At 41.8% G+C, this 72089-nt stretch overlaps 1 non-coding gene across 1 annotated transcript; it reads left to right on the top strand.

Annotated features, from left to right (window-relative positions):
* The first annotated feature begins 49199 nt into the window (after nt 1–49199).
* On the top strand, nt 49200–49271 carry TRNAC-ACA (transfer RNA cysteine (anticodon ACA)). Its single transcript has one exon. It is a non-coding gene; the product is annotated as a tRNA-Cys (tRNA).
* The last annotated feature ends 22818 nt before the right edge of the window (nt 49272–72089 follow it).

The raw sequence follows: 72089 nt of genomic DNA, 5'->3' as shown, positions 1-72089 counted from the left end.
ACCCTTTCCGGTATTCTTGCCTGGGAAATCCTGTGGACAAAGGAGCCTGGTGGGGTACAGTCCATGGGGTTGCAAAAGAGCTGGACATGATTCTGCAATTAAACAACAACAACAACACAGATTTCCTTAGTATAGTGTGTTATCCACCCCTGGCCAGAGATCTGCAGAGAAATCTATAGACAAGTGAGGATCGAGAAGACAGGAAGCATGGAGGTTTGAAGCTGGATGTATTCTTTCCTGCAGAATTTCCCTCTTTGAGAAGGAGGATCGATCTTCGAACGCGGAGTGGTACTACCACTATTTGTGTTTGTACAAAAGTCAAGCCAATTAGACATGGTCAGTTACGCTGTTGATGCGTGAGTTACATCTAGGATTTGATCAATCAGTGTTTCCTTTATCCCGAGTGTAGTTTTTCTTACTCAGAATTTTTCTCAGAGTAACTTGGTAATCTACACCAGCTTTAATCCATTCTATTTTGGCACTAATCACAAACTGAATTATTTATGTGAGGCTAATTTAAAAATCTGTCTTTTGCACCTTTCAGACAAAATTAGAATTACAGTGTGTAAAACATGCAGGGAAAGGAAATCTCTTCCAAATTAGATCCTCCAGCGAGTTTAAATTTGGAGAAGTAGGTGCTATTTTTTTTGTCCTTAATTATTTTTTTTTAAGATAAACTTAATTTTAGCATAGTTTTAGATTTACAGATAAACTATGCAGGAAGTAGAAATACTTCCCATATAGCCTAAACCAGTTTTTGTGTTTTTTTTAAGAATTTTTTTTTTAATATGGACCATTTTTAAAGTCTTTATTGAATTTGTTACAATATTGCTTCTGTTTTATATTTGTTCTTTTGTCCATGAGTTGTGTGGGATCATAACTCCCAAACTAGGGATCAAACCTGCGACCCCTGCGTTGGAAGGCAAAGTCTTAACCACTGGACCAGCAGAGAAGCCCCCAACCCCCACCCCATACAAGTTTTAACCTCTTAAATTAATACGGTGTCACAATTAACCAAATTTTGTAAGTATTCTTAACTAAATTCCTTTTTCTCTTTGTATTTCCTCAGTTTTCATCTAATGTTTTTTTGCTGTCCCAGGATCCCACCTTACACTTAGTTGTCATATCTCCGTAGGCTCCTCTTGGCTCTGACAGTTTGTTAGACTTTCTTCGATGTTTTGGGAAGTACTAGTCAGGAATTTTGTAGAATGCTCCTCAGCTGAGATTTGCCTGATACTTTTCTTATGATTAGACTGGTCTTGTGGGTCTTGGGGAGGTATAGCACAGAGGTAAAGTCCAGTTCTCATCACACCAAATCAAGGATGCGTACCATCTACTTGGTTGAGATTGTGTTTGTCAGGTAACTTCACTGTAAAGATAATCCCCCCCCACCTCTTTCCCAGTTCCTTTGGGAGGAAGTCTCCGTCAGTGGCCCACACTTAAGGAATGGGAAGTTAGGCTCTTCTTTATTTAGGTTGGAGTATCTCCACAAATCATTTGAACTTCTTCTGTACGTAAGTTTTCTCTTCCTATTTATTTAATCAATCAATCAAACATTGATATCACTATGGACTCCTAGGTATTTATTTTATTCTTGGGGTTATAATCCAGTATTTATTTTGTTACTCAGATTGTTTGGGCTTTGACCACTGGAAGCTCTTGCGGTTGATTTCTATGCCCCTTTGATATACCCCCATTGTTGTTTAGTTGCTCAGTTGTGTCTGACTCTTTGTGACCCCGTGGACTGTAGACCTCCAGGCTCCTCGGTCCATGGGATTTCCCAGGCAAGAATACTGGAGACGGTTGCCATTTCCTCCTCCAGGGTATCTTCTGATGCAGGGATAAAACCCATGTTGGCAGGTGGATCCTTTACCATTGAGCCACCTGGAACGCCCCCTACATGTGGTAAGATTTTATAATAGCAGTTAAAAAATGTTTCCCCTTCTGCCTGCACTGAATTGCCCAGGTCGTCTCTTGGGACTTGTGATTTGCTGTTTGACCTCTGGTTACTGTGAGCCTTTTAATCTTGATCTTTTTTTGCCTGATGACCTTGTTTTGCCCCAACTTGTTCATCAAATTACCCTCATTGGGAAGAGTTTGTTTTTTCCAGGAGTTTTAAGTCTTTTTTTGTGGTGAGTTTTTCTGGTTCTCTTGGTATACAGGGAGGGGACAGAAGACCGACTTAGAGAGAAAGTGGAGGCATCTGCAGTGTGGGTCTATGATCTTGACCTTGTAAGAGAAGGAATTGGGTATTTATTAAAATGCAGGTTCCTGGGTTAGCCTCAGACACATGGACTTTGATCCCTTAGCAGCAAACCCAGGAATCAGCCTTTCACCAAATACTCCTGATGGTTCTAATGCACACCAGAGTTTGAGAACCACAACACTGGAGCATTAAAGACAGAGGTGGTGGTATTGTTAAGTCACTAAGTCGTGTCCAACTCTTTGCAACTCCATGAACTGCAGCACACCAGGCTTTCCTGTTCTTCACTGTCTCTGGGAGTTTGCTCAGATTCTTGTCCATTGAGTCAGTGATGCTATCTAACGATCTCATACTATGTCACCCACTTCTCCTTCTGCCTTCAATCCTTCCCAGCCTCAGAGTCTTTTCCAATGAGTCAACTCTTCGCATGAGGTGGCCAAAGTACTGGAGCTTCAGCTTCAGCATCAGTCCTTCCAGTGAATATTCAGGGTTGATTTCTTTTAGGATTGACTGTAAAGAGAAGACAAATTGCAGAAAGCTTTCTGGAGTGTTATTTTGTAGAATACTTTACTGGAGATCAAAGATCTTTCTTCTGTGCCAGAAAACAAGAGTAAAGCTCTCACCCTAGAGAGCTTTCAAGACATTTTCTCTCTGATTATGTTCATCTGTGCCTTTTTGCAACTATCTGTTACCCAAGGGAAGTGTGACAGGGTCTGCTCATTGAACAGGGAGGAAATAGATGGGGATGGGGTTTTACAGAGGCTTTGAAGATGAACCTTCATGAGATGACTGAAAAAGTTTGAGAAAGTTCTCTAGTGGTGGGGGTGACTATGAAGATAGTGGGGGAGTCCAGGGTAGGGAAGTTAGGCTTAAGAAAGTCAGGAGTGGAAAGGAAGGTGTAGTTCAGGGACAGATGAAAAGGCAGTTTAGCCTGTAAACACAACACATGCTGAAAGCAACGGAAGGGCAAGTTGAAATCATCCTTAGGATATTTCTCTAGGAGGATTCAGAAGGATAGCAGGGAATTACTGAGGACTTTATTTCAAGCATACATTGGTTTACGTGTGTGTGCTCAGTCATGTCTGATACTTTGGGACCCCATGGACTGTAGCCTGCAAGGTTCTTCTGTCCATGGTATTTTCCAGGCAAGAATACTAGAGTGGGTTACCATTTCCTACTCCAGGGGATCTTCCTGACCTGGGGATTGAACCTGCATCTCTTGTGTCTCCTGAATTTGCAGGCAGATTCTTTACCACTGTGCTACTTGGGAAGCCTCATACATTGGTTTAATCATGGATAAATATTTGCCCTAATTTTCTTTCCACAGTTGTTTGTTCAAAATGGGAAGTTATTTTGAGGTAGGCATTTCAAATACCTTTAATGGTTTAAATGACAGTGATTTCTAGTTGAATAGCATCTATGTTCATGCTTAACTGTACTTCTTGATCATATATGTGATGAGCCTCATAACTGATACACATACTGTGGTTGGCTCTGTTAGGGGGACACAGAGGCAAAACTCCTTATCTTTGAGGAGCTTGCATTTTTGGAGAGCTATCAAGAAAGGTACACATGACAGGCTCTACCCCAGACCCTTGACTCACAGGCTGGGTTGGGGCCAGTGGGCTGTGTAATATGCTCTCCAGGGGGTTCTGAAGCCCACTCAAATTCAAGAAGCATGGCTCCTGGATGGTGGAATTCAGGCTACAGTAAACTACCCTTGGAAAATCAAAAAGCTTCATGGCCTTGACTGTAATCCTGACATGAAACAAAATTGATGACACTAGAAGCTTAAGCTTTAAAAATATACTAGTGTTTAAAGCAGCCTTCACTAGCCATCCTTAAAAGTGATATTTTCACACCCTGAAGTTTATCAATAATGTTTCTTGCTTCTGCTCTTGAAATCATGTTACCACTTTATAAAGAATACTATTCAGTATTAAGAAAAATGGAGAGACCAAAAAAGAGAAAAGTAGACACGAGCAATGAAGCACTGATGAAGCACATGTGATTGTTTCATGTCTCATTTTTCTCATAAGGAGCTCACAGGTTTTGGCTTCTTGAATGAGGTGTCTTAGGATAGAGCTCAAAGGATGAATATGATGAAATAAGTGAGAAGAAAACCAGCATTTTAGATGGGCATATTGTCAACAGAGTGTTGTGTAAAAAGGTCCATGATTGTGTTTAGAAACTGCAATCCAGCTGTTTTCTGCTCTAAAGCCAATAAAGAGGCAAGGTTGATGGAATGGAAAGTTTGTTTTATATCTGTGACTGGGAACTGGGGGTAGGGGTTTGAGGGGGTGGGGACAGGGAGGGTGGACTCCTGTCCAAAGGTCAACTCCCCCCACTGATGATGAGTGGGCATAGGTGGAGGAAGGGGGCCACATGTAGAAAAAGCACAGTCAGCTCTGACAGTCACCTTGACATTGGTCATCGGTGGTCTGATCAGTCATCTTGATGCTTTGAAGTACAGTTAATCTTCAGTTCTGGGGTCAGTTTATTCCCATTTCTTTGAGGCCAGTTCTTGGAGTTGTGGCAGTTTGTGTCATGGCTACAGTCTGGTCATCATGTTGTTAACTTCTGTACCTGGTGGGGGTTTCAGTAATTATAAGACAGCTTAAAGGATATGGCTCAGAATATTATCTGTAGCCCTTGAGGAGGAACTAAAGGTCCTTGATTTGCTTGATGGCTCAAGTATTACTGTTTTGTCCTGTTTGACCATTTTCCTTTGCTTCGGTGTTTTCTCACATCTCTGAGCAAATTTATTCTTTGAGTAAAGTTTTTCTACAGACAAAAGGCAGGTGGAGGACATGGTTGGAGATGGGAAGGAAGGACCATAGAGTCCTGCTCAGTTTCAATCTGAGAAGTGAAGTGAAGTCGCTCAGTCGTGTCCGACTCTTTGCGACCCCATGGACTGTAGCCTACCAGGCTCCTCCATCCATGGGATTCTCCAGGCAAGAATACTGGAGTGGGTTGCCATTTCCTTCTCCAGGGGATCTTCCCGACCCAGGGATCGAACCCGGGTCTCCTGCATTGGAGGCAGACGCTTTAACCTCTGAGGCACCAGGGAAGGGACATCTGATTGACCCTGTAGGCTGTGTCTAAGGAGCAGTGGCAAGTGGTGTGAAACATCAGCTTGGGTCAGATTATAAAGATCCTTGAAAGCCAGACTGTATATTCTGTTGAAGGTCATAGGAATCTATATGAGATTTTCATAATAAAAGAATAATCTGCAAAGAGTTGTATTTTAGAAAGATTGATTTATTTTCTTGGGAGGGTTGGGGATTGAGCTCACTAGAAGGAGTAAGATGTTAAGAGGGTTTTTTTTTTTTTTTTTTAATACTGTGATCACCATAAGAGTCTGACAAAGGTGACTGTTGTGTGAACATAGGAGATGGAGGAGTAAAAAGATGCTGCAGAAGAACATCCCAAGTCTCTGGTACTGAACCAAGACCTTTTCATGGTTTACCTTGTTCTATCCCCTTAACAGCTCTGTGAGGTATTATTTTTAAGGGTGAGGAAACTAACACACATAAAATTTGCACAACCAGAAACCAGTGAGTAAAGGGTATAGGATGATGCTGTCCAGTATGGTAGCCACTAGACACCTGAACCTGTGTTAATTCAGTTAGAATTAAATATTTAAAAATCAGCTTTTCAGATGCCTGCACCACATTTCAAATGCCTGATACCAACATGGGGCTGGTGGCCACCGTCTTTGATAACACAGATATAGAACACTTCTGTTATTCCACAAAATTTTGTTGGGCAGATTCGAACCTGCCCAATACCTACATGGGGCTGGTGGCCACTGTCTTTGATAATGTAGCTATAGAACACTTCTGTTATTCCATAAAGTTTTGTTGGGCAGATTTGAACCTACGCATTATAACTCCTGAGCCCATGGTCTTTATTTTATTTATTATTAAAAAAATTTTTTTTTTGATGTGGAAGCAGGGCAAAGGCTAATAGAGTTTTGCCAAGAGAACGCACTGGTAATAGCAAACACCCTCTTCCAACAACACAAGAGAAGACTCTACACGTGGACATCACCAGATGGTCAAAACCAAAAACAGATTGATTATATTCTTTGCAGCCAAAGATGGAGAAGCTCTATACAGTCAGCAAAAACAAGACCGGGAGCAGACTGTGGCACAGATCATGAACTGCTTATTGCCAAATTCAGACTTAAATTGAAGAAAGTAGGGAAAACCACTAGACCATTCAGGTATGACCTAAATCAAATCCCTTATGAGTGTACAGCAGAAGTGGCAAATAGATTTAAGGTACTACACCTGATAGACAGAGTGCCTGATGAACTATGGACAGAGGTTCGTGACATTGTACAGGAGACAGGGATCAAGACCATCCCCATGGAAAAGAAATGCAAAAAAGCAAAATGGCTCTCTGAGAAGGCATTACAGATAGCTGGGAAGAGAAGAGAAGCAAAAAGCAGAGGAGAAAAGGAAAGATATTCCCATCTGAATGCAGAGGTCCAAAGAATAGCAAGGAGAGATAAGAAAGCCTTCCTCAGCAATCAATGCAAAGAAATAGAGGAAAACAACAGATTGGGCAAGACTAGAGATCTCTTCAAGAAAATTAGAGATACCAAAGGAACATTTCATGCAAAGATAGGCTTGATAAAGGACAGAAATGGTATGGACCTAACAGAAGCAGAAGATATTAAGAAGAGGTGGCAAGAATACACAGAAGAACTGTACAAAAAAGATCTTCATGACCCGGATAATCATGATGGTGTGATCACTCACCTAGAGCCAGACATCCTGGAATGTGAAGTCCAGTGGGCCTTAGAAAGCATCACTATGAACAAAGCTAGTGGAGGTGATGGAATTCCCGTTGAGCTATTTCAAATCCTCAAAGATGATGCTATGAAAGTGCTGCACTTGATATGCCAGCAAATCTGGAAAACTCAGCAGTGGCCACAGGACTGGAAAAGGTCAGTTTTCATTCCAATCCCAAAGAAAGGCAATGCCAAAGAATGCTCAAACTACCACACAATTGCACTCATCTCACATGCTAGTAAAGTAATGCTCAAAATTCTCCAAGCCAGGCTTCAGCAATACATGAACCGTGAACTTCCAGATGTTCAAGCTGGTTTTAGAAAAGGCAGAGGAACCAGAGATCAAATTGCCAATATCCGCTGGATCATCGAAAAAGCAAGAGAGTTCCAGAAAAACATCTATTTCTGCTTTATTGACTATGCTAAAGCCTTTGACTGTGTGGATCACAGTAAACTGTGGAAAATTCTGAAAGAGATGGGAATACCAGACCATCTGACCTGTCTCTTGAGAAACCTGTATGCAGGTCAGGAAGCAACAGTTAGAACTGGACATGGACGCGTGTACCCCAATGTTCATCGCAGCACTGTTTACAATAGCCAGGACATGGAAGCAACCTAGATGTCCATCAGCAGATGAATGGATAAGGAAGCTGTGGTACATATACACAATGGAATATTACTCAGCCATTAAAAAAAATACATTTGAACCGGTTCTACTGAGATGGATGAAACTGGAGCCCATTATACAGAGTGAAGTAAGCCAGAAAGAAAAACAACAATACAGTATACTAATGCATATATATGGAATCTGAAAGATGGTAACGATAACCCTATATGCGGGACAGAATGAGAGACACAGATGCATGGAACAATTTTATGGACTCTGAGGGAGAAGGTGAGGGTGGGACGTTCTGGGAGAATGGCATTGAGACATGTGTATTGTCATATGTGAAACAGAGCACCATTCCATGTTCGATGCATGTGACAAGGGCTCGGGGCCGGGGCAGTGGGATGATCCAGAGGGATGGGAGGGGGAGGGAGGTGGGTGGGGGGTTCGGGAAGGGGAACACATGTAAACCCATGGCTGATTCTTGTCAATGTATGGCAAAAACTATTATAATATTGTAAAGTAATTAGCCCCCAAGTAAAATAAAAAAAAAAAAAAAAAAAGAACTGGACATGGAACAACAGACTGGTTCCAAATAGGAAAAGGAGTACATCAAAGCTGTATATTGTCACCCTGCTTATTTAACTTATATGCAGAGTACATCATGAGAAATGCTGGGCTGGAAGAAACACAAGCTGGAATCAAGATTGCCGGGAGAAATACCAATAACCTCAGATATGCAGATGACACCACCCTTATGGCAGAAAGTGAAGAAGAACTAAAGAGCCTCTTGATGAAAGTGAAAGAGGAGAGTGAAAAAGTTGGCTTAAAGCTCAACGTTCAGAAAACGAAGATCATGGCATCTGGTCCCATCACTTCATGGGAAGTAGATGGGGAAACAGTGGAAACAGTGTCAGACTTTATTTTTTGGGACTCCAAAATCACTGCTGATGGTGATTGCATCCCTGAAATTAAAAGACGCTTACTTCTTGGAAGGAAGGTTATGGCCAACCTAGATAGCATATTTAAAAGCAGAGACATTACTTTGCCAACAAAAGTCCGTCTAGTTAAGGCTATGGTTTTTCCAGTGGTCATGTATGCATGTGAGAGCTGGACAGTGAAGAAAGCTGAGTGCTGCAGAATTGATGCTTTTGAACTGTGGTGTTGGAGCAGACTCTTGAGAGTCCCTTGGGCAGCAAGGAGATCCAATCAATCCATCCTAAAGGAAATCAATCCTGGGTGTTCATTGGAAGGTCTGATGTTGAAGCTGAAACTCCAGTACTTTGGCCACCTCATGGGAGAAGTTGACTCATTGGAAAAGACACTAATGCTGGGTAGTATTGGGGGCAAGAGGAGAAAGGGACGACAGAGGATGAGACGGTTGGATGGCATCGCTGACTCGATGGACATGGGTTTGGGTAGACTCCGGGAGTTGGTGATGGACAGAGAGGCCTGGCATGCTGCAAATCATGGGGCCGCAAAGCGTCGGACACGGCTGAGCAACTGAACTGAACTGAACTGAAAGTCTTCATTGAATTTTTTACGGTATTGCTTCTGTTGCTCATGTTCTGGTGTTTTGGCCATGAGGCAAATAGGATCTTAACTCCTCAACCAGGAATTGAACCCACGCCTCCTGCACTGCAAGACAAAGTCTTAACCACTGGACCATCAGGGAAGTCCCAGAGCCTAGGTTCTTAAGCCATCCACTCTACCCCCTGCCATTAACAAAAAATTGCTATGGTTTCTAGTGGAATAGCTAGCTTAAAGAGGGGAGAGACAGATAGGACTCATGTAACATTTTGGTGGTTTCTTTTTAAAAAATACATTTGTTAATGAAATTTAATACAAACCTAATATTTTAAGTTCTTTGTTAGGTTAACTTAAATTTTATCGGGGGAAATAAGCCAGTATGAATTCAGGGCTATATACCTCTACATTGTACCAGTATGCCTTAGTATCCCGAGAGATATAGATTACAATGTGTGTGTCTGCTGGGGCCTTAGTTCTCCTTTGAAGATTCCGTTTGGCAAGTCTGCAGCTTGGAAAGACAGAATAGTCATGGCAATAAGTTCCATCCCTTCTCAGATTTCTGCTTAAGTACCTCTTCAGCTCAGTTCCCCACTTTCAAATGGGCTACAAAAGTACACAGAAAAAATGGATGTCTTCTTTCCCTGAGCACGGTATTGCTGAAGCCAGGATGCCAATTACATTGCTTTGTGATACAGGATCTGGGATAATGTTAAACTGGAAAGATATTTATTTCCTGATTTCAGATGAAAATAGAGAATCTCACTGCTATTAGAGGGAGCTGGCGTATAATTCTTCGGCTATGAGGATTGTGATCTTGGATTTCCGTAAACAGGCAGTTAGCCAAAATGTATTATTGACTCATAGTATTAGGTCTCAGGGAGGCAGAAGCTTTTTCTTGAAGAGAGAGGCTGGGAGGGCCATTGAAAAGGCTGTTTGTGAGTTGTTTTGCAAGGTGGTATTAAGCTGTGCCCTCTGCTTTGCATGCGTAAGACTCTTAAGCCTATAGTAATGTGAGAGGTCTGCTTTCTCCTCAATACCCCAAGGTTATCTTGCAGAATATTGGACTTGAGGAACATGGAGGGTGCAGGACTGGTTTCTCTAATTTTTGGTTCCTCCTTCAGCTTTCCCCATTCCCAAGCTCTTCAGACTGTACAGTTGGGGCGTATGACGGTTTTGGTGTTGCTTTATAGCGGAGTTACAATGGAGCCAAATTGTGGGTGCAGTATGCTGGCTTCCTACCCTTGGGAAGCTTCAAAAATACTTCCTGAGAAATCGTCTTTCTCTTTTTCCCAGAAAGATTACAGTCACTTTGTAGCCTACATTTTTGTTTGTTTCCTGGAGCATCACTAACAGGAAGCATCAGCTTGTTGACTGAGTGAATTGTGCTCGGGTGACTCGGCTGTTGTTTTGCCTCTGGGCTTGTTTCTGGGTTGGTCCGCATTGTGCATCTCCCTCCGGAACATGGGAAATTCCTCTGAATATGTAGATTCATCTGAATGAATGAAGGCATGAAGAATTTTCATTTTGTTCAGTGCCTGAAACAATAGAGTTTTTTTTTCTTATCAGTAAGCCGTTATTCAGAAATCTTGCAATGGATGCTTTGTTTCCGGTTAACTTGACTTACATGAATATGTAAGGTTTTTCAGGGTAAATAAGAATTTTCAGGGTGAAAAAGAATTTCCAGTGCTTTGTACTAGGGAACTTCAAGGAGCAAAGTAGCTTACTTGACCTGAGGCAGTTTGCTTTAGTTTTGGTAGATTCAAGTGGAGAATACTGTTCTTTCGTGATTGCTGATCCAAAGGGGAGACCCAGAAAACAGTCTGCTGTTCTCTGAGTAGCGCTAATTATGTAGGACCCTTCTGGGCCATCCAGGTTAATCCTGTCACCAGTCAGAAGGCCACACAGAGAGTGCTATTCCCAAACCTAGCATTGCCATTTTGGAAAAGAGGTCATGCTAAAGTTGAACCTAAAATTTGGCGACAATAGTAAAATTGGGAAACCAAGAGCTACTTTATTCTTTTTTTTTAAATGCCTTTTAAAAAAAATTTTATATTGGAGTATAGTTGATTAACAACGTTAATTTCAGGTGTACAGCTAAGTGATTCATATATAGGCATAGATATATACACATATGTGTGTGTGTGTGTATATATACACATGGGTTTCTCTGGTGGCTCAGATAGTAAAGAATTTGCCTGTAATAACCTGGGTTTGATCCCTGGGTTGGGAAAATCCCCTGGAGGAGGGCATGGCAACCCACTTCTGTATTCTTGCCTGGAGAATACCCATGGACAGAGGAGCCTGGTGGGCTATATAGTCCATGGGGTTGCAAAGAGTCAGACATGGCTGAGCAACGAAGCACTCAAAGCACACACACGTATATACACATATATACATATACATATATTTATACACACTTACACATACACACGTTTCTTTTTGTTTTCCAATTTTTTCCCCATTTAGGTTGTTACAGAGTATCAGGCAGATTTCCCTGTGCTATACAATATGTCCTTGTTGGTTATCTATTTTAAATACAGTGCTATGTACATTTCAATCCCCAAAGTCCAATCTATCCCTTCCCCCCCGGTAACCATAAGTGTATTCTATAAGTCAGTGAATCTGTTTCTGTTTTGTAAATTAGTTCATGTTGTATCTTTTTAGATTCTGCAAATAAGTGATATCATATATTTTTATTTCTTTGTCTGACTTACTTCCTTTAGTATGATAATTTCTAGGTCCGTTTATGTTGCTGCAAATGATATTATTTCATTCTTTTTAATGGCTGAGTAATATTCCACTGTATAGATATACCACATCTTCTTTATCCATTCATCTGTTGATGGACATTTATTTTGCTTCCATATCTTTGTTATTGTAAACAGCGCTGCAGTCAACATTGGAGTGGCTGTTTCCTTTTGAGACATGTTTTTCTCTGGATTTGTGCCCAGGGGTGGATTGCTGGATCATACATTAGAACAACTATTTTATTCTTAACAGGAACAGTCCTCCCCCTTTTTTGTACTTATTCAGTAAGATTTAAAAGAGTTTACTGTACATTGCAATCTATTGACAAATCTATCTACCTTTCTTTGCTTTTGACACAGATTCTTTATATCTAAAAAGTGAAATGAGTCTTATTTATCTGAGGGAGTATGTATTAAGGCTGCTATAAGTCAATATTGCAGACTGGGTGGTTTAAACAATAAAACTTGTTTTCTAATAATTCTAGAGGCTAGAAATCTAAGATCAAGGTACCGGCAGGATTTATTGTTCCTGAGACCTGTTTCCTTGGGTTGTAGACTTCCTTCTTGCCGATGACCTTTTCCTGTATGTATGCCTCCCTGTTGTCTCTTTCTCTGCCTGTAAGGACACCAGTTCTATTAGATTAGGGCCCCACCCTTATAATCTCATTTAACCATAATTATCTCCTGAAAGGCCCCATCTCCACACAGAGTAATGTTGGAGATTAGAATATTAACATATGAATTTTGAGGGCACAGTTGAGCCCATGAGTGTATTTTCAGGATTAAATGAAGGAGGCAATATATGTGAAGTGTCTAACACATAGCAAGTGCTTAGTACTAAAACATCCTCAGTTTACTGAGTACCTGCTATATGCCAGGCACTATTTTGTGGCTGGAGTTATCAGTGAGCAAACTAGATACATGTTTTTGCTGTCATAGAGTTTATGTTATGTTTCACTTGGTTATCATTAGCAAAAACAAGTAACAGCTCATATATAGCTCCTTTTAATAGTTGGCTAGAAATATTGAGAGGTTTCCTTGTTGGTAAAGTATAACCAGTACACGGTAGAGCCGAAGGTCTGGACTAAGAGGGAAGTTTGGCTCTGACTATTTCTTGACTATTTCTTAACTTGACTGTTTCTTAATTTCCTTGAGCCATTTTTTCTTTAACTATTCCCTCTGTAAAAGGAGACTGGCCAATGGCCATTCTAATTCTGCAGAAATCCATACAAGTTCATTGGAGGCATTCACATTCAAGATTATACTGAGCTTGGGCTTCATATTTCAGAATGCATTTATAGAAATGTTATAAGGGTCCCTGAAGTATTTTTCTTCATGGAATGGCTTCAATTACTTTGATTTTAAAATCCATACTTGGCACAGGAAAAATAAAACTCATCTGAAAGGCGAGTGTTCAGGATAAGAAAAAGAATCAGGTTGACGCTTTGAATATCCAAGCACATTAACTTTATTTTAAAATTCAGTGCTGTGTTATTGAATTGATTGTATGTCATAGCTACACTAGGCAGAAAACTAACTTCTCAAAAACAGATTTCACAGAAATCTGAAAACAATAAGGATGAGATGGATGTTTACAGGATGTCCAGATATTCATAACTTTGGAAGACATGGATGTTTCTTATACTAGAGACAATATCCGGTAAATGAATTTCCATTTCAAATAAGTTGCTGTTCCATTTGGTTGTTCCACTCCCCCATCCTACGCCATCTGCGCGGTCTTTTACAAATGGCATATATCATTTTTATAAAAGCCTTTTGAGTCTTCTAAATTTTACAACAAATGGCGATGCCAAAACATCTCTAAGGATTTATGATTTTAGACTGAAACAACAGCAGGTTTATGGGTTAAATTAACAATTCTTAAGCCACAACATGCATTTCTGGATATGCAGACCACTTTTTAGTCTAGGCCTTTGTTATTAGATCTTTTATATTTCTCAGCATCATGACAACTACATCATGCCTTGGCAGTGTGACGCAGGAAGGAATTGCCATGCTTCTTTTCTTTAGTTCTCTATCCCTTTTCTGGGTACCTTCTTATTTTCCCACGTATCTTTCATCCCCCTTTCCATCTCACAACAAGAATAAAATGGTAGATTCTTGTAAATTCGAGAACCTAAAGATTCCTCTACTTAAAAATCGAGGACAGAAAACTTTTCCTCTAGGAGGAGTTTTCTGTTCCTGCTCTTGACTATCATGAGTTGACTTTTTGTTGATTTCCCTCAATCCCTTTATATACATATATTGAGCTCTATCTTGTGCCAGACTCAAGGTTAAGCTCAGGAGGAATCCGAGAGAAATGAAACAGTTCTTGCCCTGGAGAGCACCATTCATGGAGAGACGCGATGAAAACATATAACTCCACCAATATTTTAATATTTCCTGGGATAATGAGCATGACTGAACTTTGGGGAGAATTCATATAGGTGTCATAGGGGAGGAGGAAGATGCTGTACACTCTCACGCTATCTGGGTCCTTGGCTCTGGGCATCCACGGTACTGCTCAGAGGAAGGGAAAATGGAGGCTTGCTTGTTTCTGTATGAGTGACAGCCACGTGGCACTCTTGACCGTCTCCACTGCTGTCTTCTCAGCACTAAACTGACCACAGAATTCTTCCTGTGGCTCAGGAGCAGCCTTGATGTCCTTCTCAACACAAAGCTTTGAGTAGCCACTAAAAATTGATCATGAATTGGCATTTGCCTGGAAATGATTTTTTACTTTTCTTGTCCTAGAATTCTGGAAAAGAAAAAAAAGATTGAACATGGATTGTACTCATGGGATTCTAAAATATGAGACTTCCACCTCCTTCCTCCCCCTCCCCAGGTGCTGAAGATGGCAAAGCAGATGGACTTAGGAGAGAAGCCTACTGCAGGAATAGGTCCATTGGGTGGGTGTCCCCAGCACTTTTTTGGGGAGGGGAACCCACACAGAGATGACAAAGGAAATCACTCCTGCTGATTTAAGGGAAGGGAAACAAATATTAGGGACAGTCAACCAAGTCAAGTAACTTACATATGGAAAACATTTTAAGCTTTAAGTTTTCTTGTGTTATGAGGCAAAAATATGTATTGAAACGCCTTACATACAGTCCTAAAATTTAATTTCCTATTCTTAGCCACACATCTTTCTCAAATTCCCAAGCCCTACTCCACCTCAAAACTCACCCAAGTCTCCCATGCCCCAGGACACCCGGGATACTCATCTTCTGGCATCATTCCCACCTCTAAACACTTGTAGTGCTGTTACGAGAATAACACTTGTCTGCACTGAATCACATACTGTCTTGGGTGTAGGGAATGTTTATTATTTCCAGGAAGAACCCTCTCATTCCCTGAGACAAAGGAGCAATCCCACTCAGAGAGCTCTCACGTTTGGCTTATGACCAACGATGGCAAAAATTTATAAAGGGGATATATATGTATAATTATGGTTGATTCATGTTGTTATATGGCAGAAACCAACATAATCTGGTAAAGCAATTATCCTCCAATTAAAAAATCGCAAAGTGAAGAAAGGGAAAATGGAGAATGTGTTATCTTAGTTTCCTAAGACAGGCCTTCCCAAAGATGCGCCAAAGTATCTACATTCCTATAGAACAAGGAAAAACAAAATTCCATAACCTATGGAAAAAGCTGAGTTAGGCAAAATTTCATGAGAATAAAGTAAAGTGAATTATAGCTGCCATCAATCAGATAGCCAATGCCAGGTGCTAGACATTCTGTTAAGGGCTTTATGCATAACACTTCTTTGACTTTTCTCCACAATTTTATAAGGGAGGAATTATTTCATTTCCATTTTTAAAACCTTTTTATTTTGTATTGGAGTATATAGCCAATTGGCAAAATGCTATTAGCCTTTGCCCTGCTTCATTCTGTACTCCAAGGCCAGATTTGCCTGTTACGCCAGGTGTTTCCTGACTTCCTACTTTTGCATTCCAGTCCCCTATAATGAAAAGGACATCTTTTTTTGAGTGTTAGTTCTAAAAGGTCTTGTAGGTCTTCATAGAACCATTCAGGTTCAGCTTCTTCAGTGTTACTGGTCGGGGCATAGACTTGGATTACCGTGATATTGAATGGTTTGCCTTGGAAACGAACAGAGATCATTCTGTCGTTTTTGAGATTGCATCCAAGTACTGCATTTCGGACTTTTTTGTTGACCATGATGGCTACTCCATTTCTTCTAAGGGATTCCTGCCCACAGTAGTAGATATAATGGTCATCTGAGTTAAATTCACCCATTCCGGTCCATCTTAGTTCTCTGATTCCTAGAATGTCAACGTTCACTCTTGCCGTCTCCTGTTTGACCACTTCCAATTTGCCTTGATTCATGGACCTAACATTCCAGGTTCCTATGAAATATTGCTCTTTACAGCATCAGACTTTGCTTCTATCACCAGTCACATCCACAGCTGGGCATAGTTTTTGCTTTGGCTCCATCCCATCATTCTTTCTGGAGTTATTTCTCCACTGATCTCCAGTAGCAGAGTTTTGCCAAGAAAACATGCTGGTCATAGCAAACACCCTCTTCCAACAACACAAGAGAAGACTCTACACATGGACATCACCAGATGGTCAACATCAAAATCAGACTGATTATATTCTTTGCAGCCAAAGATGGAGAAGCTCTATACAGTCAGCAAAAACAAGACCGCAAGCAGACTGTGGCTCAGATCATGAACTCCTTATTGCCAAATTCAGACTTAAATTGAAGAAAGTAGGGAAAACCACTAGACCATTCAGGTATGACCTAAATCAAATCCCTTATGATTATACAATGGAAGTGACAAATAGATTTAAGGGACTAGACCTGATAGACAGAGTGCCTGACGAGCTATGGACAGAGATTCGTGACTTTGTACAGGAGACAGGGATCAAGACAATCCCCATGGAAAAGAAATGCAAAAAAGCAAAATGGCTGTCTGAGGAGGCATTACAAATAGCTGGGAAAAGAAGAGAAGCAAAAAGAAAAGGAGAAAAGGAAAGATAGTCCCATCTGAATGCAGATTTCCAAAGAATAGCAAGGAGAGGTAAGAAAGCCTTCCTCAGCAATCAATGAAAGAAACAGAGGAAAACAACAGATTGGGAAAGACTAGAGATCTCTTCAAGAAAACTAGAGATATCAAGGGAATATTTCATGCAAAGATGGCCTCAATAAAGGACAGAAATGGTATGGACCTAACAGAAGCAGAAGATATTAAGAAGAGGTGGCAAGAATACACAGAAGAACTGTACAAGAAAGATCTTCACGACCCGGATAATCAAGATGGTGTGATCACTCAGCTAGAGCTAGGCATCCTGGAATGTGAAGTCAAGTGGGCCTTAGAAAGCATCACTATGAACAAAGATAGTGGAGGTGATGGAATTCCAGGTGAGCTATTTCAAATCCTCAAAGATGATGCTGTGAAAGTGCTGCACTCACTATGCCAGCAAATCTGGAAAACTCAGCAGTGGCCACAAGACTGGAAAAGGTCAGTTTTCATTCCAATCCCAAAGAAAGGCCATGCCAAAGAATGCTCAAACTACCACACAATTACACTCATCTCACACGCTAGTAAAGTAATGCTCAAAATTCTCCAAGCCAGGCTTCAGCAATACATGAACCGTGAACTTCCAGATGTTCAAGCTGGTTTTAGAAAAGGCAGAGGAACCAGAGATCAAATTGCCAACATCCTCTGGATCATCAAAAAAGCAAGAGAGTTCCAGAAAAACATCTATTTAAGCTTTATTGACTATGCCAACGCCTTTGACTGTGTGGATCACAATAAACTGTGGAAAATTCTGAAAGAGATGGGAATACCAGACCATCTGACCTGTCTCTTGAGAAACCTGTATGCTGGTCAGGAAGCAACAGTTAAAACTGGACATGGAACAACACACTGGCTCCAAATAGGAAAAGGAGTATGTCATGGCTGTATATTGTCACCCTGCTTATTTAACTTATATGCAGAGTACATCATGAGAAACGCTGGACTGGAAGAAGCCCAAGCTGGAATCAAGTTTGCCAGGAGAAATATCAATAACCTCAGATACGCAAATGACACCACCTTTATGGCAGAAAGTGAAGAACTAAAGAGCCTCTTGATGAAAGTGAAAGAGGAGAGTGAAAAAGTTGGCTTAAAGCTCAACGTTCAGAAAACTAAGATCATGGCATCTGGTCCCATCACTTCATGGGAAGTAGATGGGGAAACAGTGGAAACAGTGTCAGACTTTATTTTTGGGGGCTCCAAAATCACTGCTGATGGTGATTGCAGCCATGAAATTAAAAGATGCTTACTCCTTGGAAGGAAAGTTATGACCAACCTAGACAGCATATTTAAAAGCAGAGACATTACTTTGACAACAAAGCTCCGTCTAGTCAAGGCTATGGTTTTTCCAGTGGTCACGTATGGATATGAGAGTTGGATGATGAAGAAAGCTGAGCGCCGAAGAATTGATGTGTTTGAACTGTGGTGATAGAGAAGAGTCTTGAGAGTCCCTTCGACTGCAAGGAGATCCAACCAGTCCATTCTAAAGGAGATCAGTCCTGGGTGTTCACTGGAAGGTCTGATGTTGAAGCTGAACCTCCAATACTTTGGCCACCTCATGCGAAGGATTGACTCATTGGAAAAGACCCTAATGCTGGGAAGGATTGGGGGCAGGAGGAGAAGGGGACGACAGATGATGAGATGGTTGGATGGCATTACTGACTCAATGGACATGGGTTTGGGTAAACTCCGGGTGTTGGTGATGGACAGGGAGGCCTTTGCGATTCATGGGGTCGCAAAGAGTCAGGCACGACTGAGTGACTGAACTGAACTGATATAGCCAATTAACTATCACCTGTGTTAGTTTCAGGTGCACAGCAAAGGATTAAGCCATGCTTATACATGTATCCATTTTTGTAGGTGTGAAAATTGAGGCTCAGAGAAGTTAAAGAACCTTCTCAAAATTCACAGTCAGTAAATGGGAGAGCTCAGAATTGCACTGATGTCTGTTTGGACCAAGCTCTGATCACAAGACTCTTTTTTATACCTTCGAATCCCTGAGATTTTTATATTTTATATATAATTGGAAGGGCTTCCCTGATAGCTCAGATGGTAAAGAATCTGCCTGCAATGCAGGAGACCCAGGTTCAATCCCTGGGTTGGAAAGATTCCCTGGAGAAGGGAATGGCTACCCTCTCCAGTATTCTTGCATGAAGAATCCCATGGACAGAGGAGCCTGGTGGGCTGCAGTCCATGGGGTCATAAAGAGTCAGACATGACTGAACAACTAACACACACACACACATACACACACACACACACACACACAGTTGGAGTCTCTAAAGGAAAGGTATCTTAGACACGATTTTCCAAGCATATTTTCAGAAACCATTTTTTTCCCCTCAAGTTATCTTGTGTGACTACTGTTCTGAGCAATGTGTCTTGGGTTAAGTACAACTTAGGTTTCATTATATGTAGAGCTTTATCTTTATTAACAAGTTTTTATAGCCACTGTGTCATTTAATTCTCATAACCTTGGCACAAGGTACATTAGGTATTAACACAACCATTACATTGGGGGAAATTTAGATACATCAAATTCAAGCCACTTTCTCAAGTTTCCCATTAAATCATGTAACGGTGGAGGTTGGAATATAGCCAGTTGAGAGAGATCAAGAGTATATGAAATGAATTGTCACCATTTTTACTGATGGTTTTCAGGATATGGTGGAGGTGAATTATATTTTTATAGCAATAATCAACCTTTACTAACTTAAAAATTAACTGGAAAATACATTAAATATTTCCTCTTCCTAGAATTCTGCCATGCTTTTGAAATGTATTTATGCCACGGAAGGGAAGGGAACAATTTTTTCGTGTGTGTTGTTCTGGTTTTAATAGGAGTATAATTGCTTTACAGTGTTGTGTTAGTTTCTGCTGTACAACTAAGTGAATCAGCTATGTGTATACATATATCCCCTTCCTCGTGAACCTCCCTACCCCCTTCCATCTCACCCCTCGAGGTCATCACGGACCACCGAGCTGAGCTCTCCATGCTATACAGCAGGTTCCCATTAGCTATCTATTTTACACTACACATCCTCCCAATTCATCCCACCCTCTCCTTTCCCCCCATGTCCACAAGTCCCTTCTCTACATCTGCATCTCTATTCCTCCCTTTCAGGAAGGAAACTATTAATGGGATGGAAATAAACAGCACAGCTTGCCAATTAGAAAAGGGTAAAAAAATGGAGAAAAATAGAACTTTGATAAATATGGACCATGTTTTAAAGAGAACGTTTCAGTTAAACTTCAAATTTGTATGGGTTCAAACTAAGCAAAAAATTACCCATATTTATATGTTGGGTGCATGCGTGCTAAGTCACTACTGTTGTGTCCGTCTCTTTGCGTCCCTATGGACTATAGCCCACCAGGCTTCTCTGTCCATGAGATTCTCCAGGAAAGCATACTGAAGTGGATTGCCACGCCCTCCTCCAGGGAATCTTCCTGATCCAGGGATCGAACCCCTGTCTCTTGCATCTCCTGCATTGTAGGTGGATTCTTTACCCACTGAGTCACCCGGGAAGCCCTGTATGTTGAGTAAATGTTCTTAAATCTACTTCTTTAAGTAAGATACATTTTGCCTTGGTTGGAACTCTGATAATACCAACAGGACTCTTATGTGATAAATTGCGGCTATAATCAATGGCCTTAAAACAGTCATTTTTCCCAGTATCAGTTATAATACTGATTTCCAGTATCATCAGTTTCATTAGAAGCTCTTGTCTAGAAGGTAGCTTGTTAATTAAGTGAAGTGCCTATATCTCTTGTTTACTGACAAATACACATTGTTCAAGGCCAACTATTATATCATGATACTTGTTTATCATATTCACCTCTATGGATTTTTTTCACCTGGATTCACAATAACATCCTCATCATTTCTCGTGTTCTTATAGTTAGTTATATTTAACACCACCATTTCCCTGTCACTGAAGAAAAGTATATCTGGTGTGTTATGGTTAAAGCTCAACATTTCTTCGTTGACAAGCTCCTTTCTGTTTTCATTTTTTTGGTAAGCAATGTTGTTTATCTTTTTCATTAGGTGCATTGAGTCCTTCTTCAAATCTTCATATGCAAGCTCATTTTCAAAACTTCATTTTCAATGTCCACGTCAAGCATTTATAATGCTTTGATCAACATTTTTCTGACATTAACAACCATGCAAATTGTATTTTCAAGACTGAACTATGTAAGGAAATCTTGAATTCCTTAATTGCTTGTTCAGTATAGCAAGCACAGAATTTTTACAAGAGTATTTGTACCTGATTCTTTAAAGACCATAAGATTCCTTGGTGATGAAATTTATTATAGATGTCACAATGTGGGGAAGTAATCACCAGTGACTTTATTTTTCACAGGAAGTTTGGGACAGAGACCTGCAAACAAAATTTTTTTTCCAGTCTACCTTATGCCTTTGGTGTATAACTATTTAATCTGTCAGAAAAAAAATTTATGATTATTCTGTTTTTGTCTCGTAACAACTTTAATGAGAGGTAATCCATATACCATACAAAACCACATGAAATTGTTCAGTGGTTTTTTAGTGTATTGACAGAGTCATGCAACCATCAGTGGTATTTAATTTCAGAACATTTTCATTATCCCAGAAGGAAACCATGTACCCAATAGGAGTCACTCCTGATTCCATCTTCTCTAGTCCCTGGCAACCACAACTCTACTTTCTGTCTCTCTAGATTGGCCTATTCTGGATATGTTATATAAATGCCATCATATGATATGTGTCATTTTATGACTGGCTTCTTTACTTGGCTGAAAGAGGAAATGGCTGTCTGCCCCATGGGTGGTTCAGTGGCAGAATTCTCGTCTTGCCTGGAAAATGCCACAGACAGAGGAGCCTGGTGGGCTTCAGCGCATGGGTCACAAAAGAGTCAGACGTGACACAGTGACTAAAAAAGAATCTTAACTTAGCAAAACATTTTCAGACTATATGCAGGCTATCGTGTCATGATAGCTGACTTTTTTTCATTTATTGCCATTTTTTTCCCTACAGCTGTCTGAGGCATTGGCGTGTATAAGGAAAGTCAGTGTGTTTGTTGGCATTCTTAAGACCTCTTCATGCTCTCTGTTGTTAATGTTTTTCTGAGAAAACAGTGCTGGTTCAGAGCTGATCTACTAGTTTTATAAATTTGTTCAGGGCTAAGGTTTTCATCAGATATTATCTTTGTAAATTTGTCAGTGTACACTCTCACAATCAGCAGAACATGTATCCCTCTGATAACTGTATTTTATACTGTGACACGTCATTTTTCTGCAGCTGATACTTAGAATATTCATACTTACAGTTGATGTTCAGTTCCTCACAGTATATTCCAGCATGCGGCAAAACCAAATGAGTAGTTACTGGCATATAACCCATTCTTTGATAAACAAAAAGCCATTCAACACATTGTCCAGATCTTCATTTTTTTTGGGTTTGTGATGCTTTTCCAGTTGTCATTAGTGCTTAGTTGTCATTATCACTGCTAAACTCACATAAATAGTCTTTTTTTCTTTTAGTCATCTAGATTCTTCACCACATTTTCAGTAGATGTCTTACAGATAGACCTTAATTAAACCTTTTTTTCTCTTTTTCCTTTTGTTTTTTGAGGTATAGTTGATTCACAGCATTGTGCTAGTTTTAAGTGTACAAAAAGTGATTCAGTTATATGTATTCTTTTTCAGATTCTTTTCCATTGTAGTTATTATAAGTTGTTGAATATGGCTCCTTGTGCTATACAGTAGGTTCTTGTCATTTATCAGTTACATAGATATATTAATGTGTATCTACTAATTCCAAATTCCTAATTTATCCCTCCTCACCCCTGTTGCCCTTTGGTGATCATATGTTTACAGTCCTCCTCTCTACCAGCTGAGCTATGGAAGGGTACACTTTCACACACAGTCATAAGTTTGCTGTGAGTCTAGTTCTGTCTTGTAAATAGTTTCATTTGTATCAGTTTTTCAGATTCCACATATAAGAGATAACATGTGATACTTGTCCTTGATTTACTTCACTTAGTTTGATGATCTCTAGGTCCATCCTTTTGCAATGACTCTACTTTGTGTGGTATTGCTTATGGTATTGCCTGTTCTTGCCATTGCTCTTCACTGGCATATATTTAGTTCTTTTGAGAATTTCAAGATGTAGCTAAACCAAAAGTTACAAAATAGCACAGACAGCAAAGGTGTTTAGGACTGGCAAGGTTCCTGGTACAGAACTGAAATTTAGGTGGAGGTAGGTTTTACCATGGATGATATTGGTGCTAAATTTAAGGTCAAAAAATCTTTGAGCTTTGAAAGCTTTTAATTTCAGCTTTCTCTAGCTTTGCTGATATTTCCCCCATAACTCAACTGGTGAAGAATCCATCTGCAGTGCAGGAGTCTGCCTGCGATGCAGGAGACCCAGGTTTGATTCCTGGGTTGGGAAGATCCCCTGGAGAAGGAAATGGCAACCCCCTCCAGCATTCTTGCCTGGAGAATCCCATGGACAGAGGAGCCTGGCGGGCTATACCCATGGGGTTGCAAAGAGTCAGACATGACTTAGCGACGAAATCACCACCTAGCTTCACTGAGGTATAATTGACAAATAAAAATTATATTATACTTGAGGAATAAAATGTAACAATTTGCTATATATTATGTATTACCATGAAGTGCATACTGTGCAATTACCAGAATCAAGTTAATTAACACATCCCTTCACACGGCTACTGATTTTGTGCATGTCTGTGGTGAGAGCACTTGAAATGCTAAGAGTAGGTGTTAAGCATACCAGACGGTATTATTAACTAGTTACAGCATTGTACATTAGAGCCCCAAAACTCACTCATAGCTGAAAGTTTGTACCCTTTGACCATCATCTTCCCATTTTCCTCAACCCCCAGCCCTTGGCAACTGCTGCTACTTGCTGGTTCAATGAGTTCAGCATTTTTAGATCTCAGATATGAAATCATCATGTCATATTGATTTTTCTGTGTCTGGCTTATTTTACTTAGCATAACATCCACCAGATTTATCTATGTTATAATAATTGTCAGGAACTCCTTTTTTATGGCTGAATAATATTCTATCATATATATCACACATATCATACAATAAAAGACCTCTATATATCACATCACAGTTTAAAAATTCGTCTGTTAACACTTAGGCTATTTCCATGTCTTGGTTATTCATAGTGTAGTGAGCATGGGAGTATAGATGTCTTTCTGAGATATTGACTTTATTTCTGTTGGATAAATACAGAGAGGTAGAATTGCTGGATTATATGGTAGTTCTATTTTAAATTTTTGGAGGAAACTTCCTACTGTTTTTCATAGCGGCTGCAGCAACTTATATTCCCATCACAGTGCACAAAGGATTCCCTTAATACCCTCACCACTGCATATCTCTTGTCTTTTGGATAATAGCCATTTGAGCACGTGTGAGGTGATAACCTCATCGTGGCTTCAATTTGCATTTCTGTGATCCTGACATTGAGTATCTTTTCATATACCTGTTGGATATTTGTATTTTTTTGTTTTTGGAAAAATGTCTATTCAGGTTCTTGGCCCATTAAAAAACCCAGGGTATTGTTTGCTGTTGGGTTTTTTATGAGTTCTTTATCTATTTGAGTATTACTCTTACCAGATTTATAGTCTTCAAATGTTTTCTTCCATTTCATACACTGTCATTGCATTTTGTGGGTTGTTTGCTCTGCTAGGCAGAAAACTTTTCAGTTTTCAGGGTTGAGAATTAAGAATTTTGACCCCGTGTTTCTTGAGTTAAATGCCTCTTGTTTGTGTTCCCATGGTCTTTCACACACATCTTTATCATGGCCCTTGACTCATTGACTTAGGTCTCTGTGCTCACATACTGCTTGTCTCTTTTTGTAATAGACTGTAAGCAATGAAGTCCTCATCATTTTCCCCTCTCAGTGCCTATTAATTGGGCTCTCAGCATTGTTTTCTGGATTAATGAATAAATACATTAGGTGATTTAGATGTCTAGAGGAGAGGGGCTGGTACAGGTAAGATGAGGGAAAATTGAGCATTAGAATCAGGTTATGTGTTTATACCGAGGTTTCTCAACTTCTGCGCTTTGGACTTTTTGGTCCAGCCATGTCTTTGATGTGGCGCCTGGCCTGTGCATTGCAGAATGTTTAGCAGCATCCTTGGCCTCTACTCACTGATTTCCTGTAGCATCCTTCCCTCCTCATGTGGTAATCAAAAACATCTCCAAACATTGCCATGTGTCTCTGGGGGAGAAAAATCATCCCCAGTTGAGAACTGATGTCCGCCACCTTGGCCTTGAGAGTTGTGCACATCTGGGTGGAAATAGTTTTCTGTCATGTATGAACTAGGCAAGTCAACCTGTAAGAGCCTTAGTGTCCCATTTTTTTTAAATGTGTTTCATTTTATTTTATTTTGTTGTTGTTGCTGTGCAGCATGTGGACTCTTAGTTCCTTGACCAGGGATTGAACCCCTGACCCCTGTGGTGGAAGTGGGGATTCCTAACCCAGTGAAGTCCCTGTCCCATTTATAAGATGGGGAAAATAATAGTACATGTCTGCTAAGATGATGGAGAATATTACACTGAGAACATGTAAGACTTCTGAAAATAGTGAGAGCTCAGTAATCCATAGCAGTCAGGTGGAGAGTGAACGGGTCTTGATCTAAAGCTCTATTTCTCTCTGAGTCTATATGTGTCGTCTTTGTTTCTACATGTTTCTCTATCTCTATTCTCCCTATCTATCTCATTGTTTCTCTGTGTCTCTCTCTGTCCACATCTGTTTTTATGTTATTGCAAAGTCTCTGTCTGTTTTTTGAGAGAGACCTCATTTGCACAACTTTTATTATAGTATATTGTCAATAAATGGTATCTTTTATTAATTATAGCTGTTAATCTCTTACTGTGCCAAATTTATAAGGTAAACTTTATCACAGGTATGTACGTAAAGAAAAAACCCTATCCTGTGGACATGGGTTTGGGTGGACTCTGGGAGTTGGTGATGTACGGGGAGGCCTGGCGTGCTGCGGTTCATGGGGTTGCAAAGAGTCGGACGTAACTGAGCAACTGAACTGAACTGAAAGAAGGTTCAGTACTATCAGTGGTTCTAGGTATCCACTGAGTGTCTTAGGACATATCCCCTATGGATAAGGGGGTTCTACTTAGAAAGCTCCCAGATTCAGGAACCCATCTTGCTTCAAGTCCAGTCTTTCTGTGTTTCTCTTTGTCTCAAAGTCCCTCTTTATGTCTGTTTATATGCCTGTGTTCCTCTGCCTCTTTGTGTCCATTTCTCTCTCCTTCACTATGTTTGTTTCTCTGGCTCTGAGGATGTGGGACAGGACTCCAATGTGGTAGAGACAGCTTGGAGTGGACTGGGGCAGGTCACAGAGACCTTGGCCTGCATAGCTGTAGAATAGAGACATAGCCTCAAACGGCAGACTGCAGCAGAAATGTCTACGCTCCATCTGACAGCACTGGGGACATAACAAGTTTCCTGATAGGAGGCTAGTACTATTTCAGGAGGTTTTTGAGTTGAAAGAGATTGGGATTACGGGGGGTGAATCAGGATGTGACTGTTGTGATCTAAACGTAAGGCGGGGTTTCCCTGGTAGCTCAGCTGATAAAGAATATGCATGCAATGCAAGAGACTCTGGTTCGATTCCTGGGTTGGGAAGTTCTCCTGGAGAAGGGATAGGCGACTCACTCCAGTATTCTTAGGCTTCCCTGGTGGCTCAGATTAAGGTAAAGAATCTGCCTGCAATGTGAAAGACTTGGCTTCAATCTCTGGGTTGGGAAGATCCCCTGGAGGAGGGCATGGCAACCCATCCAGTACTTGCCTGGAGAATCTCATGGACAGAGGAGCCTGGTGGGCCACAGTCCATGGGGTAACAAAGAGTTGGACACAAGCACAGCACAAGCATAAAGCGATGAAGAAGGTTGGAATTAGAATAGGGAAGTTGGAATAGTCCATCCAGGAAATGGTTAAAAGAAGTAATAGCAGAACTGTGTAACTGGCAGTGGACGGCACATGATAAAATTGAGAGTGTGAACTTTTGAATCACATCATCATTGAAAGATTGATTCTGCCACATACTATTTGTAGTATATCGGGCTGCAACTCAGCAGCAGTGAACCATGATTTGTCTCTCAAATGGAGATGATATTGTCTGTCTTGAGGGGCTGTCCTGATGGTTTGAGACATTGTGTGAAGTTTAGCAGGAAATATCAGGCCCTCCATAAAAGGTAGCTACAATTTATAGAAATCAAAGGAGGAGAGAAATGAGAGCCAAGCTGTCTTGGAGCGTGAACGAACAGCCGAGTCTGCATGTAGAAGCAATCCGATTTTATGTGGAGCAGCCTAATTTAAATCTGATTGTAAGGAGAAGTAAATTTTCAAAAGCAAGGGAGGCTTAGAGCAAACCAGCCTTACATTTTACAGCTCCGCTGGGCATCTGTGTGCCACAAACCAGGTCATTTATAGTTTTTATGAGCCTGGATAGATTTGGAACAGTTTGGTTTGCACTTGAATACAAAATCCACCCCTTTCTTCCAAGAGATGCTGTGAAATACGAGGGAAGAAATCCCTGATATTGTTTATACTCCGGCGCGGATGTAGAACATGATGAACGAGAGTAATAGCTGGTACCCAATGTTAGATCATGATGACAAGGAAATTCATTGTTGGGAACTTTCCTATAAAGAACGGATAGTACTATCAATCCATTCTCACAGTCAGAAAGTTACTTTATGAGAAATGATCCTTTCCACCTAGACTGTGGCTTTTCATGGTACTGCGGTTTGATTTAATGCCTCTCTCTCATTGCCTGCTTTTGCGCAAAATGCCTTTCACTTTTCTAATGCGGGGTCCCTCATTGATGATCATTAATTCAGAGTGCTTGGGCTTCTTGGAGTTTTTATCAGGCATTGTGATAAATTTTGTACTTGAGTTTTTCTGGGTTATGTGTGTTTGTCTATGAAATTGGCATGAACTTCACAGTGGCTTTTGGCAGTGTGCCTTGGACAGTATATATGTAATAGCTTTAACATCTACTCTATCTTTCTGTGACCTCTCCTTTCACATTTATTTGCAGAGTTTCATGTGGGATTGGGATAAATCTAATCTGGTGATAGCTAGGCTTTCTGCCTGCCCTGCAGTCCTTCTGGTTGCTTCTGGTAAACTGTACCCTGCTTTTCTTTTGAAAAACCACTGCCAACCCCATGGTTGTAGTCTCAGTCTTGATCCCCCCGGGAAGGACATGTCATTCTTCTTCACCAGAATACTCCCTTCTCCGGTTATAGTGATTTGGTTTGTGGATTAGCAGTTTCATTCATTCATGCAACAGTATCAACAGACCGCCTCCTGTGTGTTAAATACTGGGTTTTGTTGTGGATACAACAGTAAGCAAAATAGGGACTCTGAGCTTAGAGAATTGACATTCTAGTTGAAGAAGACATCAAACAAACCTGTAAACAGAATTACAATTAAATGTCAGGTAATGGTTTTAGGTAATGACTTCAGGTAATGGCTTCCCAGGTGGCTCAACAGTAAAGAATCCACCTGCAATGCAAAGATGTAGGAGACGTTGGTTTGATCCCTGGGTCAGGAAGATCTCCTGGACGAGGGCGTGAGAACGCCCTCCAGTATTCTTGCCTAGGAAATTCCATGGACAGAGGAGCCTCATGGGCTAGAGTCCAGGGGTCACAAAGAGTTGGACACAACTGAGCACATAGCACACACAGTGGTTTTACTTAAAAGTGTGTGAGAGGTTTGAAGAGTGACTGAAGGTAGGGATGGTGAATAGCAATTTTAGAAATGGGGTTCGTGGAAAACCGCTAGGATGAAGTGATATTTGGTCTGAATGAAGTGATGGAATAAGTCATGTCAATATCTTAGAGAAAGGTGTTTTGGGGTAGAGGGAACTGTAGGTGCAAAAGCCTTGAGGCTGTAGTAAGGAGGGCAAATGAGTGAGGGCAGAGTGATAGGGAATGGGGACGAGAGGTAGGCAGGGGCCAAATTATGCAGGAGCTGATAGTCTATTGGGAAGATCCCCTGGAGAAGGGAAAGGCTACCCACTCCAGCATTCTGGCCTGGAGAATTCCATGGACACAGTCCATGGGGTCGCAAAGAGTCGGACACGACTGAGCGACTTTCACTTTCACTTGATAGTCTCTGGAGAAGACATTGATTGGAACTGTGAAGGGAGAGCATGGAGAGTTTTGAATACGGCAGTGATGAAGAAGGTTTAATTAGAATGTTCCCTGAGATGTGATACGGATGCTGGAGGAGTGGGCTGGGCTTAGTGACGTGCTTCCAGTGAACAGGGAAAAGGAAGTCCAAGGACCGAGTGCAGCGTGGGAGTTTAGGTCATAAAAGCTGGTGTGAGGTCCTTGTTCTCTGTTGGGTGACTCCCCCGAAGGGAAGCCCGCTGCCATGTCATCAGGACACTCAAGCTGTCCTGCTGTGGTCACCAGCCAGACTTAATGCTCTGGTGGAAGATAAAGACATGCTGTTGTTGTTTAGTCATGAAGTCATGTCCTACTCCTTGTGACCCCCCTGGACTGTGGCCTGCCAGGCTCCTCTGTCCATGGGATTTCCCAAGAAAGAATACCAGAACTGGGTCACCATTTCCTCCTCTAGGGGATCTTCCCAACCCAGGGATCAAACCTGTGTCTTCTGCATCGGCAGGTGGATTCTTTAGCCCTGAGCCACCAGGGAAGCCAGATAATGTCACAGGTTCAAGTATATATGATACCAATGTCAATTCCATTTCAGAATTGATTTTCATTTCTCTAAAGAGGAATGCTTTGACCACATTGATATAATCAAGTGCCCAAAGCACTTCAACCTAAAGGTTTATCTTTGTGAATCAGGACTCGAAGGAAAAGGGCAAATATTAATAGCATGTCTTAGCCATGGAAGTCTACCTTTTGGATAATTTTATTAGATTGGTTGATTGGAAAAAACCCTAGATCTCAATTTAATTTGTAACAAAAATTTAATCAATGAATTGAAGCATTTTTAAATAATATGAAGAAACGGGACTGATTTAAATATTTAACACACAGAAGTGCTATTATGGCATATCAAAGAATACCTTGATTGGTTATTAAGCAAATGCAAAAATTTATAATGTGGGAAAAATGTAACGACATGGGAAAAATGTGTGAAAGTCATACCAAATGAATAAGCCGAAGATAAAATTAGATTGATTCTGTTGATGTAACTTTATATATAAACCTGCTGCTAAGTCACTTTAGTTGTGTCCGACTCTTAGTGACCCTATGGACTATAGCCCAGCAGGCTCCTCTGCCCAGGGGATTCTCCAGGCAAGAATACTGGAGTGGGTTGCCATGCCCTCCAGGAGATCTTCCTGACCCAGGGATTGAACCTGAATCTTTTATGTCTCCTAAATATAAACCTAGATAAGGATATAAAAACTATAGTTAAAAGAGGTTATTGATTAGAATAGTAGAATTCTTAGTGTTTAGATCTCTGTACTTATAGTATCACTCATGAACTTTTAAAATGTTGCATTCCAGTTAGACTTAATTTTCCAGATACGTCCTTATTAGTGGAACATTTTTCTATGATTACCTCAAGTGTAAAGGTCTATGAATACAGTGTGAATTCTGGATTCCTTCCTTAGCTGTGCTTTGTATCTTTACTATAAAGCATCTCCTTTGGGTTGTTATCATTGGGTTAATAATTTCCTGAGATTTAGCAACTAGGCTTGGGGTCTAAGCATTTTCTTTCTTGTGTTTCTTTTATGAGATTTATCTATTTATTTTCGGCTTTTCTGGGTCTTTGTTGTTGCCTGTGGACTTTCTCTGATTGCAGTGCGCAGGCTTCTCATTGCTGTGGCTTCTCTTATTGCCGAGCGTGGCTCTAGGCGTGCAGATTTCAGGCAGAGCTTAGGCTCAGCAGTTGTGGCTTGTGGGCTCTGGAGTGCTGCCTCAGTAGTTGTGGCACATGGGCCTAACTGCTCCGTGGTATGCCAGATCTTCCCGGACCGGGGATTGAACCTGTGTCCCATGCTTTGGCGGGCAGATTCTTTACCACCGGACCTAAATAGCTTCATGTAAACAAAATCTCATGCTTTAACAGAAGGATTGGGTCCAATATTTGAAGCGTTCTGCTTTAGAGTTTTCTAAATTTTAATTATCATTTACTTACTTATTTATTTATTTATTTTTGGTGAAATTGAATGTTATATTTCTTTAAATATGTAACAAAGTACAGTAAAAATAAACCTTTTGAAATCTCAGAAACTGGGGTTTTATGATTTTGAATTGTTTTCTGATATTTCAGAATATATGAAAAATGCATTGGTTTTTGGTGAGCACACACACATGATCAGTATATACAAGTAGACAGTAACTAAACTGGTTGGATTTTAGCTACAGTCATGAACCACCTATACTATGACTTACATAATGAAATTTTCTTTAAGTTGAGTAACACATTCATATGTTGCTATTGCTCCTCACAACCTCAGGTATTTCCTCATCATGGAAGCTCACATGATGGACTCAGATGTAACCTCAGGATCCTCTCTATTACAGTGCCTCAAGGACCCCTCTTTCCAAGCTCCCTTCTCAACACAGCCAAGTGACTAGATCTTATCAATCAAATGTGAGTGGATGGGGATAAATGAACATTTCTGTCATCTTTAGTTTAAAGATCTGATATTAAGAGCTTTATAAAATACAAATGGAGATATTTGATGAAAAGTTAAATATATCTAGGCTGTTTCCAGGTGAGGTCACAGGTTGGCTTTATAGCAAATTCTTAAAGATCTTCATTTCTTCTCACTCCATTGCACCCTGAGTTAAGATGGCTGCCTGTATGCAGGGTTTTCTCAGGGCACTTACATAATACAAGTTTATCTGAGAGATAGATGGGGTTATTTTTTTCCCCCAGCTTTTTACTGGCTCCCAGTAAGAGAATGAGAGCTCTGTCTACATTGTTTGCCATTTGACTTTGGTGCTTCCTTAGAGAGTGAAAAATACTTCCCCATTGAGTTTGGCCATGTGACTTGGTTTGGTCAACAGAATGTGACAGAAGTAGAGCCTTACAGGTGCCTGTGTGGTTTAGTTTGAACTGTTGCGTTAGACAAACATGTTCCAGGGAACTGGTTCAAGGAGAATAAAGGGACACGTGGAACTGATTAGAATGCATTCTGCAGCCTGGAGCCAAGCCCAGGTAAGCTCAATTGAGCCACAGCCTGCCTGCGGACCCATGAGTGAGAAATAAGTGCTTATTTTTGAGAGCTGGTACATTTAAGGTCTTTTTGTTACCCAGCTACGTTGCAGCAAACCTGACAAATACACTCAGTACATACAGTTGGGCAGAAAAGTCAGTTTCTCTGCAAGATATTGAGAGTAAAAGTAAAAGAAAGAGCCCTGAAAGAAACTGCCAATTTTCACAGGAATAAAAAAGAAGAAAGTAAGAACTCAAGCATGTGAACAAAAGTAACAGAGAATGTACTTGATAAAGAGGAAACCAATAATAATTTCTTACTGGATAAATGAGCATTTGTTGAAAAATTGGGACTCTCATATAAGACTTTTTAAACGTGCATCCCTGGGTCTGGGCTTGGCATATTGTAAGGTTATCTGTGCCAACGTTTTCTCTTCATCAGCCTGAATTACTGCTACTGCTAAGTCGCTTCAGTCGTGTCCAACTCTGTGCGACCCCACAGACGGCAGCCCACCAGGCTCCGCCATCCCTGGGATTCTCCAGGGAAGAATACTGGAGTGGGTTGCCATTTCCTTCTCCAGTGCATGAAAGGGAAAAGTGAAAGTGAAGTCGCTCAGTCATGTCCGACTCTTAGCGACCCCATGGACCGTAGCCCACCAGGCTCCTCCGTCCATGGGATTTTCCAAGCAAGAGTACTGGAGTGGGGTGCCATTGCCTTCTCTGATCAGCCTGAATAGCCAAAGAAATACTGTGCTTGGGAGAGAATATTACCTCTATCTGTTGCTAAGAGGAACCAGTGCTAATTGCTCCTGCATTAACTTACTGAAATGCTGCTTTCATTAAAATAGAGTTGTTATAAAAAGGATAGAAGACTTGAAGGCAAAATACATCACCAACACAAGAAGGTGGTTTGGTTCATGTTTGTAATAATTTTGCATATTGTTTTCTGAATTTCTTTCACTCAAAATTGTGGTCAGTCACATCCCATCTGTACTGTTATTCATACAACTTTTTCCTTTACACTGATTAATGATTTATAACTTGCCTAAAAGTAAATTTATTTTGCAGTTACAGAAGAGGAAATCCAGGCCCACTGTTTGTCATGGAGACAGTTGGCTGTCCCCTGATGTTTGGGTCTGTTTTTCTGTGGTGTGGAATTGTTTCTAGGGAATTCCTCAAGCAGGGACCATATATCCCAGATTGCTTTCTTTCCAGATGTGGTCCAGTGACTGGATCTCACCAACAGTGTGTGAGTGGAAGTGAGGTGTCACTTCCGAGCCCTCAGAATTATAAGAACTATGTGTATATTATATCCATTCTCACTCCTTTTCTAGCTGGGCTGGAAGAAACCCCCAAAAACTTAGGGAATGGCAAGGCCACAGAGAGAAGTAGGCTGTCCTATACACCAGGTTTATGAAAGCAGGTCACTGACAGGAGCTTCCTCTACAGGCTGTTACCCAAGCCAGCTGTGAACTTCAATTGTATTCAGGCCACTGGCAGCTTCAAGCTCATTTGTTACAGCAGCTAGCATCACCAATGTAGTAGGCTTACAGTAAGGTAGCTACAAAAATCAATACTTATTAAAGAAAAGAAAATCACTTTTATACCCACTTACGTCTTGGGTGCCACCCCTGATAAGTGAGTCGAGAAATATTCTTGCGGTGCTTGGGTGGACAGATAAAATGTCATGTGAGCAATATTTCCTTTCTTGTTCTGAGGCTCTCACTGCCAGTCGACTGGAATATTCTTTTTTTTTTTTTTTTTTCAGTTTTAATGTTCGTCACCTGCTGTTGAGACATCGCTGACCTTGAAATGCTACCAAATCATGTCAGCGTTCCATCTGATTCTCGGGAGGACAGCAATCAAAGCGTGAACACTCTATTATTAATAAAAGGGAGTGACTGACAGGTCAAGCGAGGCATGTTACTGCTTGGCGTGCTTTCCGAGTGGCCAGCTATTTAATTGAAAGTGTCCAGCTCTCTCTCATTCCAAAGCGCTTGTGTCTTCCTTGCCAGGCTGGGGTCACCACTTATGATCCAACATGATCACCCAGGGGAACCTCTAGAAGGAGGCTTCTAGACCTGCCCTGCTGTTTTCTTTTCTATCCTTTTTGTGACTTTCAGAAAGGTACCTTTGGAAAAGAATAAAGGGTTGGGAATTTCTCCAAGTAAAATCTGTGACTTAGTAGTTAGATTGTGCATGTGTGCATGCTAAGCAACTTCAGTCGTGTTCAACTCTTTGCCACCCCGTGGACTGTAGCCCGCCAGGCTCCTCTGTCCATGGTATTCTTGTCCAGGCAAGAATACAGGAGTGAGTTGCCATGCCCTCCTCCAGGGGATCTTCCCGACCCAGGAGTCGAACCCATGTCTCTTATGTCTCATGCATTGGCAAGTGGGTTCTTTACCACTAGCACCACTGGGAAGCCCAGTAGTTATAGTTAGTCATGCTAATTTCTATAACATGAAAGTCCTTTTGGGTGCTTCTGGTGGGGGCCATCTTTTGCGCCTGAATTCAGACACTGGGCTGCTTCCCCCTCATTGTCCTGTTATACTCTGAGGCCTTGAAGTTCTTCCAGCTGGTGGGAGATCAAGAGTGGAAAACTTCTTTCATACTGATTTCACACTGAGTATTTTTGCAAAACCATCCCTTCCAGCAAATGCCAATAATCAATCATTTTTAGATTATCTTTGAACCCCTCTCCCCTCTACTTCCGCATGTCGCTGTGCCAGGATTTCTGGCATAGCCCAATTTTGGTGGGACCTCTTCCCAGTTGCTCTTTTCTTTCAAAGGCCTCTCTGACTTGTCATTCTCATTACAAAGCTGCTGATGGGCCCCACTGAACTGAGACTTGGCTGAGTCCCTTATGACGTGGAAATTACTGACTTATTTTATTAGCGGTGGTCAGTGATTTTCTTTATAGACTGAGTGTGTATCCAGTGTGCATGCACTTAGCCCAGGGATTGATATACTGTCTCATGCAGATGGCAGGAGGCTGCAGTTTTCTTTGGGCAAGGAACCCAACACCTGCTTAGAGTGCTGCAGCTGGTGGTTGGGAGTCTACGTGGAATTGGCTGTTGGGGGCCTGGAGGAGAGTCTCCTGGAAGCTGACCTTCCCAGTGGGATTCCTTATATTGAATTCTTCAAAGTACAAGAGTCTCAGGGTACCCTGGGGAGTGAGGGTCTTTTGAGTGTATAATAGGTAAGCCCTTTGTTACGGCTGAGACATTACTGCTGCTGGCCTCATATGATGCATTCACACTACCTCCTCCGTCCTGTTGTTGTTTAGTCATTAAGTCATGGCAGACTCTTTGTGACACTGTTCATGGTATTTCCCTGGCAAGAATACTGGATCTTCTCCAGGGGATCTTCCTGACCCAGGGATCAAACCCGGGTCTCTTGTGTCTCCGACCTTGGTAGGCACATTCTTTACCACTGCGCCACCTCTGTCCTGACATGTACAAAAAGAGAGTTATCAAGTGTGTTCCATGTTGCTGTCATTGTTTCCTGAATGGTGCTTCTGTGCATTCCTTTCTGCTTTTTTAAAAAAAATATTTATTTGGCTTCATTGGACTTAGTAGTTGTGATGCATGGGCTTAGTTGCACCTGTGGGACGTGGGATCTTAGTTCCCTGACCAGGGATCGAATCTGCGTCCCTTATATTGCAAAGTTAAGAATATTCCAATATTCTTAACCATTGGACTCCCAGGTAAGTCCCTCTTCCTGCTTTATCTGTGATCTCTCCTAGTTTGTGATCTTCTTTTTCCTTCTACCAGGCAGCTTAACAGTTAAGAGCTTGGGTTCTAGAACTTCTCAGAGGGTCAAGGTTCAGTCCCACCACTTGCTGGCATGTTTCAGGGCAAGGTTTTCTTTTTTTTAATCTGAAACTGAGTTTTCTTTTTTTAAAAAATTAAGGCAAAATCTATTTTTGGTTGTACTGGGTCTTCATTGCTGTACGGGTTTTTTGCTAGTTGCAGTGAGGGGGGCTACTGTCTAATTGAAGTGCGAGGGCTTCATTCTCATTGCAGTGGTTTCTCTTGTTACAAAGCAGGGACTCTAGGGTGTGTGGGCTCATTAGTTGCAGCTCCTGGGCTCCATAGCTGTGGCTCCTGACTCTAGAGCACAGGTTCAGTAGTGGTGGGCACAGGCTTAGTTGCCCTGTGGCATGTGGGATCTTCCTCGACCAGGGATCGACCCTGCATCTCCTGCTTGGCAGGCAGATTCTTTGCCACTGAGCCACCAGGGAAGCCCCCTGAAACTGACTTTTCTTATCTATGTAATGAAGACAATAATCTCCACCTTAAGTGTTGGTTTTCTGGGTGAACTGAGTAAATGCAGGTACAGCATGTAGCATAGATGAGGCAGTGGCTAAACGTAGCTGTTATTACTGATCATATCCCTTACAGCTCTCCTGGCCAGGACATCCTTTGGCCAAAATTTCATCTCTGTGCTATCAGCTCAGGGGTTCATAGAGTGTTTGGAATGGTAGCTTTTCCTGAATCAACCCAGAACTTTGGAAATGCTTCCTGATTAGGGAACCTAAAGATGATGTTAAAAAAAAGAAAAAAAAAACCCAACAAACTTTAGAGGAGGCTAATTATGTGCCAGACTCTTCATGAAGCACTTTGTATGTGACTCATACATTCTTTAATCCCTCTAAGACTCTGTGAGTGAGGTGTCATGACTTCCCTTTACATAGATGAGAGAAGCAAGGCCAGAGTGTTTTAAGTACCTTGTCTAATGTTCTACAGATAGTGAGTGGCAGAGCCAGAACGTAAACCTAAGTCTGTCTGACTCCCCAGTGTCTTTTGACTGCTGTTGATACTATTCCTGAAAAAGTGAGCAGGACTTATAAACCAGTTCTTGTTGGTCAGTTGCTAAGTCATATCTGATTCTTCGCGACCCCGTGGACTGTAGCCCGCCAGGCTCCTCTGCCATGGGATTCTGTAGGCAAGAATACTGGAGTGGGTTGCCATTTCCTTCTGTAGGGGATCTTCTTGACCCAGGGATCAAACCCACATCTGTTGCTTAGCAGGCATATTCTTTACCGCTTGGCCCCCTGTGAAGCCTTAAATCTCGCAAAAACCATTTTCACCTTTTCATGCCCCTGGCATGGCATTGACTGTATAAGACAAGAAACCAAAATCACCTCAGGTATTTCAGACTAAGGGGATATAACTCAGGGGGTTGGTTACATGGTAATGGAAGGCTGGAAGCAAAAACAGACACTGAAGTAATGTGGAAATAGTAACTGCAGGAAGCAGTCATCACTAAGGAAAAAATGATGCTACGGAGGTCTAGGTACTTGTAGGGGAGAGGGTCCTGCAGGGCTAGGTGCCCACACTCGGGGCTCGCCGAAGTCTGATACTCAGCTTATTCAGTGGGGACACCGTGGGGCTGGTACCCTGAATCCCAAGAAGCACAGAAGCTATCTGATGCTGTTGGAATAAGAACAACATGAGCTGAACACAGACAGGAGCGGCTTTCCTGCTCCATAACCTCACTGCAGACCCTAAGTGAAAGCTAAGGAGCAGGGACATCCTGGAGCCAGTTTGCAGACACCCAGGGCTTCCCTGATGGCTCAGATGATAAAGAATCCACGTGCAATGTGGGAGACCTGGGTTCGATCCCTGGGTCCAGAAGATCCTCTGGAGGAGGGCACGGCAACCCATTCCAGTATTCTTGCCTGAAGAATCTCATGGACAGAGGAGCCTGGAGGGCTACAGTCCATGGGGTCGCTAAGAGTGGGACACAACTGAGTGACTAAGCACAAAGGCCATCGGCATAGCAGGATGGAGAGGGTGGGCCTGGGCTGAGAGAAATGGGTCAATAACAGGCACAAGTGCTCTTTCTCTGGCTGTTGTGGAGGTCCAGGCGGACATGGGGGTGGACGTGTGCCGTGTCGGCAGACATGGGCAGCTGCCTGTGAGGAAAATGAACCCAACTGGGGTAGCTGAGGAGAGATCAACTTTTCTCTCTCCGCAAGCCCTGTGCCTCCAGTTCTGTTGCAATTGGTCTGATTTCAGTCAAGTGTGTTCTTTCTACGCCGGAGGCTCTGTGTGGTCTTAAACCAAGAGGCACATCAGCCTGCTGGGTCACTTGCCAGACTAATTAGCTCTATTGAGCCATTTTTCCTTTTAGCTACAGGTAGTCATCCTGGTATAAGTGGAAGAAACTCCATGGCTGGCCCGACACGGTGTCTCATTTCCTGGGAGACTTTCCTTCTCTTTGAATTACCCATTTAGATTTGTGAGCAAATGCTTCAGTGGGGAGGAAGAGCCTGGCGGTGAAGAGGGGTGAGGGGAGAGCCTGCAATTTGAAATGCTGAGTGGCAATTTCACCTCGGCCGGGCTTGTCACAGGGCTGATGAATGGTCCTTGGTAGCATGCTTGCCAGTGATGTTAAAATCGCCCTCAGGTCCAAGCCAAGTGCTCCTCGCCTCTCGGCATCCAGAGACGGTAGGTGGTGCTGTGGTGTTAAAGGATGATTAAGAAGAGGGAGAAAAAATGTTATGGAGGCTGAAAGAAGGGTAAGATGAATATGCATCCTCATTCAGCCTCTCTCCAATGCAGGTGAGCCTTTTTCCACTGCAGAACTGGGGGTTGCAAAGGAATATGTGATTACAGACCCAAACTATGTTGGGCTCTTGCAAATCAAATCGTGCACATGTCAGGCAGCAGCCTACTGACTGGATGTGCTGGGTGTACATCTAACAGTAGAAGTTTGGCTGCTTCATTTCCCTCTCTCGGTTTTTTTTTTTTCCCCGCCTCACTATTCTCCCACTCTCTCATTTTGCTTTTTTGTTTTAATTTTTGTTATTTATTTTGGCTCTTCAGGGTCTTCATTGTGGCACATGGGCTCCTCATGGGTTTGAGTGGGCTGAGTTGTGGTATGTGGGATTTTAGTTCCTTGACCGGTGATCAAACCCAGGTCCCCTGCATGGGAGCGCGGAGTCCTACCCACTGCACCACCAGGGACGTCCCTCATATCACTTTTTTGGTTTTCAGTTCAGTTCAGTCCAGTCATTCAGTCTCAGTCATGTCTGACTTTGCGACCCTATAGACTGCAGCATGCCAGGCTTCCCTGTTTATCACCAACTCCCAGAGCTTGCTCACACGCATGTCCATTGAGTCCGTGATGCCATCCAACCATCTCATCCTCTGTCTTCCCCTTCTCCTCCTGCCTTCAGTCTATCCCAACATCAGGGTCTGTTCAAATGGGTACCCTTCCTCTTACCCACTCAGTTCAGTTCAGTAAATTTTGTACCTGTCACGATTTTCTGGGGCATGGTGGGGTATCTGGGGAAATGGAATGGAAAAATTACTTTCTTTTCATAGCAGGGAAATTACCATTGCTTGTGTACCCATTAAGTCTAGGGACTGAGTTAGGCACTTTTACACTCACTTTATTGTTTAACCATTTAATTTAGTCACTTGTATAACTAGTGTTTCTGGAGCCCTTGCTGTATCCTAGATGGGTTGGGGAGGGCATGGCCCCATGGCCTTGGTAATGGAGAGACTAGAGAAATGAAATGCCACTGCCTTTGTGTATCTTTGCGGCTTTATGGTCTGAATCCTGATGCTTCAACCACACATTTTGTGTGGCTTTCTTCAGCATTCTCGCAGTTCTGGAGTCTGACTCCCTGGGTTCAAATCCCGACTCTCCTACTTCTTAACTATTGGAAGTTGGGTGAGTTATTTAGTTTCCCAGTATTTTAGTTTTTTGTTGGTTTTTTTTTTTTTTACAGGATAAAATGGGATGTATTAATAGGTCCTCCTTCAAAGAATAGTTTTGAAAACTAAGTGAGATAACACACACAAGTTTAGGACAATACCTGGCATATATTAAATACATGATAATTTTTAGCTTTCAGATAAACTGTAGCTTTCATCGTCCTGATCACCACCTTCAAAATCATTAACATGCTTACCATGTTTAGAAGAGGTACGATGACATCTTGTCCCCTTCCCAGGCCCCCAACTATGCCCCCGAAGTAGGCAGTAAATAGGGATGAGTTTGGGAATGTCTCATGGAAAAGGTTGAATTACAGCTGCCTGTGCCCTGAAGAAGTTTGGAGGTGAGCTTCTGAACCCAAGAGGGTCATGGACTCTATAGTAGCTGTCCCCAATCTTTCTGGCACCAAGGACCAATTCTGTGGAAGACAGGTTTTCCACAGACTAGGGGTGGGGAATGGTTATGGGATGATTCAAATGTATTAAATTTGTTACGTCGCCTCTCACAGGAGGCAGGGCTCGGGCAATAATGGAGTGATGAGGAGCCGCTGTAAATACAGATGAAGCTTTGCTTGCCAGCCTACTGCTCACCTCCTGCTGTGCACCCCTGTTCCTAGCAGGCCAGGGAGTGGTACCCATCTGTGGCCCGGGGGCTGGAGACTCCTGCTCTACAGAGATTCAGATGACACCTATGGTCTTTGTTCCCTGTCAGTTACTTATACATTTTGCAGACAATTTCAGTGGATCACATAATCTCCAAGGTCTAGCATGTGTCTGTGGAGGGCATAAACCTCAGGCTTAGGACCCCCACTTTGAGATCACTTCCAGGTTGGACATTCTCTGTCCAAACACCACGAGACTATGTACAAGAGGGGAGCAGGTGCTGTCAGCGCCCCATCTAGGTCTTTGTTACCTCACTGAGGTGCTCCTCTCCCAACTGCTGTGGGTACAGGCTGCTGATGGCTTATCCATGCACTTCTCATCTGAGATTGTCCTTGAGTTGCATGCTCCATACCCCCCTAGTCATTGCCACAAAGGGTAGCCCTCAGCAATGACTGACTGATGGAGGCATAGAATATTCTAGTCGCCTTGCCTCCGGGTGGTTCAGATTCTGTGATACAGTTTATGCTTCTGAGCTCCTCATGGGATCAGACCAAGACCTTTCGTGGAAGCACATTTTTTGCCTACCTTGGCCCCTGCCCTGCCCACCTCCCTCACACCCCTATGGGTCTCTCCTGAGAGTGTTCTCTCAGTAAAGAACTTGCGTGGGAGTCCCTGCATCTGAGTTTGCTCATGTTTGTGTACTGAGTCACTTGCATCGCCAGGTTCCTCTGTCCGTGGGATTCTCCAGGCAAGGATACTGGAGTGGGTTGCCATTTCCTTCTTCAGGGGATCTTCCCGACCCAGGGATTGAACCAGAGTCTCTCACGTCTCCTCATTGGCAGGCAGGTTATTTGCCACCAGCACCACCTGGGAAGTCCCCGAGCATCTAAGCCTGTTCGTCTTTGGGACCTGAGTTAGAGAGGATTTTGAGACAGCTCTCCAGAAGGTCCAGAGTGAATGCAGTAGATGCGATTTGGGGGTGGGGGACGCGGCTTCTCCCTCCCCTCCATCTCTGCTGCCTCCTTCCTCACTGTCCCTACTGTCTTCTGACATTTAGGTAGATTCTAGACATGTTGGACAGATTTTGGGGGAAGGTTACTAACAGCAAGTGGCGTAAGTGGTCACCTTGGAGCCCTCTCACTGCAGACCAGAGGTTTGCTCTTGAGCTGCAGAAAGCCTTTCACGCAGAGATGATCCTTTAATAAGGCTGCTGAACAGCGATGATTAATGTATTAGAGCTGGGGAGCCCCTACCTTAGCAAGCAGTTTCCTTTGACAGCCAGAGACCGGACGAGGCAGATAAGAGAAAAAGTGCAGAATCATGCTTTGGTGTTTAATTTGGCAGCCCATAGCTCATTTTAATTACTCGGAAATAATTATCTCTGGCACACAGCTGGGTTTGTCTTCGTGTTACTTGTGAGTCATTCTCACGCACTTGAATAAATCAAGCAGGTTGAAAGGAAGGGCTGAAGCCACATGAGACATTCAGTAGTAAAGTGCAGAGAGTGACAACTTGGGACCTGAAAAAGAAGACCTGGGACATTGTGTCTTTGTGTCCAAGGCAAAGAGCGCTAGCTATTGAAATTAGAAGCGGATGAGTCCTGAGGCTATTCTAGGAGCTGAGCTGTCAGAGCTGAGTGAGGGGGGTGGTACTGGGGGATTATGGAAAAGAGGCGGCCACCCAGGAAGACCCTGAAGGGTGGCTGTCAAGAGCATGGGTTTTGGGGTTGGACAGATAGGAATTTGAATCCTCATTCTATCACTTACTTTTTCTTTTAGTTACGTTGAAAGATGTCATGACTTTGTCTAAGTGTGTTTCCTTTTATTATAAAATTAGAAATATCTTTGGTGCCATATCATCTTCTCTCCATGGGGCTTCTCTCATAAATGCTCATTATCCTGCTGCTGCTCAGGGCGAAGGAGAGAATGGCATGCAGGTCACTGTTTCCCTATCCATTGCCAAGCAGACATTACTAATCAACCACACATAGCTCTATCATCAAGCCTGACCGTGGCCTCAGAGTTCTCAAACAGCCTTCCTAGCACCTACCTCCAATCTCTGCGCGTCGGCATGTTCAATGAAGTAACGACTTCTGGTTTAAAATCTTCTTCCTCTTCGATGTTTGGTATTCCCATCTGTAAAATGAGTTTGAAGGGCGATCACTTTCAAGGCTTTCTAATTTGATAAATCGGTATTTAAAGAGACAGAGAAATGGATCATCAGAGGTTGGGTGAGTTTGGCTCCCATGCTTTCCTTAATGCTCTGCAGATAATCACTCAGTTGGTAAAGCTGAGGCTGCTTACAAGAGGGAGGATAAATAGTCCATGAAATTAGGGGTGAGAATCTATGTTTTCACTTCCAGTCCCCCCAACCCCCCTGGCCTGGTCCTTGCACAACATCCATAACCTAATATGCCAGCCTCTATTGAGACCCAAGTGGTCCTACTATGAAGACATGTTCTGGGTAAAGGTTCCCATCAGAGGGAGGAGCTGCCTCAATTTCGAAGTCTTCCTCTGCCTGGATCCTGCCTGTTCAGTTACTCATTGGCTTCCCTGACTTGCCTTGAAGTCTGTGACCTGTAACTGGCCTAACCCTGACTTTCCATCAGTAAGCCTTGCATTGTTCTTAAAGGTCAATTTAACTTTTCAAAGATACAGTTACTATGCCTTCATGGTAGTAAAATTAGAAAATTTAGATAAACCAAAGATACAGTTCATTATTAAAATATAAAATATGTGTATTATTTGTCCAGACTTCTTCTGTGTACATGTGTATATTTAAGATAATGTTGTATGAGCATATTTCCATGTTTCTAAATATGTTCTACCCTGTTGAAAATGTCATCATCCAGATTTAGTTTCTTCTGTTGCTTGCACTTTGCTTTTGCTCAATTCAACGAAACATTCCTTGAGCATCTGTTCTGTGTTGGTGTCCAGAGCCTGGTAGGGGTGGACAGACATGAAAGAACTGTAGATGACACACCCTGACAAAGTCTACTAGAGATGGATACATAATGTTACAGGAGCTGAGATTGCCCAGTGCTGAGCTGAGACTAGAAGGAAAGGGGATCGTTCAGAGAGGAAGTCAGCCACAGTACCAGTGAGGATGCACAGGCCCGTGAAGAGGTGTGACTTGCTGAGGTTAGGTTGTGCAGAGGGCGTGGGGTGGGAAAGAGAAGCCAATGTTTGGTCCACGGCTAGCTCCTCTGTCTTTGCAGTAGGCTGTCAATAAACGTTTGATTAGTGAATCGATATTCCTAGGCCCGACCTTGTCTCTATCTCCTTCTGCATCTTGGCTTCAGTATTAAATTGGAGTAGGGTTGCAGGACCCAGCCAGGTCTGGGGACTCAGATTGCCTGTGTGGCAAATGCTGTCAGCATCCTTCCTCAACCCCACTGAGCCTCCACTGTCGTTCACATGGACCAGCTGGCAGCCTCTGCTTGTATTTGCCTGCAGGCTTCTTGGATAGTTGGAATGCACTTTGCCCCCGGCCCCAAGTGCAGCCTTCAACCAGCGACTTACTGGAGTTGGTTTGTGAATATCTTGGCTTCTTCACTCCTCATGGGTATAACTCAGAGATACTCTGGCTCCAGAGATTCCTGGAGACATTAAATTCCATTTACGCTACATAGTCACACGCCCTTCATCCTCTGTTTTTGTTTACCTGTCCTGTTCTCTCTCCTCCTGACTGGTGTTTGCTAGCATTCTGTACCAAATAAACTCCTTGAACCTAAACCCCATGGCAAGGTCTTAGGAAGAGACGGCTCTTTGTGACTCAGTGGCTAAGCCAAAGAGGACTGACTGGTCTTTCTGAAATTGTGTCTTAAAATAACCTGAACCAGCACCAAGTTCACAGTCTTGAAATATTTCCTTCCAGATTTCTTTTCTAATGGCTCAGCCTGAGCTAAACTAGTATGCATCCCTAGATGGAATATTGCAAGAATAATCCTGTTTCCATGCCTCATAAGGTCACACAGATGTCATCAAAAGGCATTTGTTTGAATCTGAAGCAATAGTAAAGCCTCTGTTGGCTTTATTACTGTGTCTTCCAAGCTTTCTTTGATGAAAAAAAAAGATTCCAGAAGTGAAAAGATTCATGTGTAACTACATCTTGGCTGGTTGGCAAAGAGGAGCTTGTATTTGATTTGCATAAAGGATGTAAGTTCCAGAAGAAGAAAATGGTTCAGCTTAAAGATTAAAAAAATGAAATTTACATCTGAGACATAAAAAATGTTAAGGTATTTTATTTTTATGCATTTTTCTTTCTGCAGGATGTAGACTTTTAATATCCAGGGCCCAAATGAGAACAGGTTGAAACGTGAAGAGTGTTCATTTTGGTCCAGGAAAGGACATGACTAAGGTTTGTAAAATCCTTAGTGTTTACATACTAGAGTTTACATGCTAGAGTGTTTACATACTCTCCTTTAATTCCCTCTAACACTGCCTCAGATAAATAGCATTCTTCCGTTTTGTCAAATGGCAAAAGGAACCCAGAGAGAGCAAGTTTTGAAGCCTAACATGAAACCCTAGTGTGTGTGATCCTGATTCCGAGGTCTGTGGTATGTCCACCTCATCTAAGCAGTTTTCTTTTTTTTATATACATAATTTTATTTATTTATTTATGGCTGTGCTGGGTCTTCGTTGCTCCTCTGGCTATTCTCTAGTTGTAGCCAGTGGGAGCTACTCTGTAGTTGCGGTGCAGGGGCTTCTAATTGCAGCGGCATCTCTTGTTGCAGAGCATGGGCCCTAGGGCACACAGGCTTCAGTAGTTGTGGCACATAGGCTCAGTAGTTGAGGTTCCTGGGATTTAAAGCATAGGCTCAGTAGTTGCGATGCAGGGGCTTAGTTGCTCAGCAGCACGTGGGATCTTCCCAGATCAGGGTTGAATGCATGTCTCCTGCATTGGCAGGTGGATTCTTTACCACCAAGCCACCAGGGAAGCCCTAAGCAGTTATCCTAAAACTTGAATAATGAGGTTTTAGATACATAGCCCTCACTGTTTGAATGTGGCACGCTTGGCATAGCAAAGAGACCAAGGTGGATGAACGAGTGCAACTTTCAGTTCACTTGCTCAGTCATGTCTGACTCTTAGTGACCCCATGGACTGCAGCGCGCCAGGCTTCCCTGTCCATCACCAACTTCCAGAGCTTGCTCAAACTCAGTCCAACCAGTCGGTGATGCCATCCAACCATCTCATCCTCTGTCGTCCCCTTCTCCTCCTGCCTTCAATCTTTCTCAGTATCAGGGTCTTTCCCAAGAAGTCAGCTCTTTGCATTAGGTGGCCAAAGTACTGGAGCTTCAGCTTCAGCATCAGTCCTTCCAATGAATATTCAGGGCTGATTTCCTTCAGGATGCTGCTGCTGCTGCTGCTGCTAAGTCGCTCCAGTCATGTCCGACTCTGTGCAACCCCATAGATGGCAGCCCAGCAGGCTCCCCCGTCCCTGGGATTCTCCAGGCAAGAGTACTGGAGTGGGGGTGCCATTGCCTTCTCTGTCCTTTAGGATGAACTGGATGGACCTCCTTGCATCTCAAGGGACTCTCAAAACTCTTCTCCAACACCACAGTTCAAAAGCATCAATTCTTCCGTGCTCAGCTTTCTTTATGGTCCAACTCTCACATCCATACATGACAACTAGAAAAATCATAGCTTTGACTAGAAGGAACTTTGTCAGCAAAGTAATGTCTCTGCTTTTGAATATGCTGTCTAAGTTGGGTCATAGCTTTTCTTCCAAGGAGCAAGCGTCTTTTAATTTCATGGCTGCAGTCACCATCTGCAGTGATTTTAGAACCCCCCAAAATAAAGTCTGTCATTGCTTCCCCATCTATTTGCCATGAAGTGATAGGACCGGATGCCACGATCTTTGTTTGTTGAATGTTGAATTTAAGCCAGCTTTTTCACTCTCCTCTTTCACTTTCATCTAGAGGCTCTTTAGTTCTGCCTCATGGGCTAAAGAAAGACATTTGGAGTTTCTTCCAAGTGTAAGGAGGAACTCTTCAGCTTTGTCAGGAAGGGAGATGGCCTGATCTGATTCATTTTTAAAAAGAAGTATTGGTAAACTCTTAAGTATTGGATAGTTAGTGTTTTAATCTCTGTGTAGGCTGTACTGTCTCAGTTATAAGTACTCAGTTCTGCCGCTGTGCCGTAGAAATAGCCATGAACAATACTTAAACAAATGGCTATGTTCCAAATTGTTTATAGAACCAGGTGGCTGGCTCGGGTGTTAAAAGGTCAAGGTGGCTCCTGTGGGGACATTATAGGGGGGAAAGGATGGAAGTATGAGACTAGTAAGGAAACTATGATAGTAAATCCGGGTATAGTTTGGAGGGGAGTGATGAGGGTTTGATGAAGGACTGGATGGGAGAGTTGAAGAAAAAGAGGAAATAAGAATGATTCTTGTTTTGGGAGGTTGGGCAACTGGGTGATGGGTATCATTTCCTGAGATGGTGAACACTGATGAGGGGGCAGGTCCTTTACTTCTAAATTCAAGTCCAGATCTGCTTTAGCAAGGCATGGTTTGTTTTGTCTCAAATGAACAATGTTAACTTTGATGTGAATGGATTCCCAACAGAATCACACGGCAGTGTGTTAAAATTGACTTTATGGGAGCTTCAAATATGAGAACCATCATATCATGCTTTGCATGAAATGTACTTTGGCAGGTGTGACAACCCCTCCCCCCCCACATGCCAATGGGGAGCCCCTAGAGTGAAGAGACAGCAGTAGTTCAGTGTTGTTGCCCCACGGGGAGTAACACTCGGCTGTGTTTAAACAGATGCTCAGAATATATTAGTAAACATTGAGCTGTTAAATATTTTATACCTTATTAGAGATCATGTGATGCAATTTATATATAATGAATCTGGGATTTATGTTATCTCTGACTTCCAGTATTATGATGCTGGAGAAGACTCTTAAGAGTCCCTTGGACTGCAAGGAGGTGAAACCTAAAATGCTAAAGGAAATCAACCCTAAATATTTACTGGAAGGACTGATGCTGAAGCTGAAGCTCCAATACTTTGGCCGCCTGATGTGAAGAGCCAACTCGTTGGAAAAGACTCTGATGCTAGGAGAGATTGAAGGTAGGAGGAGAAGGGGATGACAGAGGATGAGATGGTTGAATGGCATCATCGACTCAGTGGACATGAGTTTGAGCAAACTCCAGGAGATAGTGAAGGACAGGGAAGCCTGGAATGCTGGAGTCCATGGGGTCGTGAAGACTTAGATGTGACTTAGTAACTGAACAACAACTACAACCAGGGTAAATGTAATTACAGCAGTTCAAAGTAAAATAAAAGTAAATAATTTTGATTACTTTTCTCTCTCCCTGATGTGAATTTGTGTGTGAGTTTGTATGTGTGTGTGCATATGTGCCTGCTGAGCTGACAACAATGCTTCCAGTGGTGTGCAGAAATCCTTAGGAAAAAGCTTGCATTCTGAGCTATGAAATTCCAAATCAGGAACAATGTGGCTAGGAAACCTTTTCCTCCTATTTCAAAAACAAAAAATTGGCAACAAAGTATACGTGCTTTAATAATTTCTGGATATCAAGACCCATATGAGTAAAGTTAGGTCAAGGGGTGTTTTTTTTTTTTTTTCTTTAGTATCACAGTAAAATTCTGTGAGTTTATAGTAAGATTGTCTTGAGTAGCAAGTAATCCCTTCAGCTCATGATGCCACCGAGATCTTCAGGAAGATAGTTACGGCATCCAGAGTTACACATCTTCATACTCAGACCATTACTGCAGTAGTGATGACCTTTGAAAGATTTAGGGTCCTGAGGGCAACTTGAAATGTGACAGAGAGCCTATGAGACAGAAGCTCTTAGATTTTATTGATAAGGAGACACCATAGGAATCAAGGAATTAATGCTCTGGTCCATTCCTGATGCAGAAAGAGAAGCATCCTTAAGGATTTTCTAAGAAAACTTTCTTGGGTTCCTCTCCAGCGCTTGGTTCCTCCATCATCACGGTAATTGACAAGAACAAAAGGGACAGGAGGAAAAGTTCCTGGATCAGCTTTTTCAGGGAGCTTGTCCACACAGTTCTGTTCTTTGTTACTGCAAATGGCCCCTGACAGATTCCTCAGCACCACACATAGCACACTGCAAAGCCTGAAATGTCTAGATTTTGTATGCCATGGTATATGGGAGGATGCATAGACTTTGCCTTCAACTGTTAATTCTGTGGCTTTATACCTTAACACATCATGCACTAAAGCTCCTGCTTCCCAGAACTGTAAATGATCCTAAACTCTACAAGTATGTTTACTTAACAGATCTATTCTAATATGATTGTTGTTGTTCAGTCATTAAGTCCTGTTCAACTCCTTGTGACCCCAAGGCCTGCAGCACACCAGGCCTCCCTGTCCTGCATCACCAACTCCCGGAGCTTGCTCGAACTCAGGTCCATCAAGTCGCTGATGGCATCCAACCATCTAATCCTCTGTTGTCCCCTTCTCCTCCTGCTTTCAGTCTTTCCCAGAAACAGGGTCTTTGCCAGTGATTTGACTCTTCGCATCAGGTGGCCAAAGTATTGGAGCTTCAGCATCCATCCTTCCAATGAATATTCAGGGTTGATTTCCTTTAGAATTGACTGGCAGCAAAAAGAACAAAGTACAGACTTTCTGCAGCAAGCTAGAACTTGGTGAGCACTGCAGAAGCTTGTGAAATTTGAGTTATTAAACCTTTATGTAATTAACATGAGACTGTTGTATAATGAATATTTTTCTACCTACCAATTTGGCTTCCCAGGTGGCTCAGATGGTAAAGCGTCTGCCTACAATGCAGGAGACCCAGGTTCAATCCCTGGGTTGGGAAGATCTCCTGGAGAAGGAAATGGCAACCCACTCCAGTATTCTTGCCTGGAAAATCCCATGGACAGGGGAGCCTGGTAGGCTACAGTCCATGGGGTCACAAAGAGTCGGACACGACTGAATGACTTCACTTCACTTCACCAATGTGAAGTTTAGTGAATTGCCTATTTGTACTCATTAGATATTTTAAAAACTAACAGCTCATATGAGTAGGCTTAAATTGGTTGTGTAATTTCTTTAAGACTTGGACTACTTTTTAAGCATATTTTGGTCCTGGTCACTTCTGTTAATCCCCCGGGTCATGTTACTTTCTCATTTTATCCTCCAACTGAAGACTTCCTTGGGATTTCCCTATTAATGTTTTTCTTCTTGGCCCATCAAAAGAAGGGCAAAACTGATCAGGTTGGTTATCTATTTATCTAAGTTAAATTTTTTTGTGTGTGTGGTCAGAGATGAGATCTACCCTGAATAAATTTTTAAGTATACATTAGAGTCTTGATTATATAAGTATGATTTTGTACAGCAGAGCTCTAGAACTTTCTCATCTTGCTTTGTTGTTGTTGTTCAGTCACTAAGTAGTGTTCGACTCTTTGTGACCCCATGAATTGCAGCATGCCTGGCTTCCCTGTCCTTTACTATCTCCTGAAGTTTGCTCAAACTCAAGTCTTTATAGAGTCAGTGATACTCTCTAACCATCTCATCCTCTGTTGTTCTCTCCTCGTTTTGCTCAGTAGTTGGGGTTCAGAGGTTCTAGAGATTGGGCTCAGTAGTTGTGGAGCACAAACTTAGTTACTCCTTGGCATGTGGAATCTTCCTGGGCCAGGGGTTGAACACATATCCCCTGCATTGGCAGGTGGTTTCTTATCCACTGAGCCACCAGGTTAAGCCCTATAATAACTTTAAATGGAGTATAATCTATAACATTTTGAGCATTACTTTGCTAGCATGTGAAATGAGTGCAATTGTGCAAAACTTAGAGCATTCTTTGGCATTGCCGTTCTTTGGGATTGGGATGAAAACTGACCTTTTCCAGTCCTGTGGCCACTGCTGAGTTTTCCAAATTTGCTGTCATATCGAGTACAGCACTTTCACAGCATCATCTTTCAGGATTTGAATTAGCTCAACTGGAGTTCCATCACCCCCACTAGCTTTGTTCGTAGTGATGTTTCCTAAGGCCCACTTGACTTCCCATTCCAGGATGTCTGGCTCTAGGTGAGTGATCACACCATCAGGATTAAGTGGGTCATGAAGGTCTTTTTTGTATAGTCCTTCTGTGTTTTCTTGCCACCTCCTCTTAATATCTTCTGCTTCTGTTAGGTCCATACCGTTTCTGTCCTTTATTGTGCCCATCTTTGCGTGAAATGTTCCTTTGGTATCTCTAATTTTCTTGAAGAGATCTAGTCTTTCCCATTGTATTGTTTTCCTCTATTTCTTTGTACTGATCACTGAGGAAGGCTTTCTTATCTCTCCTTGCTATTCTTTGTAACTCTGCATTCAAATGGGTATATCCTTCCTTTTCTCCTTTGCCTTTAGCTTCTCTCCTTTTTTCAGCTATTTGTAGGCCTCCTCAGGCAACATTTTGCCTTTTTGCATTTCTTTGTATTGGGGATGGTCTTGCTCAAAGCCTTTCATGGACATGCAATTGCCCATGTCTCTCTTTTAAACTTCTCAGTCAATTTCTTATTTTTTTCCCCAACTACTATTACCTCACCAGGCAGATGCTGTGTTAAATAATTGCCAGTGTGTGTTTTTTTTTTTTTTTGACAAACACCATAGAGATAAGACTATTTGTACTGGGCAAGCTCTGAGTTTTAGGTCAATTAAAGACAAGTGTTGTTAGTGAGGGTTTACAAGGAGCTTGCAGATAAGTCATATAATGACAGTTTTCCAGGAATCAGGCTTTTAAGGAAAATTTAAACCTGTTTTTTCCTCTTTAGTTGACTACTTGGCTGCTGGTTTTCATGGTGGCCATAACTGTGAGGCTGTTAGTTTTCAATGCTGAGATGAAAATCTAGAAGGGCATGGCTGAAGGGCAAATTATGAAACCTCAAAGTTCACATTTTTTAAAAAACTGAGATTCAACTACTTTGGGGGAATATAAATTTACCTTGGATTGTTAACAGACCTTGGTTAATTTCTAGAGTCTGAAAATATTATTTTTGATCATTTTCCCCGCTGTTGTCATTGATTTTACGGAGGAGTGGAGTTTTTGAGGTCCTTCCTCAGCCATCCTAATTCTTTCTTACCAAGCTGATTGACCTGATCTGAAGATGGGGTGGGGAGAGCATTCTAGCCAAAGCAAGTGTACTGGCAAAGGCCTGGTGATAGTGTGCTGGAAATTCTTTTTTGTACTCCGTTTTTGTCCCTGCTGGCCTTGGTGTTCTTTTGAAGAACAAAGACCAGAAGCCTGGATGGATAATTTTCCCCTCAGACATCCCTGCCAGCAGGATTCCAGGTAGATTTTAACAATGAGGGACTTCCCTGGTGATCCAGTGGCTAAGACTCCAAGCTCGCAAAGCAGGGGCCCTGGGCTCCACCCCTGGTTGGGGAACTCAATCCCACAAGCCACAACCAAGAGTTTACATGGGAAGCGAAAAGATTCTGCGTGTCACAACTAAGACCTGGCACAGCCAAATAAAAAAAATATATAGATTTCAACAAAGAAAGGTGCTGTGAGAGATCTGAAATACAGATGAGAACGAGAAGCCTTTATTCCCTGGCAGTTACTGGGCACTGCCTGTAAGTTTAATCAGACTACAGATGAGAGTTGGGCCAGCAGATTTTAAATGCTGTCCTGAGAATCACTGATTCTTTGGCTGCTACCACGGTGGGTGGTTTCTTATGATTCTGTCACTTCCTGATTTCTTAAATATTGCCAGCCATTTTCCTAATCTTTGCTCTCAAGCCTTTTAAAAGTTTGATTCTAATTCCCTGTGTTAAATACTTTTATGCTTCAAATATTTAGAATGACTTCTGCTTTCTCAGAAAACACTGACGGATACATCTTTGAAGAAGCTTCATGAGTTAATGGAAATGAAAGAAAACCAGTGTGGCTGGAGTTTGAGAATATGGGAAGAGAGTTGTCAGTTCAGATTTTGGAGGGATCAAAATCAAATTATATGTCATCCAGCTGATTTTATAAGTGAGTGAAGTCTGGAAAAGAATCAAGCAAGTTTGAGGGCAAGAGTCCCATCTAAAGAGAACTCAGACTTTTTTCAAATGAAGCAAGAAATCAAAACTTTTATTTCAAATCAGCTCTGTGTAAATATTAGGTATATATTTTATTTTTAAGACAGTGGACTAGCCCACATCCTATTTCTGTCTGTCTTGTAGGTTGCCAGTTTTGGAACACTGGCAGGTCAGGCAAGATCTTTTAGGATGTTTTCTTTATTTGAAAAATTCTTACCGTTCACTCCCTCCAAGTCCTTTCAATTTCCCCATTTCCTTTATCCTACCACATTAGGCTCCAAAAACAACCTAAAATACTAGAAGTTGAGAGAAGAGGTTAAATGTCTTAACAACATGGGATTTTAAGGAGACTACCCTGTTGGCCTTGAATCAATGAATGTTAGTTGTACATGACTCTTTGCGACCCCATGAACTATAGCCCACCAGGCTCCTGTGTTACGGAATTCTCCATGCAAGAATACTGGAATGGGTTAACATTTCCTTCTCCTGGGGATCTTCCCAATCAGGGATTGAACCCAGGTCTCCCACACTGCCTGAAGATTCTTTAGACTGAGCTGCAGGGAGGCCACCTGTTGGTCTTTCTTTGAGGTATATTTAGAAAGTAGTTTGAATATATGCTTAACTATTCTTATTTTGAAAGAGGATTTTCAAAGATGCTTCAAGATAATCTGTGCCCTGGAGGTGGTCTTTAATATACCTAATTCTTGCTCTGTATCTTTAGGTATTAACATAGCGGGATTTTATTTTGTAGGTGAAAATAAATGTGATTATTTTGCAATGCTGCTTGTATTGCAAAAATATTATGTTAAGTTTAATATCCTTAAATGGCTACTGAAATATTACAGCTGTTGGCAAGGGGAATTTTGCGTAATTTAAAAGCCACATGGACATTTCTGGGGGGATACTGAAAGCGGTGGAAAAATAAAACACTTTAGAAAGAGCTGGATTTCTACATCATTTTGCTCCGTCCTAGTTATGTAAGCACTTGTAGCTTTCTTACTCTCTCTGAGCTCCTGTAAATGGGGATAAGGGGGAGGGAAAGAGGATTAATTATTTGATGAAAAATTTCTATGCCAGTTATTGCTTTAGACATACTCAATCTACTCTCATGGAATTAATAGTCTAGCAGGGAGACAGATGAGAAATAAATGAATTGTATACAATTGCTTTATTATAGTTGTGATACATGTTACAGAGGGAAACTATAGCATGCAATGAAAGCAGAAGTAATGAGGTGTATCTGTGCGTGGTAAGGACTAAAGAAGTATTTGTGTATGAAAGATGAGAAAACTGTTTTTGGTATCAGATTTTGGAAAAAGTGTTGAAAGAACATAATGCCTTGAGTCTTAGATTTGACAAACCTAGACATCTTACTAAAAAGCAGCGACATCACTTTGCTGACAAAGGTCCATATAGTCAAAGCTATGGTTTTTCCAGTAGTCATGTACAGATGTGTGAGTGATGAAGAATTAATGCTTTTGAATTGTGGTGTTTGAGAAGACTCTTGATAGATAGTCCCTTGGACAGCAAGGAGATCAAACCAGTCAAGCCTAAAGGAAATCAACCCTGGATATTCATTGGAAGGACTGATGCTGAAGCTGAAGCTCCAAAACTGGCCACCTGATGCGAAGAGTCAACTCATTGGAAAAGATCCTGATGCTGAGAAAGATTGAGGGCAGGAGAGGGTGACAGAGAATGAGATGGTTGGATGACACCATTGACTCAATGGACATGAGTTTGAGCAAACTCTGGGAGATGGTGAAGGACAGGGAAGCCTGGCCAATGGGGTTGCAGTCAGACACAACTTAGCAACTGAACAAGAACAGTCAGATTTGAAGGGGATTATTATTACTCAGAGTGCTGTGTTGATGCACCCTATTGGATGTAGAGTAATGACTTGGATATGCAAGATCATGTCCAGGATCTAATGCCTGATGATCTGACATAATAATAATAGAAATAAAGTGCACAATAAACAGTGCATCTGAATCATCCTGAAATGATCCCCTCCCCAACCCTGGTCCTTGGAAAAATTGTCTTCTTTCTGGTCCCTGGTGCCAAAAACTTTGGGGACCACTGGCTTAATCCATGTGGTGTACAGATCCTGAGCCCAAGAGTGGTGGTCAGGCCTCAGGAGAGAATGGAAACAGGTACCAGAAAGGCATCAACAACCAAAGCCAAGTATTTCTCTTCTCTCTCTGCATACGTGCATGCTAGGTCACTTCAGTCATGTCCGACTCTTTGTAATCCTATGGACTGTAGCTCTCCAGGCTCCTCTGTCCGTGGGATTCTCCAGATAAGAACACTGGAGTGGGTTGCCAAGCCCTCCTCCAGGGAATCTTCCCCACCCAGGGATCGAACTGGCATCTCTCATGTCTCCTGCATTATCAGGTGGATTCTTTACCACTAGCACCACCAGGGAAGTCCGTTTCTCTCTGCACTCTCTCCCATCTCTGCTTCATTTACTCTCTTAGCAAGAGTCCTCCCCTGCTTTTCTGCCTCCAGGTTATAGGAGGTTCCAGCCAACTGAAAGACTAATTCTGTCATCTTTCCTAGGAGGGACAGTCTGGCCAATCCTGCTTTGGTCGCATACTTAGCCAAATTTAATCCATAATGGTCAAGAGAGAGAGACCCCTTGGTGTCACAGGGTCCTGCCACCTAGAGAGTAACTTCTGGGGACTATGTATCTGTCTAGTGAGAATAAAAACAGTACATCTTTTATCAGGAATGTTGTGAAGATTAGAGGAAATAATTGACAGTGCCTAGCACAGGGTAAGCATCAGTACATGCGAGCTTATTATCACTGTTATTGTTGCTGTTTGATGTGTTCTTTCCGTCTTCAAAAGAGATGTTTTTGTGCGTGTGTGCTAAGTCGCTTCAGTTGTGTCCCACTCTTTGCAGCCCCAGGGACTGTAGCCTTCCAGTCTCCTCTCTCCCTGGAATTCTCCAGTCAAGAATACTGGAGTACATTGCCACGCCCTCCTCCAGGGGATCTTCCCAACCCAGGGGGAGAACCCAAGTCTCCTGCATTGCACATGGATTCTTTACTGCTGAGCCATCAGGGAAGCGCAAGAGATGGCTTTGCTCAGAATTAGTGGACCCATTGCAGGAAGTTTAGAACACAGGAAGAGGCTTATTCTGTAAATAACTCTTAAGCAAGTTTGGAAATATGAGGAGCCTGAATGTATTCCCATTAACAGGGTATTGGTCTTAGACACATGGCTTATGTGATTAAGTTTGTTGTACTCTTTTGTTATAATTCTATTGAAGCAAACCAGATGGGAAGAAGGCAAATATGAAAGCTTATCATTATCAGAGATAAAACAAAATATTCAAGGTAGCTGTTTAGATACTTCTCAACTTCTAATGAATAAAATAGGCATTAATAGTAATATTAATATAATTGTTGGTACCTGTTGAAGTTTGCAGTTATTAAAACAGTAATAAAAAGAAAATTTCATAGCTGTGACATGATTTTCCTACATTTTAGTAAGCATTTTCCTCTTTGAGTGATTAAGGCATGCCCTTTAAATTGTCATATGAATAAAGTTAATGCAAATGAACATTTTTAGGTCAGCACACACTGGATGAAAATGCTTTTGTTTTTTTTTCATATTCCTGTTTTAAGTTTTTGGCTGAGTGGAAAAAGTTCTTGAGTTATAAAGTCTGCCTACTGTGGTAAAAAATATCTGTGCTATTTCCAAATTAAATAATTAAAAGTAAGTAAGAATGAAGAATTTCCCTGGTGGTCCAGTGGTGAAGAGTTTGCTTTCCAATGCAGAGGATGTGGGTTCGATCCCTGGATGGGGAGCTAAGATCCCACATGCCTTGAAGCCAAGAAAGCAAAAATGTAAAGCAGAAGCAATATTGTTGCAAATTCAGTAAAGACTAAAAATGGTCCACATCAAAGAAATCTTTAAAAATAAAAACTTTAGAAATGATCTTTTGGCAATTAGGTGAAAGTACTTTTTGCTCTTCATGGTAATAAAATGGTTGTGACTCAGGTCAGTGCAAGCCTGTGTTGAGCCAGGCTTGTGCTCACCTCAGGGCCCTTGCTCTGGCTGTGCCTCTGCCTGCAGCCCTCTTGATAGATATTTGCTCAGCTCTGCTCTCCCCTCCTTGGTATCTTCGCTCAGATGTCACCTCCTCAGTGAACATCTGCTATGCCCATCCTGTTAAAAACTCTATTCTGCCATCCCAGCATTTCTCAACTTCTTTAAGTTGCTGGATGTTTTCTAAAGAACTTACTACCTTCTAACATGTTAGATCCTTTGCTTATTTATGATTATTGTCTGTCCTTACACTGCTTTTATCTGTTTTCCCGATGTATCTCCAGCGCCTCAGACCATAGCAGGCACAGAATTGACCTTGAATAAATACTGAATGCAGAAAATATACAACTTACATATAAATATTATAGGTGCATGTATAAGTTAGTAGAGCTAGAATATTTCAGTATATTTTTTTAAACTTTGATCCATGCATCTATCCATCTACCCATCCACTCATCTATGAATATTTCCTGAGCACTTAATACTTTCCCCTGGAGCTTTATTTTCCTTTGGAATCAGAGGTATTAAATGTGAAGCACTAAACATTATGGGAGAAGATAGCAGAGGTGATCATAAACTTAGACTTCCTTTTTTCAAAGTTAATTTTTATTGGACTATAGTTTCTTTACATACAGTGTTGTTAGTTTCTGCTGTAAGCAAAGTGCATCAGCTACCATATACATATATCCCCTTATTTCTGGGATTTCCTTCCCGTGTAGGTCACCACCAAGTACCGAGTTTCCTGTGCTACATCATACGTTCTCATCAGTTATCTATTTTATACAAGGTGTCGATAATGTATATGTGTCAGCCCCAATCTCCCAATCCATTCCACTCCCCCTTCAACTTAGGCTTTCTTGAGTAGGGAGGGCTGAGTGATGGATAAATCTCATCCCAGCAGATGGGTGGAGTGTGTGAGGGGTTTGGAGCAGACAGAATGAATGAGCGAGGCATGTCAGGCAAAAAAAAAAAAAACCAAAAACCAGCATTTACACAAGAACAGGAGAGATGGGAATGCTTTCAAGGAAAAGGAAGTTGAGTGTTGTAGACTGTAGAGTAGGAATGTGGAGAACAATGAGAGAAACTGAGGCCAAGTCTTGAAGCTTGTAAGATTTGTTGCTGTGTTTCAGTTTGTCCTGACCATTCAGGAAGTTTAAGCAGTAGAGAATCAGTTCAGGTCAGTTTAGTTGCTCAGTCCTCTCTCTTTGCGACCCCACGGACTGCAGCACGCCAGGCTTTGCTGTTTATCACCAGCTCCCCGAGCTTACACAGACTCGTGTCCATCAAGTCAGTGATGCCATCCAACCATCTCATCCTCTGTCATCCCCTTCTCTTCCCACCTTCAATCTTTCCCAGCATCAGGGTCTTTTCAAATGAGTCAGTTCTCTGCATCAGTGGCCAAAGTATTGAAGTTTCAGCTTCAGCATCAGCCCTTCCAATGTATATTCAGGACTGACTTCCTTTAGGATGGATTGGTTTGATCTCTTTGAAGTCCAAGGACTCTCAAGAGTCTTCTCCAACACCACAGTTCAAAAGCATCAGTTCTTCAGTGCTCAGCTTTCTTTATAGTCCAACGCTCACAACCATACACGACTACTGGAAAAGCCGTAACTTTGACTAGATGGACTTTCGTTGGCAAAGTAATGTCTCTGCTTTTTAATATGCTGTCTAGGTGGTCATAGCTTTTCTTCCAAGGAGCAAGCATCTTTTAATTTCATGGCTGCTGTCACCATCTGCAGTGATTTTGAAGCCCAAAACAATAAAGTCTGTCACTGTTTCCATTGTTTCCCTATCTATTTGCCATGAAGTGCTGGGACCGGATGCCATGGTCTTAGTTTGCTGAATGTTGAGTTTTAAATGAACTTTTTCACTCTCCCTTTTCACTTTCATCAAGAGGCTCTTTAGCTCTTCTTCACTTTCTGCCATAAGGGTGGTATCATCTGAGTATCTGAGGTTAGTGATATTTCTCCCGGCAACCTTGATTCCAACTTGTGCTTCATCCAGCCTGGCATTTCACATGATGTACTCTGTATATAGGTTAAATAAGCAGGGTGACAATATACAGCCTTGACATACTCCTTTCCTGATTTGAAACCAGTCTGTTGTTCCATGTCCAGTTCTAACTGTTGCTTCTTGAACTGCATTCAGATTTCTCAGTAGAGAATGATGCTCTGTAATTCCACAAAAGACAGACACTTGGTCTCATCCTTCAACCACCAACGCCAAATATAATGCCAGGGGATAACTGTTGTCAATATGGCCTATAAAGCTGTCACCTGAATACCATTTTAGTACGTAGTTGCTCAGGCTTCCCAGGGGGCTCAGTGATAAAGAATCCGCTTGCCAATAATGGAAATGCAGGAGTCGAGGGTTGGATCCCTCGTTCAGGAAGACCCACTGAAGGAGAAAATGGCAACCCACTTCAGAATTCTTGCCTGAGAAATCCCATGGACAGAGGAGCCTGGCGGGCTACAGTCCACGGGGTCTCAAAGAGTCAGATACAACTTTGCGACTGAGCAACAGCAGTGTATTTGTTCTCTTCACCTGGCCAGAATCCATTTCTTCCTCCTTGATCATGAAACCTAGAGTTTTCTCTGGGAAACTCTTTTCATCCCTGCTTTTGGTCCTTGACTTTTAGGTGGGCTCTACTCTGGATGCCAGAGGTGGAAGCTGTGAGCCTGCTGTCTGAGAGGACTGAATCTCTATGATGACAGTGCTTCATCCGGGTGTGAGCACAGGACAAAGTGTAATTTCCCCCTACTCTCACCCAGGTAATTAGTTCATGATGGGCAATGTTGTTTAATTCAGGTGTTGCTGGGAGGAAAAGCTCATTTCTTGCTGGATTTGAACCTTGGACACTTTGGCAGTCTTCAGCTACTGGCAGTCATCTCAGTACCACATGGAGTCTGAGAGTTAAGCCAAGCTGGAGAGCAGTCATAGGACAGGACCCGGAACTGTGGTTTGAGGACATTGTCTGACGCTTCAATCAAGGTTTGTATGGAGCCAGAAGGGACTTCCCTGGTGGTCTGGTGGCTGAGACTCCATGCTTTCAATGCAGGGGGCCCAGGCTTGATGCCTGGTCCAGGAACTAGATCCACGTGCCACAAGTAAGACCCAGCACAGCCAAAGAAAGAAATGCTTTGCCATTACTTAAAAAAAGATTTGCATAAAGAGAAAAAACCTGCAATTTTCAGAAATGTGAGTTATTTTTCTGGTTTCTTTTCTTCTTTCTCCTTGAGCAGTTTGAGTTGCATCTTTCTTATCTTTGCAAAGCTAAGCATCCTGACACATACGGCCAGAGACTGGTCTCACATAGGCTCCATTTGCTTAAATGGGGTGTTGACACTGCTTCATAACCATTATCAACATTTGAAGTGAGCTATTTCAGTATGGTGACTTGAATTCCCTTTTGTTCTATGCAATTCTCATTGTTAATGTAAAGAAATATTTCCTCCCTTATCTTGTCCATTACTCTGTGCTGTGCGGTGCTTAGTTGCTCAGTTGTGTCTGGCTCTTTGTGACCCCATGGGCTATAGCCTGTCAGGCTCCTCTGTCCATGGGGATTCTCCAGGCAAGAATACTGGAGTGGGTTGCCATGCCCTCCTCCAGGGGATCTTCCCAACTCAGGGTTCGAACCCAGGTTTCCCACATTGCAGGTGGATTCTTTACTGTCTGAGCCACTAGGGAAGCCTGTTCATTGCTCTAACACATACCAAATTCTTTGAATTTCCACCTGCTGCATATTTGTTAATTTCTTAGATGATTATTTGAGAAAACTCCCAATAACATCAATAATTCTTTTCTTTTTCCTTGAACGGTAGGGAGAATGTCATGTTAATGAACTCCGACAGTCCTGCAGTGAGCCCCAACTCTAAAGTTGGTTAATATATCATTTAGATGCATGCCATGCTTTATAGAGGAATATCCAGCATTCCTCAAGCTATCAATCTTTTGTAAACTACTGTTTTCAAAATATTTTTTCATCCAGAGTGGAAAGGTTTCATTTTCTAAGAAGTCTTTATTGGTTGGATGTTGGTCAATTTTAAGTCAGTCTTTTTTTTTTCAAGACAGGTTAGTGGTAGGTAGTTTTGTGTTTTATTCTTTGTGAACATGAGTACAGTTAATTTTATTGCTCATTACTTTTATTATGAAAATGTAACTATGACTTACATGCATCATTGTTTTCTTCAGTTCTCTCTGAATTATCTCCTTAGTCATTGGTTCATTCATGCATTTATACATTCAACAAAAGCTTGTTGAACACCCAGTCTCTGCCTTTGGTATTAGGGATACAGAGAACATAGATAATGATCTTCATTTTTAAGGAATGCGTATGGATGGAATTCCTAGTGCTCCTTTTAAAGTTAGGGAATGGAATTCCAAAGAGATTCTTTTTGTTTGTGTTTTTAAATTTATTTTTAATTGGAGGATAATTGCTTTACAATATTGTGTTGGCTTCTGCCATACAACAGTGTAAATCAGCCATAAGTAAACATAGGTCCCCTCCCTCTTGAACCTACCCTTACCCTATCCCATCCCTCTAGGTTGTCACAGAGTACCTCGCTGAACTCCCTGTGTGAAACAGCAGCTTCCCATTAGCTATCTATTTTGCGTATGGTGATGTATATGTTTCAATGGTACTCTTTCAATTCATCCTACCCTCTCCTTCCCCTGCTGTGTTCAAAGTCTGTTTCTATGTTTGCATCTCTATTCCTGTCCTGCAAATAGGTTCATCAATACCATTTTTCTAGATTCCATTTATATGTGTTAATATATGATATTTCTCTCTTTCTGACTTCACTCTGTATAACAGGCTTTTTTTTTTTTGAATTGTGGCTACCATATAAATAATGTCCTTATGATAGATGGTGGATAATAATAGTGGTCCTCAAACTGTCAGTTTTAGGTCTCCACCCTTGAAGATGTTAAAGAGCCTGCTTACAGTGCAGGAGACCTGGGTTTGATCCCTGGGTCAGAAAGATCTTCTGGAGGAGGAAATAGCAACCCAATCCATTATTGTTGCCTGAAGAATTCTGTAGACAGAGGAGCCTGGTGGGCTACAGCCCATAGGGTCACAAAGAGTCTGACACAACTGAGTGACTTTCACTCACTCATTTATCCTTAAAGAGGTTGGGGAGTGGAGCCTGGAATATACATTTTCAGTTTCCGTTCCAGCTGGTCAGCTTCTCACACTTTAAAATTTGTATGTTTATAGGATTGTAGCTATATTGAAAAAGGGAACTTGTGAGGGAGAGTTGCGAAGGCGTGAGACCAGAGGAGAGATAAGGGCAAAACCTCTAGAATCTGAGACCATGGATAATATCCTGGTTTATAAGTCCAGCTTCATCTTTCACTGCACTCCCGAGCAACCCATTGCTTTAAATAAAGTACCTGCTAGGAACATTTCAGTATTTTGGCTTTGAGCCTCCTTTTCTTGGCTCTTCCCAACCATGGAATGCCCTTTGCCCTGATCTCCCAGCGTGTCTCATTTTTGCCAATCACCAAGAATCTGCCTAGCTTCAGTGCTCCTCAAATGTTAATTGGCATACATATCACCCAGCATTGTTGTTAAAATATAAATTCTGACTCAGTCTGGGGCAGGGCTGGAAGTCCTGCACGTCTAACAAGCTCCCAGGTGATGGTGATGCTGCTGGACCATGAACCACGCTTGGAGTAGCAAGCTTCCACTCTGTAGTAAACTCTCCCTTCTCACATTCTCTCCAGTCCTGGTAAATGTCCATTTTAATGTCTATTTCCTGGTATTCATGATTTTTCCACATGTATACTTCTTTAAGGAAACTACTACTTACTTTTTACATACTAAATGCTAAGCATTTCACAGGTATTATCTCAATTCTCTCACACCCTGTTGAGATGGTATTATTTTATAGATATTAGGAAATAGGTTCTGCGAGATTAAGGGATTTTTTTTTAACCTAATCTTTTAAAAAATTTTTATAAGTTATGATCTGAATTTCCTATGTCTGTAACTCTCAAGGGTTTACACATGATGGGAGTTCAGTAGACTCTGAATATGAGTTGGTAAATAATGAGCCCTCCAAATAATAATTTTAACTATGTGTGATGATTTGGAAAATACTCACAATATCATACTGAGTGAAAAAATTAGGATATCAAATGATCAGTAAGTCCATCCTAACGGTGTAAAAATGCATTTGTATGCACAGGGCAAAAGAGTGTGAAAGAAAATAAACCAACACTAGGTACAATGATTATTTTGGGAGTGGTAGTGCCTTTTGTATAGCACTTCAGCTTTTTATGCTTGGCTGTAGCTTCTAATGTTTTTCAGTGCCCAGATTGTACTCTTATAACCAGAAAACCCAATACATATAATATAGTACAAAGAAACAATTGCTAAGAAGAGGGTGAGACTTGTCCAGTAATGAACAGAGACAGCCCTGTCAGGAGGATGGATGTTTGGCACATTCTGGGCCAGTGGTGCTGGCTTACAGGTGGGGATCATTATGAAGGAGGCAAGCTCAATTTCTGTTGTAAACTTATTTCTAGTTTTTGTCTTCGAACTTAAGAATAGTATTTATTACATTAAAACATTTTTATTCAAGTAGACTGGGTGTATAATATTCCATTAGTTTCAGGTGGACAGCACAGTGTTTCAGTTATACATACATTCATTCTTTTTGAGATTCTTTTCCCACATAGGTCATTACAGAATACTGTGTAGAGTTCCCTGTGCTCTAGAGTAGGTCTTCGTTGGTTATCTATTTTGTATATAGTACCATGTATATGTTAATCTGTTCTCCAGGGGATCGTCCCAACCCAGGGATTGAACCCAGGTCTCCTGCATTGCAGGCAGATTCTTTACCAGCTGAAGCACAAGGGAAACCCAAGTATATGGAAGTGGGTAGCCTATTCCTTCTCCAGCAGATCTTCCTGACCCAGGAATTGAAGTGGTGTCTTCCTGCACTGCAAAGAAAGTGAAGTCGCTCAGTCGTGTCTGACTCTTTGCGACCCCATGGACTGTTGCCTACCAGGCTCCTCCGTCCCTGGGATTTTCCAAGCAAGAGTACTGGAGTGGGGTGCCATTGCCTTCTCCAGGGGATCTTCATGACCCAGGGATTGAACCCGGGTCTCCCGCATTGTAGGCAGACGCTTTACCTTCTGAGCCACACTGCAGGTGGATTCTTTACCAACTGAGCTATTAGGGAAGCTCTGTGTTAATCCCAAACCTCTAATTTATTCCCTTCCCCTCCATATTTCCACTTTGGTAACCTAGAGGGCTCTGGAGATTTTTGAAGTGACAGCTCTGGGACAAGACTCTGGGATCTGTATTTTAACCGGATGTTGTGTGGATCACCTTTTTGAGTAACACCTTTATAAAAAGAAAGAATATGGGGCTGGGAGAAGGTTCTAATCTTGTTTTTCTTTTTTTCGTACTAACTAACATCGTCTTTGGGGAAAATATATGAGCTTGTTAAATTTGTTTCCCCACCTATAATAATGCCTCCCCAAGTTGAGTGTCTGGTTCAAGTCAAAGAAAAAAAAAATACTGTACAAAAATGCTACATAAAGCACTCTATGCATAAGATGTTTTTATCACCTCAAGACTAACAGTGAGGGTAAATAGAGAAAAATATGGTATTAATAATCATACCATATACTTAGGTGATATGCCTCAAGGTTTTTCTTTTGTTGTTTGCTTTTATGAAATCATACTGCTTCCATAAAAATTGTGACAGCACAGAGAGGTCTGATTTCCATAGAGAACTGATTCCTTTTTTAAAAACTTCATTTATTTATTTATCTGTGGCTGTGCTGGGTCTTTGTTGCTGCATGGACTTTTCTCAAATTGCGGCGAGTGGGGCCTCCCCTCTAGTTGCGGTACGAGGGCTTCTCATTGCTGTGGCTTTTCTTGTTGTCGCGCACGGGCTCTAGGGCATGCAGGCTTCAGTAGTTGTGGCGTGTGAGCTCAGCAGTTGCAACTCCCAGGCTCTAGATCACAGGCTCAATACTTGCGGTACACAGGCTTAGCTGGTCTGAGGCATGTGGGATCTTCCTGGACCAGGGGTCAAACCCATGTCTCCTGCATTGGCAGGTGGATTCTTTAGCACTGAACACCAGGAAAGCCCCGAGAGTTGACTCCTTTTATCCCAGGATATCAAAGCTTCTTGGGAAAGAAACAGTGTTGATACATAGGCCCAAAATAAACTGAGTCACAGTCAGTGGAAGATTGATCACGGAGGTAAGGAAGAAAGGAAGAGAGGCCAAAGCCACACTGAATGAATACATAGCTTTAAGTTTCGCTAACTCTCTGCCAAGATTCAGCACAGGAATTTGTACATGGTAGGAGCTGAATGCATTCAAACTGATCAGTTGATAAATAATGAACCTTCTTTGATACCTAATTCCCTGCCTCTCTTTCACTTTCTCTGTGCTTCCACCTCACTGAAATTCCTTCAGAGTCCTAGATACTCCCTATTTATTCCAGCTTCAGCACTTTTGCTCAGTCTGTAACCTTTCCCTGGAATCCTGTTCTCTTCCATTCTCTGCCCAGGACGTACCTATTTATCCTGAACCTAAGGGTTACGTCCCCGGTGGTGGACTTCCTGGCCCTAACGTGGGATCTTTTGTTACATAATGTTACATCAACCATGTATTAGTCTTTACTAATAAGTGAAGGCTATTAGTGTAAGTCTTCACTAATAAGTGAAGGCTATTAGTGTAAGTCTTCACTAATAAGTGAAGGCTATTAGTGTAAGTCTTCACTAATAAGTGAAGGCTATTAGTGTAAGTCTTCACTAATAAGTGAAGGCTATTAGTGTAAGTCTTCACTAATAAGTGAAGGCTATTAGTGTAAGTCTTCACTAGAGCACCATCATGATGCTGACTCTTCATAGCTGATTTCTCATGCAACTATGGACAAACAAGTTCTATTCTGAGAGTGTGTTCTTAAGTTCAGTTTGTTAGTAAGTCCAACAAAGTTAGCCTAGCTACTCAGCTAACACAATGGGCTATGTAGTACTGTTCTGTTGTTGTTCAGTCGCTCAGTTGTGTCTGGCTCTTTGCGACCCCATAGACTGCAGCACGGCAGACTTCTCTGTCCTTCACTATCTCCTGGAGTTTGCTCAAACTCATGCCCGTTCTGTTCAGTTCAGTTCAGTCGCTCAGTCGTGTCCGACTCTCTGCGACCCCATGAATTGCAGCACGCCAGACCTCTCTGTCCATCACCAACTCCCGGAGTCCACCCAAACCCATGTCCATCGAGTCGGTTATGCCATCCAACCATCTCATCCTCTGTCGTCCCCTTCTCCTTCTGCCTCCAATCCTACCCAGCATTAGGGTCTTTTCCAATGAGTCAACTCTTCGCATGAGGTGGCCAAAGTATTGGAGTTTCAGCTTCAACATCAGACCTTCCAATGAACACCCAGGATTGATCTCTTTTAGGATGGATTGATTGGATCTCCTTGCAGTCCAAGGGACTCTCAAGAGTCTTCTCCAACACCACAGTTCAAAAGCATCAATTCTTCGGCGCTCAGCTTTCTTCACTGTCCAACTCTCACATCCATACATGACCACTGGAAAAACCATAGCCTTGACTAGACGGACTTTTGTGTAGTAGGTTTCTAATACTTTTCATGCAAATAATACATACATAAAAAACAAACAGACACAAAAGTAAAGAAAACATTTTAAATCTGACAGTATAATATCTTGAAAAGTACTGTACAACAGCTAGCACACAGGGGCACGTTCTCATCTTTGAAAGTCTGCAACATGAGGGTTTGTATGTAGGGGACTTCCTGTACAGTCTCCATAACAGCAGAGACTGTGCTTGCCTCATAGACTACAATATTGTCAAAATCCCAGAGCACAGCAAATAATAGACTCTCAATAATTTTTTTGTGTGTATGCTGCTTTCTTTCTTTTAAATGCCAAGAAAGAAAGATCCTTAGAAGCTATTGACAAGGACAGCCAAGAGCATTAGTACTTGAAAATTGCTGCTTGTTCTGTACAAGAGTGCCTTACCTAAGGGGCATGTGATATCCATTGTTCTGTGCTTTTGTTACCACACAATCACTCTCTTTTTTTTTGAATCAGAAAAGAGGAGGTTTGTGTTTATGTTGATTGTAAACATTTGGGCAGGTTCCACAGAGTTGCTGAATAGATATCCTTGCAAGTAAATCTTACCTTTCATCATAATTTCAGAAGGGACCAGAGCTAGCATTTTACTTAAGACAGAGTGACTCACATCAGATCATGAACTCAATAACTTACCTATGAATATACACAATTTGGGGCTTTGAACTCAAAATGACCATTGAGATCAAAGCCAGAGTGAAAATAATATTTAGAGAGGTTATTGGTTTTTGGATCTGGGAATCAAAGCCAGTCTTTGTTCTTTTTTATGTCATTTGCTACTTCTACCAAACTTGGGCCTTTTATTTTGAGGAGTGGCAGAGATGAGATCACTCATCTATCTCTCTGTCTATGCATTCACCCATTCATCCACTGATCCATCGTCTACCCACCTACCTATCCATCCATCCATCCATCCGTGGGTTAAATAGATGCAGAGTCTCCTATAGGGCTTACATATTGAAACTCTTGAGTTGAGAAGAGGCATTCGGTTTGTTTCAAAATTTCTTAAGGCATCAAATTTGTGTAAGGCCAGTCAGTGATAGAAAGGATGGTTAGACAGGAAGAGAAAGAGCAGAAGTGCTGTAAGATTCAAAGGGAGACTTTTAACATTGTGCTGGACTTAGAATGTATGGGTCTAACGTATACTTAAAATTGCCCAGCCTTGTCTTGTCTTGCATTGATTTGCTTTCTGGCTTATTATTCACTCAGCTTAGTGGTTAACTGCTCAAATTCTGGTACTTGACTACTTAGGTTAGGGTGAACTGAGTCCCAGCATGGTGAATCCATGTAACTCGTCAAGGCATTTAATAATTCTGTGTTAAAGTTTGCGCATCTGCAAAATGGCAATGAAAAGAAGAAATACCTTGTTGTGAGGATAAAATGAGATAATGGATGTAAAGTACTTAAGCTCGGAGACTGACACATAATGAACTCTAAATAGATGTTGGTTTTTATTACTCTTCAAGAGTTTTCATGACCACTATCATCACCAGTTGGGGCTTCCTAGATGGCTCAGTGGTAAAAAATCCACCTGCCAATACAAGGAGATGCAGGTTTGATCCCTGGCCTGGGAAGATCCCCTGAAGAAAGGAATGGCAACCCACACCAGTATTCTTGCCTGGGAAATCCCATGGACAGAGGAGCCTGGGAGGCTATGGTCCATGGGGTCTCAAAGAGTCAGACATGACTAAGCACAGACACACACATACACACACTTACACACGTGTGCCAGACACTGTGTTGATACCAAGAATAAAATATAGTCTCTATATTTGTAGCACTTCCAGTCTAATGACGGAGGGAAAACTCCCTAAGTGATTATCTAATATTATGTTAATCCCTGTAGTAGTGACAAATGGGACAAAATGTGCTGTCATCTCTGAGGATCTGATTTTTGAAATTTGATTTGAAATTTGATTGTATATCAAATGGAATAAAAGGTGTGGGGAAGATGTTTTAGACAAACAGAATTAGAGCTCTCAAATGTTGGATGTGACTCACAGGTATATGGGCCATGAGACTGAGCAGGTGGGATGCGTGCATGTTCAGTCATGTCTGACTCTTGGTGATCCCATGGACTGTAGCCTGTCAGGCTCCTCTGTCCATGGGATTTCCCAGCAAGAATACTGGAGTGGGTTGTCATGTCTTCCTCCATGGGATCTCCCAACCCAGGGATCAAACCTGTGTCTCCTGCATTGGCAGGTGGATTCTTTACCACTGAGCCATCTGGGAAACCCAGGTGGGAAGTGGGGCTCTTCAAAACTCCAACCCTGTGGAGCTGATTGTGAAGGGCCCTGCATGTACGGCTGAGTGTTATCATTAGTGGTTCCAGGTGCTTCTTCTATGTAGGGCTAACACTTTCAACATTAGATCCTGAATGGATCTCAGGGTATGTTTGGCTCGTTGTTTGGAAGGCCTTGCCTTGAACTTGGAGTTTGGAAGGAGCATTGTATTTATTTCAGAGGATTTTTTTTTTTTAAGGTTGAAAACGGAGATGTACACTGACTTTCACTCTGCCTTTCTGACTCTCTTTATATATTCAGCATCTAAGTAAGATTTTGTTTGGAAAAATGGTTCTGGGGTTACAGAAAGTTTAATATTATGGCCTCAAGGTACTAAGTCATCCTTCATTTCTCATTTCTGTAACCACTTCATAAATAATGAAACAGATTTGTGTAGGGCCCTTTTCAAATACATTTGTCTCTATTTTTTTTTATTTTTCATGGTTGCTCTCTTAAACTGTTTTTTCCCTTTATGATTTTGCTTACAAACGGTGCTTCTTGATGTGTTTTCTATGGAAATGTTTTGGGTTGCTGTTTTATAATCTTTCTCTGAATCACACAAGTCAAATGGGATTGTTGAATCTCACTTTTTAAAAATTGTCACTGACTGGTGTCATGAATCCCTATGTACTGAGTATACAGGTGGTTCGAATGGAGTGATGATACGTCTATTGATAGGCTTTTCAGATGTCATATAAAAGACATATTTCATGAGGCAAGTGCATTCACCTTGCCTCCTCCACTGAGGATGAAGCAGGCCAACCTGTCCCACCGTCTACACACGGGCCATAAGGAGAATTGGAAAGAAAAGGAAGAAATAGGGATTCTATATTTGTTAGATTGTAAAACTCTGTAGTGAAGCGATAACTGTGTGTTGTTTTCTCAGGTGATAGTTGGGCAGGGGAAAAGGAAAGAGACTTGAATGAGCAGATATTAATATGATTCATTCATGAGTGAGAAAATGACTCTTGCTCGTCCTCCTTTCTTATTTAAGCCAAACAATTAAGTTTAATATTAAAGAAGCGAGCTCAGGGGAGTAGAGGGAAATGTGTCCTAGAACCTTCTTTTAATTTTTAAGCAAGTGGATAAAATGCAAAACAGAGTAAGCGTCTCTTTGCTACTCTGTTGTTTACTTCAAGCTTAAAGGCTGTTTGAGTTGCCTTTTTGTAACCGAGTCAAGCTATACATATGTATTACTTTTAGATCTTTCCCTGCAAATGTGGTCCTCAGACATTTTGTTCCTTTTCTGAGCCACATTGCATTTGTCTGCACCATTCTTTCCTTTCACCCAAAGCTATCAAATTCCTTACAGGCCTCGTTCTTCCCTTGTGCTTGAATATGCCTCTGGAAAGAGTTTTGATCCAAACATACTCAGTTATTGTCTCCAAGAGAGAAAATATGGCATTTTATTTCTTTTGAGCACATGTATGTATTTTTGTGTTTGTGTGGAAGAATTCTGAGTCTGATAAACCCAGCTCTGTGTATATGACTGCAGTAACTTGAATAGTCCTTACAATAAAATAGAATTTCAGAGAGTTCTTTATAATAAAAAAAACAACAACCAAAGTGTTTACTTTTGGGAATTTAGAGTGAGGAACTGACTCAAAATGTGCACCAAACCAGTTGATACAGAGGTACATAAAAAGTTTGTTGCAGGTAAATCCTAAAGGCAAAAATGGGAAGCAGCCTAACAGTAAGGCAAAAGTGCTTTCAGTTGGGGTGTAAGCCACCCAGTGAGATATCATATATCTGCTTAGATGAGCACTCAAAAGACCACACAGCACCATGAATATACCAGCATGGGCTTCAAAGAGAAGGTGAAATACACTTTTTAAAACTTTTGTTTTATATTGGAGTATAGTTGATTAACAATGTTGTGATACTTTCAAGTGTACAACAGAGTGATAAATACACACACACACGTATCTATTCTTTTTCAAATGCTTTTCCCATTTAGGTTGTTGCATATTATTGAGCAGTGTTCCCTGTGCTATACAGTAGGTCTTTGTTGATTATCCACTTTAAATATAGCAGTGTGTACATGTCTGTCCCACATATCTCCTCCTCCCCTGGTAACCATCAGTTCATTCTCTGTGAGTCTGTTTTGTAAATAAGTTTTTTGGGTCATTTTGTTTTAGATTCTGCACATACGATATTCCTCTTTGTCTGTCTGACTGACTTCACTCAGCATGACAAAGAGAGCCCACAGAATGGGAGAAAATATTTGCAAATGATGTGACCAGCAAGGGATTAATCTCCAAAATTTACAAGCAGCTTGTTAATATCATGCACTTTAATAAGAGAGTGGCAGAAGCCGACCTAAAGTGTTGGTAATGTCACTTGAATTCCAACGTCAGTCCTTCTGCCAATACATGGCGTGACCTTGATCCCTCTTTCTTTGTAAAATGATGAGGCTTGAAGCTGAGCATCCACAGGGGTCTTCCCATGTTGAAATTCTCTGAACCTAGATTACTAGTTCGCTGGGTGCTTTTCTTCCTCAAAGATTAAGGTCATTCCCAGAGATCTGATTTAACTGTGTTTGCTACACTGCCTCATTTCAAATACCACACATGTCAACTGGAAATTGCATATCTCACAGAGAGGAAAAGTATTTTGATTGAGAGGTAGTATGGCTGGCACACAAACTGGAGGGGAAAGGACTTTAGTGAAGTTCAGATCCTTTTGTATTTGTTTGTTTAATTCAAGGAAAGGAGTGTGGTAGAGGTGAAGTGATTGATGGGGAGCTTCAGAGCTCTGGCTGCTGCCTGGGTATGGCTCATCAATTCCAGAAAAGATTTCCCATTTAGCTGGGTATAAAGCCTCATGGCAGACAGCTGCCGGCACAGCTGGGGCACCAACCCTCACTCATCACGTAGGATGCAATAGGAATTGTTCCTAGATGGTAATATTCATGCCCATCTGTTTAGATAACTCGGTACCCTCCTGGACGCCAGTCAGCGCCATCCTCCTGTACCTCCCTCTGACCTCTTCCCTCCCCCGGCATCCCCCCACCCCATCTATTCTCAACCATGCTTGTTTCTTTATTTTTTTCTGGAGGTCCTTTCTGTTTGGATAGCACCATGCTAGTCTCTACACAGTCTTAGGAAATCACCAGGTGTGTATCACAGTTAAAATTGTGTAATCCTGAAGCCAGGAAAGAGCAGAGGATAACACGTAGCCCACTCTGCTCATTTCACAGACTGGGAGGCTAGGATTTGGAGAGGTCACCTCAGCCTCCAGCGTTCACGCCAGTCTATAACAAAGAAAATAGTTGGTGTTCCAGGCTGAACCTTTTTTGCTTAATGTGCTTCTGGAATTTTCTTCCAGTGACTTGGGTGCGTCTCCCAACATACTTCTAGAATTTTCTGCCAGTGGTCTTGGAACCAGTGTTCATGATAAAATATTAACCCTTATCATCCTGGACACTTTCCAAAGTGTTCTTGTGAACAGACCATGCTGAAGACTTCCTTGAACAGAACTGATAAGGACAATATCTTTGCTGGAAATCTGTATGACTATCACTGGCAAGAGAGAAATGGTCTAAAGAGAATGTTAGGGGTCAATAGGTCCTCTAAACATCTAGGAAAAAAATCAATTCACGTTATGAATCAAAAGTCATCAGAAAAGAGTGAGAATGTACAATCCTGGGATGCAGAGGGCCAGGATTTATTTATTGCTTCT

Source organism: Giraffa tippelskirchi, chromosome 9, assembly GCF_054371585.1.
Source record: "Giraffa tippelskirchi isolate mGirTip1 chromosome 9, T2T-mGirTip1v1.2.pri, whole genome shotgun sequence".
Classification (NCBI taxonomy): domain Eukaryota; kingdom Metazoa; phylum Chordata; class Mammalia; order Artiodactyla; family Giraffidae; genus Giraffa; species Giraffa tippelskirchi.
The sequence above is the reverse complement of the archived record's forward strand: the minus strand, read 5'-3'. Positions and strand labels throughout refer to the sequence as shown.